The following is a 72089-nucleotide window of genomic DNA, read 5'->3' as shown; positions in this document are numbered from 1 at the left end:
GTTTTGAAAAGATTCAGCTGGGAGAACATCTAGTGATTAATTAAGTTAATTGATATCAGGTCTGTAACATGATTAGCTATAAAAGCTTTGTCTTAGAGAAGCAGAGTCTCTCAGAAGTAAAGATGGGCAGAGGCTCTCCAATCTGTGAAAGACTGCTTAAAAAAATTGTGGAAAACTTTAAAAACAATGTTCTTCAACGTCAAATTGCAAAGGCTTTGCAAATCTCATCATCTACAGTGCATAACATCATCAAAAGATTCAGAGAAACTGGAGAAATCTCTGTGCGTAAGGGACAAGGCCGGAGACCTTTATTGGATGCCCGTGGTCTTCGGGCTCTCAGACGACACTGCATCACTCATCGGCATGATTGTGTCAATGACATTACTAAATGGGCCCAGGAATACTTTCAGAAACCACTGTCGGTAAACACAATCCGCCGTGCCATCAGCAGATGCCAACTAAAGCTCTATCATGCAAAAAGGAAGCCATATGTGAACATGGTCCAGAAGCGCCGTCGTGTCCTGTGGGCCAAGGCTCATTTAAAATGGACTATTTCAAAGTGGAATAGTGTTTTATGGTCAGACGAGTCCAAATTTGACATTCTTGTTGGAAATCACGGACGCCGTGTCCTCCGGGCTAAAGAGGAGGGAGACCTTCCAGCATGTTATCAGCGTTCAGTTCAAAAGCCAGCATCTCTGATGGTATGGGGGTGCATAAGTGCATACGGTATGGGCAGCTTGCATGTTTTGGAAGGCTCTGTGAATGCTGAAAGGTATATAAAGGTTTTAGAGCAACATATGCTTCCCTCGAAACAACGTCTATTTCAGGGAAGGACTTTTTTATTTCAGCAGGACAATGCAAAACCACATACTGCAGCTATAACAACAGCATGGCTTCGTCGTAGAAGAGTCCGGGTGCTAACCTGGCCTGCCTGCAGTCCAGATCTTTCACCTATAGAGAACATTTGGCACATCATTAAACGAAAAATACGTCAAAGACGACCACGAACTCTTCAGCAGCTGGAAATCTATATAAGGCAAGAATGGGACCAAATTCCAACAGCAAAACTCCAGCAACTCATAGCCTCAATGCCCAGACGTCTTCAAACTGTTTTGAAAAGAAAAGGAGATGCTACACCATGGTAAACATGCCCCGTCCCAACTATTTTGAGACCTGTAGCAGAAATCAAAATTGAAATGAGCTCATTTTGTGCATAAAATTGTAAACTTTCTCAGTTTAAACATTTGCTATGTTATCTATGTTCTATTGTGAATAAAATATTGGCTCATGTGATTTGAAAGTCTTTTAGTTTTCATTTTATTAAAATTAAAAAAACGTCTCAACTTTTCCGGAATTCGGGTTGTATGTTGAATGTGAATGTATCTGCATGATTACCATCTGTTTGAGTGCAAATCAGTGCAAATCAGCCCAAATCAGCTCGCTATTACTGAATGATCACGGCTATCAAAGTGAATGCATCTATATGAATAGACAGAGTGGATTATTTACTTTATGGCACATTTGTGTTATTACCATCTGTATAAGTGGCCATCAGCACTTATTTGCATCGTAATTCATTGAAAATGCTGCATTTCTAGCAATCTCAGGATTTTCTGTAATTGGCAAACAAAGTTAAATCTTTTTATTTTTCTTATTCTAATTTTTCTTACTAAAATTATTCTTATTGTATTTTTCTAGTGCTCAAATAAATCACTTATATGATGTCTAAGTTTCTGTCTATTGTTTTATAATTGAAAAGGCTATGCAGTGGTATGTTTACTGACTAAATAGTTTGTTGAAGTCTTCAATAGTTTTTTTATATTTGGGGGGGGGGGTGTAGAAATAGTCTCATAAAAATCTAAGAGTCTCATTTTTCATGATATCTTATTCAGATTTGAAATAGGACTCATTTCATGTATTTTTATATCAAATAAAAAATATTTAAGTGTGGTAAAAAGAAAATTCAAGGCACTTCAGTGTCTATAACTTGTAATATTTTTGAGCATTATCAAATCTTTCATTATCAAATACTTGAGTAAATGTTTTGGGTAACTAATACTTTTTGGAGTATATTTAAAGATGGGTACTTTTACTCTTACTTGAGTACTTGAGTTTTTTGGGGAAAAATCTGTACTTTTACTTGGTTACTGTGGGCCACGCTCCTCTCATTACTTTATCTTAATGCAATAAATGTTATAAATGCTTCTGTTTGATCCAAACGCACTTTTCTCTGGGCAATGAGCGATGCCCATTCGCGAATGATTCATTCTTTTGAGTCAGTTCTTTTCAAAGGCTTGTTCAAACCAGTTGGCTAACCATTGAATTGGTTCGTGAATCCTGCCGCGCGTGCTGAGCGTTTGAAACTGTTCACTCAGAGTTGTAATGTTTAAGAACATAAAGAGCGTTGAAGACGTGGCTGGATCTGCACTGAATTGAAAGCAAATCTGCAAAGGCTATTATTTGCTTGCGATGAAGATCTGAATTGGATGAACACCAAGCGCGTTGTCTACTGTTTAACAGGTAATAACTTGGTTACATTCGATTACAGTACACGATACCACTGTGACATTAATTTGTTGTACGTAATTTATAGAAGAGGGGGAACCAAGTAGAATGCAGCTTCCAAAAGACAAAAAATAGCTGATTAATATTTTCTATATTTGATACAATCACACCGGAGTGAGAACTCAGTGAGTCATATCATCAGCTGCTGAATTCAGATCTGCATTCGCTGGCTGACGGTGAGCAAGAGACAGACGCGTTTTTACAGCATTGCACATTATAACCAATCACACAAGATTCTGTTGAGCTTATTAAAGCATTGGCCAATCAGAGGTGTTCCGATGAGTCATCGCTGAAATGCCGGTGCTTCCTTCACTCGCTCACTGACTGAATACCTCTTTCTGGCGAATTATCTCAATTCGTATTAAAAATATGTTATGGCATGACACCTGTATTACTTAAGTAAACAGACAGGTTTTTATAATAAATTACATAATTAGGCTACTTTGACCATCACATTTTATAATTATTAACAATTTATGAAAAGTGAGAATCCAGATATTTCATTATATATTTCATGCTTCTGTGAATGGTTCTAATAAAAAAATAAATAAATAAAAATTAAAAAAATAATAACGCTTAATGATAATTTGCCAATATGCTGTGGCTGCTGTGTGTCACATGACGACCCCCCATGCCTAGACACAATTAATAAATTATATTTCCACAATATTTACGCTTGCAGAAATATACATGTTTACATTTTGCAATGTGCATTTGGTTCGTTATGTTCAGATGTTCAGTAATTTAGTGGTTGTTAGGAGTTTTCACTCTTCTTTGTGTGAGAGGTTATTTATACATGTATAATACATACTTATGTAATTAATTTCCCGATGCAAATCAGAATTTTCATCAGCTGTTACTCCAGTTTCCAGAGTTATGATCCTTCAAAATATAAATATAATATATAATATATAATTTATTCATTTGGCTTTTGCCAGGAGCGTGTTGGTGTACGCTGGCGCATTTGGCTGCCGCTGCTCACTGGGACTAGAGCCCTCATTTGGATTATTTTATACCAATCGAAGTTTGACCAACCCCTCTGAAAGGACCTGAAAAGCCCTCTTTCATCGCTTTCACGAACTTGATTTGGAGTTATTTGGATTTGTTATACCAATCAAAGTTTGACCAACCTGAAAATCCCTGTATCTCCGTTTCCACAAACTTCCATGAACTTGACTGGAGTCCACCGTGAGAGGTTTTCCTGACGGCTGCTCCATGATCTGGGCTGTCCTCCTGTGTCTGACTGTTTTCCGTCTGTGGGACTTGTGCACGGCGCTGGCTTGCATAAGCGGGCTATCGGCAGACAGACTGCCTTGTCGGCCAGCGGTTTGCGAGGCTGCGTTGCATTTGTCCTTGTTTGGCATGGCGTTCAGTTATTCCTCTTCACAATTCCGTGGACTCAACCCTGCATTCACTCCTGGACTTAACATCTCCATTGTAAATAAACTCAGAGTTTTGTGTCGCTCCCGTTATGTCCATCGGAGTACACGCAGATGCTTTGTTTACCATCAGCAGCCTGAGCAGTGCATTCCGTCGATCTGGACACGTCATCAGAGCGCTGCCACCAAGAGGCTATTTCATTCCAAGCAGGACAGAAAACGTGGAGTGGATCACAGCCTACTCCGGCCCCTACAGAGACATTCTGCTATCACAAATCCAGCGTCCCCTGTAAAAATTGAATTTTTAAATGCACAATCCCTTAACAACAAGGCATCTTTTATTCATGACCATATAATCAACGAGCAGATACACTTCATGTGCCTAGTTGAAACCTGGCAACAACCAGAAGTTTATTCTAGTCTCAATGAAGCCTGTCCCTCTGGCTACACCTACCTCAGCAAGGCCCGCACCACTGGCCGAGGTGGTGGCCTTGCCGTTGTGCACCGGGTAGATTTTGAGTTGTCCTCCCTTTCCCTGCCTTTCCATTCCTCTTTTGAATGCCTTGCATTCAAATGTAAACTGCCACTTTCCACTACAATGCTTCTGATTTACCGGCCTCCAAAACCGAATCCAGCTTTCATTTCCGAGATGTATGATCTTCTCACCACACTTTACACAACCCCAGGGAATATCATCATACTTGGTGATTTTAATATTAATGTAACCTACTCTTCTTCCTACTCTGTAGCTGAATTTAATAATCTTCTTGACAGTCTTAATTTCACCCAACATGTCAATGTCCCAACACACTCCAGAGGCCACACTCTTGATTTGTTGATCACCAACTCTACCTCCATCACCAATCTCTCGGTGCACGATCTGGGCGTGTCAGACCATAAGGCCATCACATTGGAGTTACCCACTCTGTTCCCCATCAGTAAGCCCAGCAGAAAAATCAGTTTTAGGAACCTTAAAAATATCAACCCAGTCACCCTGACTACTGACCTCTGCCATCTCTTTGCTGCAAACCCCCTTTCAGTCACTAATTCTGTGGATCTCTACAATTCATCACTCAGCTCACTTCTGGACCGCCATGCCCCAGTCAAGTCCAGAACCGTCACCTTCACATGCTCAGCCCCCTGGTACACCAAGGAGCTGCGGCTACAAAAGAGAACAGGGCGTGTCCTCGAACGGCGTTTCAAGGACTCAGGACTCGCTGTTCACAAGCTAGCCTACCGGGAACATCAGAAGGCCTACAGCAACTCCCTCAGGGACACAAGGTCCCGGTTCTACTCCCTCATAATCAACAATAGCCCTGGAAACCCCAAGCAACTTTTCTCAACTGTAAATCATCTCCTCTATACTTCGATAATATGCAGGAGCGATGCAACAGCTTCATCCGATTCTTTAAAACAAAAGTAGGAAAGATACGCTCCATTCTCTCAAGCCCCCCCACTGTATCTGCTTCCCCGCCCCCCCCCCCCCTCTTCACCCTAGTTTTTCTACCCCCCCCAGTAATATCCACTGACCCTCAATCTGGGACTACCCAGCTCCTCTGCTGTTTCAAGGATATCACTCAGCATGAAATTGAAGTCCTGTTAAGGAAGATGAAGCCATCCACCTGTGACCTGGATCCATTTCCCTCAGCCCTGATAAAAAGTCACTCTTCTGCAATAAGTCCCATGATCACCAATATCATCAATCAGTCTCTTCGGTCCGGCCATGTCCCCACGTCTCTGAAAAAAGCGGTCATCAAGCCACTACTCAAAAAGCCCAGCCTTGATCCAAAAGTTCCTGCTAACTACCGCCCCATCTCCAACCTCCCTTTCCTGTCAAAGGTGTTGGAAAAGGTAGTTTCCGACCAACTCCACGACCATCTCATAACTAACAGTCTTTATGAGAAGTTACAGTCTGGTTTTCGCTCTGGCCACAGTACAGAAACTGCCTTGGTCAGAGTCACTAATGACCTACTGATGACAGCTGATGCTGGATCTCCATCACTTCTCATCCTTCTCGACCTCACTGCAGCATTTGACACCGTGGATCACCATATTCTTCTACACCGCCTCCACTCCTCTATTGGACTCTCTGATACTAACTTGGCTTGGTTTACATCATATCTCACGGACAGAACAGAGTATGCTTCCCTGGGTGGTGCTAAATCAGACACACACTCTGTCACTTGTGGTGTCCCTCAAGGATCAGTCCTTGGCCCCACCCTCTTCACACTGTACATGCTCCCCCTTGGTTATGTCATCAGCCGGCATGGAATATCTTTCCATTGCTAAGCTGATGACACTCAACTCTACATTAAAACAAACCCAAGCCCCTCTGCAGCCCTCTCCACAATTTCCACCTGCCTGGAGGAGATAAAGGCGTGGATGACGGCTAACTTTTTGCAACTCAATAGCTCAAAAACGGAAGCCGTTCTTGTTGGCACTCCACATCAGACCCGGTCATCCACCATCACCAGCATCACCTTCTCCGGCCATGACATCCATCTTTCATCCTCAGTCACAAACCTTGGTGTTAGAATGGATCCTCACTTGACCTATGAGGCCTACATTAAACAGCTATGCAAAACCTCATTCTTTCACCTCAGGAATATTGCAAAACTTCGTCCCATACTCACTCTCCCTGATGCAGAAAAACTTGTCCACGCCTTTGTATCCTCCAGGCTGGACTACTGCAACGCACTCCTCATCGGGATCCCAAGTAAGAACATCCAGCAGTTGCAATACATTCAGAACTGTGCTGCGAGGATCCTGATGGGGGTGCGGAAGTACCACCACATCACACCCATCCTAAAATCCCTCCACTGGCTTCCTGTCCAGTACAGGATTGAATTCAAAGTTTCCCTTCTGACCCACCAGTGCCTCCATGGAACTGCCCCCTTATATCTCAAACAACTCATCACCCCCCTTTCCTCCTCACGCCATCTCCGCTCTGGACAGGCCTAACTCCTCCAGCCTCCGAGGACAAGGCTTCGAACTATGGGCGATCGCGCCTTCTGTTCAGCTTCACCCAGTCTGTGGAATGCTCCCCCTGTCCATCTAAGGGCCCCACAAACTGTTGACTCTTTTAAATAAGGACTTAAAACCCATCTTTTTAGAAAAGCCTATGGCTAAAAGTGCTATTTTTATGTCTTTTTCTTTTTACGCTAATTTTAAAGTTTATAGTATATAGTTTGTTGTTTTATGTGCATTGTAGCACTTTGAGGTCATTGAATTGATGTAAAGTGCGTTACAAATAAAATTTATTATTATTATTATTATATTGATTTATTACCAGTGCTGGAAACCGTTTTGCTGCTTAATATTTTTTAGGAACCTGTGAGATTTTGTTAAGGATTATTTGATGAATAGAAAGATAAAAAGAGCATCATTGATAGTAAATCAACATATTGGAATGATTTCTGAAGGCTGATGAAATTATACATACATACATATATATACATATATATATACACACACACATACATTACATACATTTTATCTATATATCTAAATAAAAATAGACTCAGTATATATGACCCAAAGTAACTACTTGAATAGATTTTTTATCCGATACTTTTTTACTCTAACAGGGTAACTATTCAGACTAGTACTTTTACTTTTACTTGAGTAAATATTTCTATAAGTACTTTTACTTGAGTACAGTTTTTGGGTACTCTACCCACCTCTGTGTAACACACTGAAGTAGGAAACTGTTACAATTATAAGTTAGATAGAGAACTTTCAGCTGTGAGTCCCATAATAGGGGGGTCAGGTTAAAAGGATTTTTAGGCTGCATTAATTAGGTAAACCGGAACCAGGAACACTTCCCATAACACCCTATGTACTTGCTACATCATTAGAAGAATGGCATCTACGCTAATATTTGTCTGTTTCTCTCTTATTCCGAGGTCACCGTAGCCACCAGATCCAGTCTGTATCCAGATCAGAGGGTCACTGCAGTCACCCGGATCCAGTACATATCCAGACCAGATGGTGGATCAGCACCTAGAAAGGACCTCTATATCCATGAAAGACAGCGGAGACCAGGACAACTAGAGCCCCAGATACAGATCCCCTGTAAAGACCTTGTCTCAGAGGAGCACCAGGACAAGACCACAGGAAACAGATGATTCTTCTGCACAATCTGACTTTGCTGCAGCCTGGAATTGAACTACTGGTTTTGTCTGGTCAGAGGAGAACTGGCCCCCCATCTGAGCCTGGTTTCTCCCAAGGTTTTTTTCTCCATTCTGTCACTGATGGAGTTTCGGTTCCTTGCCGCTGTCGCTGACTTGATGTTAGTTACTCTGATTCACTGGTAATTGCAGTAATATGCGCTTTTCTCAAATAATGCTTCTTCTTTTCTGTATTGTCTTTTCTCAAAATAGCTGTTAAATGAATTTTGATTCGATAAATAGGTGTCATCTGGCTGAAAATGACACAAAAAGTTGACAAAAGAGTTTTTTTTTTTTTCATCGACAACGTGTTCACAGCTATCCACACTCTCCAAAAAAACTAAACAAAACTCAAAGCAAAGATCTCTAGGTCTTTGATGTTGGATGGCTTCCTTTCTATCAATCTGGTCATCAGTTCTTTTTTCAATTGGATTCAGGACAGGACTCTGGCTTGGACCACTTTTGATGTGTGTTGTGGATCGTTAGATAACAACTCGTAAAACATACAGCAAAAGGGGTCAAGAAATGATTGGCAGAGATCAATATCAATATTTTGGAGTGGCCAAGTTTCAAAACTCTGCTCTTTTGTCTTAATTTTTCATGTTGCCTGTGCATAATTTTGCTGGCTTTCATGGCAGCTATCACTATAAATCAGAGGTTACCACATTTGATTCTGGAGGACCGGTGTTCTACAGAGTTTAGCTTCTACTTGCCTCAACTCACCTGCCTTAAAGTTTTTAGTATGCCTGGCAAGACTTTGATTAGCTCGTTCAGGTGTGTTTAATTAGGGTTGGAGCTAAACTCTGCAAGGCACCAGCCCCCAAGGACCAAGTTTGGTGACCTATACTATAAATAAGTGCATAATCGCTTACTTTAATGTTCTCTGTATTTACTTCCATATGACTTCCATCTTAAGGACCACAATGGAAATAAGCCTAGGGGCTTTTTGTGTTTTTTTCAATCAAAGACTCAATGCTGTGTGATGTTTTCAAGAATTGGGCTATTTTTAAAGTCTGCGGGTTGAAGTGATATAATTATTATTATTATTCTTGGGCAACCCAAACCGTTTTTTGATTTGAAACAATAAATTGTAATGTGGGATTTGTTTCTGTTTTGGGGTTTTGTTTCATGTTCATGTTTTCATGTCTTTTATTTTGTTAGTGTTTGTGTCATGCTTCCCTTGCCCTCTTGTCTTCATGCTATTGGTTCCTCTTGTTCATTGTGTCATGTTCTTATTGGTTTATTGTCTTGTCATGTGATTATCAGTTCTGTTTATTCATTGGTTGTTTTAGTCATGTGCCTTGTTCCCCATCGGTTTGTTCTTGTCATGTGACCTGTATTGTTTGTTATAAGTGGTCATGTTTTCATGCTTTTTGTGCCTTGTTGTGTATAAACTGGTCCTATCAAGTCAAGTCTGTTCATGCCACGTCAAGTCTTTGTTTACTGTTTGGAATTATTTTTGGATTGCACCGTTGTAAATAAACTCCACTTGGGTTCATCTACGCTTGCCTCAGTAGACTACTCGTTACACAAATTCACTTTTCTATTTCGATATTTATTTTAAGGAAAATTAACGGTCTGGTTTCTACAACTTTGCCTTTGGAGCAAAAGGCTTTAAACTTGAAAGAAATAGAGATTTGACATTTTAGAATGATAATCATCGATATCAACTTGATATAAAAAAATATAATTGTAATAACATTAAAACTTCCTAGTCATCGGGAAGAAGGAGGCGGGAACCGGCGGACAATCAAATAACATTTTAATTACAAAAATAAACACAAAACAGCGCACCAGCCCCTCACGGACGACTGGTGTGCTCAAATAAAAACCACAACACAACTAAAAGCCCAGGCCTGGTCCTCTCTCGTCCTTCACTGTCGTCGCTCCAGTTTTATATCCTTCCATCTCCTCTGTGGGACTCGAGACCGGTGGTGGGTTGCAGGTGTAGCGGATTTCCCAATCACTCCACCGGCCTCACTCGTGTTCCCACATCCCTCGGCCCCGCCCCACTCGTCACAATAATTTTTGGCCATATCGCCAAGCCGTAGTATCACAGATACAAATTTGGAGTGACAACTTTCGCTATTGCACAGCACATGCTTCTTTCTTCAACTATACAGCTGTATCTCCCTGAAGCAACAAATTGTGTGAACAAATATACTAAGATTTATAAGAATTTAGTGGACTTCTCTCTTAAGTTTAGCTGTTATGTAATGTTGTTATATGAACAAATACATAACTAAGCTTTTGGAGCTCTAACTTAAAGCTGGAGTCCATGACATTTTTTGTTTTTAAATGTACAAAATGTATATAAAAACTGAGGACATCTTACACAGGGTGGGACTCAGCAATCCTGGGTCGGTGTGACGTCACACAGACAAAATGAAAACGGCTTGATTTGAGAAAGGGGTAATGATTTTAGGAGATTAAAACAAAAACACTAGGTAGATTTTTGGACAAGGTTTTTGTTTATCATTATAGGAGGGTTGTGTATAAGGATTTTAAATGCATGACATAGAGGCAAAGAACCTCCCGACATGAAGCACATTTAAAATCCTTTAATGCACGGCTAGCCGTTGATTATCAATGCTTATTTGTTTTAAGTTGTAGACAAGTTAAAACAAGTTTTGCTCTTTACAGTGCAGTATTTGACCGGAAGGGTAAAAATGGCACTTATTTTCGTCAGTTGCAGCTTGTTAGCGCTAGTATTCTGCCAAATAGTACGGTAAGATCACGGTAAAATAGCGAGTTTGCCACATTGCTGTTGAGGAATGTCTTGCCTGTATATTTTAGTTTTCTTTGCCAGCAGTCTGAACAATGGACTCGTTTCCTTCCTGTTTGGTGTCTCCTGTACTTTTTCTTTCTGTTTGGAGGTCATTGCATGTGTCTGATTGAGCAACTGTTATTATGCATTTCTGTTTGAGGTGCTTTACTTACATTTTGAACCCTTAGCAATAATAAAAGTCTTTGGAGCTTTCCATTTGGGCTGTGGTTGTACGCGTTTTCCTAGATTTAATTTCCTTGTGGATATGTGCTATGCGACCCTTTATTTCACACTAAAAAATAATGGACCAGCTATAAACATTACACTCTTTTTGAGCTGCATGGGATATAGCAGTCTTAAATGCAATGACAAAAATTATAATATTCCTAAATAACTTTTGTTGTGGCTTACCAACAGTTTAATATGTAAATGGCCATCATTTATTTGTCTTACTAGTTTTTCCACTTTCTTTTCTTCATGTTTTTCTTTGGCTGCATTCATCACTCTATAGCATTATTTTAGAGCGCCTGGGATGCAACCTTACTTTCTACATGCATGAATGAATGAATGAATGAATGATGCATTTATATAGCGCTTTATTGTGAATTGTTGTACACCCAAATCGCTTTATATCAAGTAGTGTGCAGCATCCACTTGGATGATTTGATGACAGCCACAGGACAACGGCGCCAGTGCGCTCACCAAACAATATGAGGAATGCATTAACCTAACTGTAGCCTGTATGTTCAATTATATTATTGAAGGGTATCATGATTTTGATGTATAAATGCTGAAAACAGACTCATGATTTGATGACATTTTTAATTACAGAGGTTACTTGAAAATGAATTTAAATTTTACAATGCATTCACATCTATTGTACTATAGTAAAAAAATAATAGTAATAATATCAATCTACAAAACAAAATGTGTTGTGCCTTTTGCATTATATTACAGTAAAAAATACAATCTGTATATGTACTGTTTATATATAAGGATGTGCCATTTTCAACGATCGGAGCATGTTTCATGAAGTTACCAGCAAAAATGCCAAGTTTAAGCAACTTTTTTTTGCATCTGTGCTGTTTTGTTTGTGTGTTATAACACAACGAGGAATATCTTTAGATCTAAGAGACGGATTATGGTGACTGGTCTCTTTTTAATCGTGAGAATCTGCTTTAAATTCTCAACTTAACTCTTAAGAGAACTGCTTTAAGTTCTCTTACTTAACTCACTCAGGTTTAGTCAAAACCCAAACAAGTGAATGACATGAAACATGACTATCTGAGCTGTATGATGTTTTTGACACATTGCAGTACATAGTAATTTCCCCTCCCTCATAAATTGATATTTATTTTTTTCATTTTATCAGCAAATAACTCAGCACTACTTTGGAGATAATCATTAGCAGTGTTTCCACCGCAGGAACTTTACCCAGGAACTAGGAAACTAATTAAAGTTCCGGGTAAAAAAAATGCCCCCCAGAAAGTCCCTGCTGGCGACGTAGTACTTTTTCAAAGTTCCGGAACTTTCGGGGGCGGGACTTGGGCGCTAAACATCCTGATTGGTTGAGTTCAACCACCATTTATTCGGATCATTTTCAAAATACTACTGTTATTGTGTCATGAAATGTAATTTTAAAAGTATTTCAGGCGAGAATGTAGTTGTTTAAAACTCAAATCTGTGGTTTATTTATAAAGACAGTGCCTATTTAAAAATGTGTTTCGCCGATCTCGGAGACGGTGAGCTCCACGCGATCAGCGGGAGCTCAGTGATCATCTATCCGCCGAGAAGCAGCCTCTCCTCGGCTAGACCTTCTGATGTGTGCCGCTGGCTCTGATGTCTCTTTAGTGGTTAAACATAACATATAATTCGTTTTGGGTAAATCTAACAGGTTATCTTTGGTCTTTATTCAACTTATCTATATGTTAAAATGAAAATAAAAAAGGCAAATTTATATAGTATTTCGTTTCATTGTAATTGCTGTATATACAAATATCCCTGAACGAAGTACATTTCTGCAGCTGTTATTATGTTCAAATGAAAACGAAAAGAGTTGGTGGTATTTGATATCCCATTTCGTTTTATTGTACAGAGAGGAAAATTGCAATAGCCAAGAAAAGCTGACTGAAGTTATCAAGTACGCTGCTGTTTGCAGAATTACCGGATTTGCGTCATCGTGGACATCACACTCCTGAGTCGAATAAACAAAGTCTGAACTACCGAGGATGCACGTCCAAAATCAATGTACTTTGTAAACACTCTCAGACCTACGTCACCAGTCTATTTGCCCAATCTTCACAGTACTTTATATTTATCCATTAGAATTATATATTTTTTATTGTTAATCAAATTAAGACCATCCCTTTCAATCAGATCAAGATTTAATTCCAACTGAGCAGTCGATCCAATTATAAACAGATTATTTGGTCAGTTGTAAATGTATACATTTTGGTATTTTACAGCAAGAGTGTTTATTAAATTAGTTAAAAGTGCGGTTGTAAAAAAATAAATGTTTAATCTGTTAATTAAGAAAGTGCAATTCGTAAACATCATAATTTGTATCTTAAATGCATTTACAGAAGCTATGGTGACCGATACAGGAATAAGTCATCGTCTGAGAGTAGCTAGCAATGAGCTAGCTTCACAAAGAGAAATTAACTTAAATTATTCAATAAACTGATATGTTATTGTGAATATTATTGATACTTTTTCATTATCGCGTCCTGACGAAATAAACTCTATTCGACTGTTTAGGGCTACTGCACATTCAAAGGTAATAAAAAAAGGTCTTAATACACCTCTGAAAACATAGTTATGTATATAATATTGCATTTCTGTCAACAGATCCTCCTAAATATTACACAATGCACATTTAAACCCAATCAAATGTATGAGAAAAGCCTTGAAATGCCTTTCTCTTTATTCCTTCTCTTTCTATCTTGTACTAATTTGAATAATGCGTGAATCTTGATATTACGAGCACTTCCTGTGTCTGTTTGCCTCGTTAAGAAGGATCTGTTTATGTATTCCCCAATTGTTAGTCGCTTTGGATAAATGCATCTGCAAAATGACAATGTAAATGTCATCAAAATGAGAGGATGTTTATTGCAACCTGAAAGGATGCACATATGAACATGTGGCCACTTCTGAACATGACAATAGAAAAAAGCCTCTAAGGTCATGTGAACCGTCTCACACACACAAATAGCCTCTCGTCACTCTGAGGAACACTGGGTTTGTAAATGCTGTTTCAGGTCTCTTTTATACAGGAACCTCATCTCACACTGAGAGCACGAGTACGGCTTCTCTCTAGTGTGAATCCTCATGTGAATCTTAAGGTTTCCTTTAAAAGTGAAACCCTTTCCGCAGTGGGAACAGATGAACGGCTTCTCTCCAGTGTGAACTCTTATGTGATTCTTCAGATTTGCTCTCTGTGGGAAGCCCTTCCCGCACAGTTGGCAGGTGAAGGGCATCTCTCCAGCGTGACGCATCACGTGTATTTCAAAAGACCCTTTGTGTTTAAATCTCTCGTCACACTGTTGGCATGTGTAGGGCTTCTCTCCGGTGTGAATCCTCAAGTGATCATTGAGGCTGTTTTTGTGACCAAATTTTCTTTTGCAGTGAGGGCAGGTGTAGCGTTTCTCTCCGGTGTGAACTCTCGTGTGAGATTTAAGATTCCCGCTTTGTGAGAAGCTCTTTCCACACAGTCTGCAGGTGTAAGGCTTCTCTCCGGTGTGAAGGGTCATGTGATTCTTGAGGCAGACTTTATGACCGAAACACTTCCCACACTGAGTGCACGTGAACGGCTTCTGTCCGCTGTGAATCTTCATGTGATTCTTCTGGTATTTTTCGAGTTTAAAACACTTTTCACACTGCTGGCATTTAAAAGGCTTTTCTTTGGAATGAAGTATTGTGTGTCTGTTGAGATGTTTAATGTTCCAGAACTGTCTTCCACACTGACCGCATTTAAACAAGTTCTCACTCGAGTGAACCGTCGGGTGCTGATTAAAGCTTTCAGTGTTTTGAACTCTAGAGGATGTCTGTTCTCCAGTTACAAAAGCATGATGTTTCTTTTCCATTACACTCAGTTCTTGATTCTCCTCTTTAAGCGCCATCAGCTCTATGATGAAAAGAGACAAAAACAAGTTAACCCCTGTTCAACGAAGCAGCAAATACCAATCCACTGAGTTACTGAAAGATGAGAAATCTCAAAAGTATGTGAGATATCACAATTCTTATCTCCACAATCTGCTACAGCTTACATTCTATTATTTGCAGTTCTGGCACCTACCGTATTTCTCGGACTATAAGTCGCACCTGAGTATTAGTCGCATCAGACCAAAAATACGTCATGACGAGGAAAAAAAACATAAGTCGCACTGGACTATAAGTCGCATTTATTAAGACCCAAGAACCAAGAGAAAACATTACCGTCTCCAGCCGCGAGAGGGCGCTCTGTGTCTTCAGTGTAGACTACAGGAGCACTGAGCAGCATAGAGCGCCCCCTCGCGGCTGTAGACGGTAATGTTTTCTCTTGGTTCATTTCTCTCAGTTCATGTCAAATTAATTTTGATAAATAAGTCGCAGGACCAGCCAAACTATGCAAAAAAGTGTGACTTATAGTCTGGAAAAAATACGGTACATCTTAATATTCTATATAATACAGCATGCGTTCACAAATGTCACGTGTATATAGTGTATTATTTTTATATTTGTTTATTCAATTTCTTGAATGCTCAATTTCATGACATTACCTCATCTTCTTTGCCGGGTTTCATTTCTCCGTGTCGTAAACTCTAGGGACGATGCTTCTAAAGCAGGGCGTTTTTGGAGGCGTGATATAGGGCTGTTGCGGTTAAGAAATTTCCCCTGCGGTTATTATGGGTGGCTCAATAGCGCGATATGCTGTATTACCGCAGTTTTTTTTTTTTTAACATACCTAATTTATCCTGATTTTACTGCATACAAAGCTCTATCGTTGAGTTATGAAGTATATATTGTTGCTTTTTTAACTGACAGAGAGACACGTTTTAAAACATTTTTGTTTATTGTTAAATGCCAAACAGCAACAAGAACATGCGTTTTCCAAAAAATTTTTTTTTAAGAAATCAAAGAGTTCTAATATGAATTACACATGTATTTGCGCGCGACTCTGAACAGCCCACCAGGACAGTGGATTCGCGTTGGAGTCGATGCACTCCTCATCAGTGTTGGACAGTAACGCGTTACTGTAACGCAGTTACTTTTGACAGTAACTAATACTATAACGCATTACTTTTAAAATAAATTAACTCCGTTACCAGTACCACATGGTGCATTGTCCATTACTTTTTTTAATTAATTAATTTTGACTGAAGTGCAGCCTAACCTGTTTACAGCAGCGACGCATTGTAGGATTGGTGGATGCCAACCACTGTAAACACAAGACGCACTGTGGGCGTGTTTCCGTTTATTCAAGTATGTGCGGCAGTCATGGCGAGTCAAGGCGAGAGCAACACGAGTTTCTCAAAGTGTAAATAAGCTCATTATTTCACTTTAGTTGAGCATAAAGACAAAAACCTTTTAGTCAAATGTGAGCTGTGTCTTTCTGGTTCGAATGTACGGAGCCTCGAACGTCACCTGTAGGAGAAAAAAAATCATTCCGTGGCGACGGTTTTGCAATCCGTCCTCTCAGTTCATAAACCGTACTCACGAATTCATAAACTGTTCCCTCGGTTTAACCAATCGTTCCCACGGATTAACAAACCGTGCCCACGAATTTTAAATCCGTGTGCTCAGATTTTGTAAACCATACCCTCGGTTTTAGAATCTGTATCCACGAATTCATTATCTGTGCGCACGCTTCGCAATCCGTTCCTCGGATTTGTTAACCGTACTCACGGATTCATGCAGCAAGCTCCTACGTGTTAACATACAGTTTTAATGAATATTATGTGGAATATGATTAGAGGAAAGTGTCTTAAGTGATTCTCTTTCAAGTGTAGTAAGAGGTTGAATACAACGATTTAATAAGAAAGATGTGCATCAAAATCTTCAATTTGTGATAATCTTAGCACTTGATTATTATTATAAAATAAACCTGGCATTGTTTAGTGTTAATTTGCAAATTGTGCAAATTTAGTGCTAATTTGTTGATGTTTAGTGCTGTATTATCCTACTGGTGATTAATGTAAAATAACGCTAAAAAGCTGATCATGGTCTCATATGATACTATGAAAAATAATGTTTAATAAACAGAAATTAATCTGCCAGCGGGGGCGGAGCCACAAAGCCGTGTGTTTACAAATCTGAGGGATGGGATTGCGAAAGCATGCGCACGGATAATGAATTCATGGGTATGGATTCAATACTCTGAGCGCACGGATTGAAAATGTGTTTAACCGATGGAACGGTTTAAGAATTCGTGACCACGGTTTATAAACTGAGGGGACGGATTGCAATACCGTTGCCACGGATTGTATGTTTTTCTCCTACAGGTGAAACATTGTTGAAAACATGCAGCCTGTCTCTACTGTGGAGTCGCCGGCTTTTCAGGCAGCTCGGTAGCATGATAACATAGATTTCATTTTTAAACAACATTTATATTTTTTATCTTTTCTTTTTATTGCATATCATTTATGGTTGTCAATAATATAATTTTTTGGTGCTGAGTTTCTCGAAATTGATTCTGAATAATTCAGATTGCTTTCATTTATTTATTTCACAATGTTCTGTGTTATGTTGTCCATTGTTGATAGTTTTCATCCTTAAGCTGTGAAAGGAACATTTTTAAGGGCTCAACACAACAGCTTTTATGATGCAGAAGCCACTTTGGTTTTTGATTCTGAATATATTATTCGGGTGTTTTGTTCTTTATTTCAGAAATCCTTGTGATATACAGTATTCAGTTTGTGCTGGTCTGACAAATAAAATAGTGTTTAAAAATTACTTTCTGTTTTAGTCAGTTTTGTGTTTGTATAGACCAGAACGGATAAAAGCGCATTAATGGGATCATTAAAGAAAGTTCTTTAAAAAAGTAACTAAAAAGTTACTTTTAACAGTAATGCATTACTTTTTGGTGTAAGTGATCAACAAAGTAATTGAGTTTTGTAATTGAGCTTTGTCGAGTCCGAGTCAAGTCCAAGTCCAGGACTAGTCAAGACCGAGTCCAAAAGTTTTGAGTCCAAGTCATGACCGAGTCCAAATGAGAGAAAAAAGGATCCTCTTCAAGACCACATACTTAACTACTGATAATGTTTGTGATGCGAGAGACAGCATAGCTCCTATTCTACGAAAATGCCTGATATACTGATGCCTTGGCACAGTGCGCACACACATGCAAAGCTCGGGATATGACAAATACGCGCGGTTAAGGCTAGAAGGGATACGTTTGGCTCTACTGGGCATGCGCACATAAATACAGCGAAATGTTTGTCAGCTTGCATAGACTACTCAGCGCTGTCGGAAACAAACGACTACTCCAGCATGCATTAACAATAATGCATACAAAGTGTTTGCAAGTACGACGTGAATTTTAGGATTGCAATATTGCGTGGAGCTGTTACTTTCTATGACCTTATCTATGTTGCATGTAAAAATAAAATATGTAATGTAATAATTAAGGTTGTGCCTGAAGCCGAATACCTTATTCGGAACGGCTCGGATAATGGCTTCAAAAACGAATAACGGACAAGGAATAATCCTGCCTGAATACTCGGCTGAAGCTGACACAGTCTGGTGTTTGCTAGATAACAGGTGAGCCAGGGGATCAGTGCCAGAAGTGAATGAATGTAAACTTGATGAGTGAAAAGAGCGCAAATCAAACACCGCATTGTTGTCGCCTCTCTGTGCATCTCTCAGAAATCAAAGCTTTGCAAGAGTAATTTCACCTTTAATAATACATCATACACATTATAGTATTTGTATATATTTAAAAGGCAATTGTTTAAACCTTAGGCTATGATATGATGTGAATGAATGGAATAAGCACAGCGCGCTCACCAATCGAACAGGTGCGTTGTGCTTCTCAGTCTCTCAAAAACCAAACCAGTTCTCTCTCAAGAGTAGGCTAATAATCAGCTTAGATACAGATACATTGTCTACTTGTCCTACATGTTTGCATCTTTATCTTTTGCTGGTTTGCGCAGCACACACACATCTGTTTAGTGATGTTCACTAAACATTATAGACTCACTTAAAGTGTTCTGCGTAATGAAAATGTGCGCATTGAATGGATTCAGTCATGTTCAGATGATCACTAAACGTTTGTCATGACATCTCTCTGCTTGCATGATAAATATTATTTTAGAAATTAATAAGTATTTTAGTTTAACACAACATACTTTTTCAGTGATAACTACGAAAAAAAAAAAAAAAAGTCATAACGGTCTTATCAAGTAACTGTACGATGTTGAATCCGAATGCAGATACGACAAGTGTTGTGATTGTTACAGATACAAATACTGACTGTTACATGAAAATTTAAATATGTAATGTCATAATTAGAAAGTTTGTAAAATTTACATATGTAATTGTTGCATAAGGCTATACATTAATAAGCATTTATTGATTAAAAAAAAATCTATTTATTGTGTTTTCATTTACATAATGTACTAAGACAGTGATATTAACAGACCAAACTCACTAAAAATCATACTAATAAAGTATACTATCTACAAAAAATCAGATGAGCCCTGAATATGAATGCAACTCGTGTAATATAATATATTTTGGTTTTTATTTTATACATTTTATTACGGTTTTATTTTGTTAGATAGTGAAATGAGTGGATTTTATTGTTTTCTCTTCTGTAGTGTTGGAGATGTTTTTGAGAGTGAAGACCAACCTGTTTGTTGTTCCTCAGTGTCTTCACGTCTGACTCTGAATGTCTCGTCAATCGTCACATCTTCACTCTCCTCTTTGATGAACTCCATGTTTGGATTTGTGTGGTCAGTCTGTCGTGACCAGAGATGAAAGTAAACCCAAACTCAATCAGCTCTCTGCTTCAGTAAGTGCAGTGTTCTGGCGGGGTTGACGCGGTTTACACTGAATTACTATATTCAAGAACAATTCATTCATTTGACATCGCTTGTACAAACCGCCTAAACGGTTATTAAATACTTTAGATGCCTGGAACCACAAACCTGTCCTCAGCCGAATCAAAACAGACGCAGGAGCGAGGCGCTGCCTTGTGACGTCACATCACCAGAACAAAATAAAAGTCCTGTTAGCGCACAGACGAACATTTCTCAGAGACATTCAGGGTTTTATTGCTGGTTAAACATAGATCTATAACTTAAAATTAATATGATTCTGTAAAGAAAAAAGGGTTCAAGAGTAAGCCTTTAAAAAGTGTTTAATGCATTTTTTTTAAGGAACCAAAGTCAAAGATTTCATTGTGCTATATATTATCTAAAAACACAGTTTGTCAAAAATAAAGTTACACTTATATATTAGGGGCCTCATAATAAAAATAAATACATAAAATAAATCAATGTGGAACAATGTTGCAATATATTAATATACAGGGCTGGGAAGGTTACTTTTAAAATGAATTACACTACAGATTACAAAACACAAGTTTTAAAAAGTAATCAGTTATGTATTTCGTTAGATTACTCCGGTTTAGTAACTTAATCTAAATACTTAAGCTTTGTAACACAAAGAAACATATTAACTTGACGTCTTGTTTTTATGCTTTCAGACATCTACCAGCCATAAGATTTGTGTTTTCTTTGCATTTTATTATTAACAACATCAATTTCCCACATAATTTCTATGAACAACAAAATATTTTTTTATGTCATTTAAATATTTCAATCAATATAAATTAAATTTTAATACAAAGAATGGGATTCCGTGCTGTTGTTACTTAATAAAAGTAGCCAACACAACTGGCAAAGTTGTCCAAGTTATACAACAGATTTGTTTAATGAATGGAACAAACTTTAAGTGAAAAAGAATCGCAAAAGGATCGCTGAGTCAAAATTGACAGGGTTCATTTTCTATGGTCTCAAGCAATGTCGTTATTAACGATGCTTTTGGCAAACACTTCAGGGGTCGCAAAATTTCTAAATCCCTGGTAGCCCTTTGGGCAAGCATTCTTCAGGTCTTGGTAGCCTAAAATGAATTTAACTAGACCGAGAGCAAAAATCGCCTGAACTTGACTGTGGACAAATGTCAATGTCAATGTCACCTTTATTAATATAGCGCTTTAAACAAAATACATTGCGTCAAAGCAACTGAACAACATTTATTAGGAAAACAGTGTCAATAATGCAAAAATGATAGTTAAAGGCAGTTCATCATTGGATTCAGTTATGTCATCTCTGTTCAGTTAAATAGTGTCTGTGCATTTATTTGCAATAAAGTCAACGATATCGCTGTAGATGAAGTGTCCCCAACTAAGCAAGCCAGAGGCGACAGCGGCAAGGAACCGAAACTCCATCGGTGACAGAATGGAGAAAAAAACCTTGGGAGAAACCAGGCTCAGTTGGGGGGCCAGTTCTCCTCTGACCAGACGAAACCAGTAGTTCAATTCCAGGCTGCAGCAAAGTCAGATTGTGCAGAAGAATCATCTGTTTCCTGTGGTCTTGTCCTGGTGCTCCTCTGAGACAAGGTCTTTACAGGGGATCTGTATCTGGGGCTCTAGTTGTCCTGGTCTCCGCTGTCTTTCAGGGATGTAGAGGTCCTTTCTAGGTGCTGATCCAGCATCTGGTCTGGATACGTACTGGATCCGGGTGACTGCAGTGACTCTCTGATCTGGACACAGACTGGATCTGGTGGCCACGGTGACCTCGGAATAAGAGAGAAACAGACAAATATTAGCGTAGATGCCATTCTTCTAATGATGTAGCAAGTACATAGGGTGTTATGGGAAGTGTTTCCGGTTCCGGTTTACCTAATTAATGCAGCCTAAAAATCCTTTAACGGATTTGGATAATAAAAGCATATTAGTATGTTATGTGTATGCCAGGTTAAAGAGATGTGTCTTTAATCTAGATTTAATCTAGATTCTGCAAGACTGTGTCTGCCTCCCGAACAATGTTAGGTAGGTTATTCCAGAGTTTAGGCGCCAAATAGGAAAAGGATCTGCCGCCTGCAGTTGATTTTGATATTCTAGGTATTATCAAATTGCCTGAGTTTTGAGAACGTAGCGGACGTAGAGGATTATAATGTAAAAGGAGCTCATTCAAATACTGAGGTGCTAAACCATTCAGGGCTTTATAAGTAATAAGCAATATTTTAAAATCTATGCGATGCTTGATAGGGAGCCAGTGCAGTGTTGACAGGACCGGGCTAATATGGTCATACTTCCTGGTTCTAGTAAGAACTCTTGCTGCTGCATTTTGGACTAGCTGTAGTTTGTTTACTAAGCGTGCAGAACAACCACCCAATAAAGCATTACAATAATCTAACCTTGAGGTCATAAATGCATGGATTAACATTTCTGCATTTGACATTGAGAGCATAGGCCGTAATTTAGATATATTTTTGAGATGGAAAAATGCAGTTTTACAAATGCTAGAAATGTGGCTTTCTAAGGAAAGATTGCAATCAAATAGCACACCTAGGTTCCTAACTGATGACGAAGAATTGATAGAGCAACTATCAAGTCTTAGACAGTGTTCTAGGTTATTACAAGCAGAGTTTTTAGGTCCTATAATTAACACCTCTGTTTTTTCAGAATTTAGCAGTAAGAAATTACTCGTCATCCAGTTTTTTATATCGACTATGCAATCCATTAGTTTTTCAAATTGGTGTGTTTCACCGGGCTGCGAAGAAATATAGAGCTGAGTATCATCAGCATAACAGTGAAAGCTAACACCATGTTTCCTGATGATATCTCCCAAGGGTAACATATACAGCGTGAAGAGTAGCGGCCCTAGTACTGAGCCTTGAGGTACTCCATACTGCACTTGTGATCGATAGGATACATCTTCATTCACTGCTACGAACTGATGGCGGTCATATAAGTACGATTTAAACCATGCTAATGCACTTCCACTGATGCCAACAAAGTATTAAAGCCTATGCAAAAGAATGTTGTGGTCAATTGTGTCAAACGCAGCACTAAGATCCAATAAAACTAATAGAGAGATACACCCACGATCAGATGATAAGAGCAGATCATTTGTAACTCTAAGAAGAGCAGTCTCAGTACTATGATACGGTCTAAATCCTGACTGGAAATCCTCACATATACCATTTTTCTCTAAGAAGGAATATAATTGTGTGGATACCACCTTTTCTAGTTTCTTGGACAGAAAAGGGAGATTCGAGATTGGTCTATAATTAACTAGTTCTTTGGGGTCAAGTTGAGTTTTTTTGATGAGAGGCTTAATAACAGCCAGTTTGAAGGTTTTGGGGACATGTCCTAATGACAATGAGGAATTAATAATAGTCAGAAGAGGATCTATGACTTCTGGAAGCACCTCTTTTAGGAGCTTAGATGGTATAGGGTCTAACATACATGTTGTTGGTTTAGATGATTTAACAAGTTTATACAATTCTTCCTCTCCTATAGTAGAGAATGAGTGGAACTGTTCATCAGGGGGTCTATAGTGCACTGTCTGATGTGATACTGTAGCTGACGGCTGAATGGTTGCAATTTTATCTCTAATAGTATCGATTTTAGAAGTAAAGTAGTTCATAAAGTCATTAATGGTGTGGTGTTGGGAAATGTCAACACTTGTTGAGGCTTTATTTTTCGTTAATTTAGCCACTGTATTGAATAAATACCTGGGGTTATGTTTGTTTTCTTCTAAAAGAGAAGAAAAGTAATCGGATCTAGCAGTTTTTAATGCTTTTCTGTAGGATATGTTACTTTCCCGCCAAGCAATACGAAATACCTCTAGTTTTGTTTTCCTCCAGGTGCGCTCCATTTTTCGGGCTGCTCTCTTTAGGGTGCGAGTATGCTCATTATACCATGGTGTCAAACTGTTTTCCTTAACCTTCCTTAAGCGTAAAGGAGCAACTTTATTTAAAGTGCTAGAAAAGAGAGAGTCCATAGTTTCTGTTACATCATCAAGTTGTTCTGAGGTTTTGGATATGCTAAGGAATTTGGTTACATCAGGAAGATAACTTAAAAAGCAGTCTTTTGTGTTAGAAGTGATGGTTCTTCCATACTTGTAACAAGAAGTAGAATTTACAATTTTGGCTATATGAATTTTGCAAAGAACTAAATAATGATCTGAGATATCATCATTTGGCTGAATAATTTCAACACCATCAACATCAATTCCATGTGACAGTATTAAATCTAGAGTATGATTTCGACAATGAGTAGGTCCTGAAACGTGTTGTCTAACACCAATAGAGTTCAGAATGTCTATAAATGCTGATCCCAATGCATCGTTTTCATTATCAACATGGATATTAAAATCACCAACTATTAAAACTTTATCTGCAGCCAGAACTAACTCGGATGTAAAATCACCAAACTCTTTAATAAAGTCTGTATGGTGCCCTGGTGGCCTGTATACAGTAGCCAGTACAAACATAACAGGGGATTTATCATTAACATTTGTTTCTTTGGATAATGTTATATGAAGCACCATTACTTCAAACGAGTTATACTTGTAGCCTGCCCTCTGAGAAATCCTGAAAACGTTGTTATAAATTGAAGCAACACCTCCACCTTTGCCTTTTAGACGCAGCTCATGTTTATAACAGTAATCTTGGGGGGTGGACTCATTTAAAATAATGTAATCATCAGGTTTTAGCCAGGTTTCTGTCAAACAGAGTACATCTATATTATGATCAGTGATCATATTATTTACAAAAAGTGTTTTCGTAGAAAGGGATCTGATATTCAATAAGCCAAGCTTTATCATTTGTTTATCCATATTGCTTCTGTTTTTTATTTGTTGAACCTCAATTAAATTGTTAATCTTAACTTGGTTTGGACGTTTTTTGTATTTTCTAGTTCGGGGAACAGACACAGTCTCTATAGTGTGATATCTAGGTGAAAGAGTCTCTATGTGCTGAGAATTAACTGACCTCTGTGACGGGAGGCGGCTAGCAGACGGTCGGTTTAGCCAGTCTGTCTGCTTCCTGACCTGGGCCCCAGTTAGTCAAGTATAAACACTAAGACTATTTGCCATATTTCTAGAGAGAAGAGTGGCACCACCCCAGGAGGGATGAAAACCATCTCTTTTAAACAGGTCAGGTCTGCCCCAAAAGCTCGTCCAATTGTCTATGAAACCTATGTTATTCTGTGGGCACCACTTAGACATCCAGTCATTGAGTGATGACAATCTGCTATGCATCTCATCACCACGGTAAGCAGGGAGGGGACCAGAGCATATTACAGTGTCTGACATCGTGCTTGCAAGTTCACACACCTCTTTAATGTTAATTTTAGTGATCTCCGACTGGCGAAGTCGAACATCATTAGCGCCGGCATGAATAACAATCTTACTGTATTTACGTTTAGCATTAGCCAGCACTTTTAAATTTGCCAAGATGTCAGGCGCTCTGGCTCCCGGTAAACATTTGACTATGGTGGCTGGTGTCTCTATATTCACGTTCCGTACAAAAGAATCACCAATAACTAGAGCACTTTCATCAGGTTTCTCAGTGGTCAAATCAGCATGATCAGCAAAAACGAGGGGGGCAGGGTTTCATATTTTTTTGAAGCACCCCTTGGCACCGCCATTGGCTAGCGGACCCCCACCTGCTGTTAGCATTCCATTGACTACCATTCATTTTGACAGCGAATAACTTTACATCTGAGGCATTTAAAGACTAAATTTGTCCATTCTTTATTTCTAAAGAAACACAAAAATGTATAAAAGGCTCCATTACCTTGTTTCTTTATGTTATGGTCACATAGAAGCAGTTTTTGTAAAAAAAAAAAAAAAAAACCCGCTAACGATTGCGTCATAACCAGTGACTCTCTGTCACACAGTAGAGAAATTACCGTATGGACAGGAGGAGAAGCTTGCAGGCAGTCTTTTACTGTCTATGAGGCAATCGGGGGGGCATGAAGTCAAGGGAGATAATTAATCAGAACACTTACCAAAATTTGCTCCTGTTCACGCTCGGGTGATTCTGATTTCTCTTGGCACAGCGATTAGAAGACTTACAGGTTGCTCACGTGACATTTCCGTCATCAAGCTCAGTTTGAGTCTGCGCAGTACGCCTGACCCCCAGGAAGTGTTTGCTTCTAATTGACTTCACTTGTCTCCGTTGAATCGAATGGGGTCGCTGTGTCCATTTCTTTTACTGTCTATGGCAAATATTAGTAGCATATCTGGATGTAACGATTCAATAAACTTACGATGTGATAGAATTCACAATACAGATTAAACCATAACATTTTCTTACAATTTATTTGTATATTTATTTATTTTGTAAAGAATGAGATTTAAAACAAATTATACAAACCCGATTCCAAAAAAGTTGGGACACTGTACAAATTTTGAGTAAAAAAGGAATGGGATAATTTACAAATCTCATAAACTTATATTTTATTCACAATATAATAGGGATAACATATCAAATGTTGAAAGTGAGAGATTTTGAAATGTCATGCCAAATATTGGCTCATTTTGGATTTCATGAGAGCTACACATTCCCAAAAAATTGGGACAGGTAGCAATAAGAGGCCGGAAAAGTTAAATGATTGGGTATAAAAAGAGCCTCTCAGAGTGGCAGTGTCTCTCATCTGGAACATCTGGATCATCTGGCAGTGTCTCTCATCTGAATCTGGAACAGTCTCTGTGTGTAAGGGTCAAGGAATGCTACTGTAATGGAAATCACAACATGGCCTCAGGAATAGTTCCAGAAAACACTTTCGGTGAACACAATCCATCGTGCCATTCACCGTTGCCGGCTAAAACTCTGTAGGTAAAAAAAGAAGCCATAACTAAACATGATCCAGAAGCGCAGGCGTTTTCTCTGGGCCAAGGCTCATTTAAAATGGACTGTGGCAAAGTGGAAAACTGTTCTGTGGTCAGACGAATCCAAATTTGAAGCTCTTTTTGGAAAACTGGGACACCATGTCATCTGGACTAAAGAGGACAAGGACAACCCAAGTTGTTATCAGCGCTCAGTTCAGAAGCCTGCATCTCTGATGGTATGGGGTTGCATGAGTGCATGTGGCATGGGCAGCTTACACATCTAGAAAGGCACCATCTCGCTGAAAGGTATATCCAAGTTCTAGAACAACATATGCTCCCATCCAGACGTCATCTCTTTCAGGGAAGACCTTGCATTTTTCAACATGACAATACCAGACCACATACTGCATCAATTACAACATCATGGCTGCGTAGAAGAAGGATCCAGGTACTGAAATGGCCAGCCTGCAGTCCAGATCTTACACCCATAGAAAACATTTGGCGCATCATAAAGAGGAAGATGTGACAAAGAAGACCTAAGATGGTTGAGCAACTAGAAGCCTGTATTAGACAAGAATGGGACAACATTCCTATTCCTAAACTTGAGCAACTTGTCTCCTCAGTCCCCAGACGTTTGCAGACTGTTATAAAAAGAAGAGGGGATGCCACACAGTGCTAAACATGGCCTTTGATGCCATGAAATTTAAAATCAACGTATTTTCCCTTAAAATTATAAATTTTCTCAGTTTAAACATTTGATATGTAATCTATGTTGTATTTTGATTAACATATGGAAATTTAAAACTTCCACATCATTACATTCTGTTTTTATTCACAATTTGTACAGTGTCCCAACTTTTTGGGAATCGGGTTTGTACGTACATGTACATGGTGTCTGTGGAACGGCATGAGTAAAAGTAAACAACAATTCAGTGAACAATTTGTTTTAAGAGTTATTTCACTCCAAAAAAATAAAAACAATGTCATCATTTATTTACCTGACTGTTGGTCTCTGTGCATGAATGTGCATTCATGAGACTCTTATTAGCAAAGCAGTTCAGTCTAACTCAACCAGGAAAAGCACACAAGTTGTGAACAGTCAAGATTAATAAAAATGTTACCATCTTCATCAGTGGGCTCCTCCAAATGTCTCTGCATTAGGTGAGGGGTAAATGAGGAGGACACCAAAATTGTTGAGTCAAACAGAGCAGCTTTCTTCTATTAGGCTAACAAACACAGGGGCTTTGTCCAAAATGGCATACTTCTCTACTATATAGTATGGAAAAAGCAGTAGGCGACAGAATGAGTATGTTTGAATCCTCTGTGTTCATAAAAGAGTAGGTGAGAAGAGTAGGTCACAATTGCTAAATATGTGGAAGAGCGTTGCTATTAAGTGACTATATTGTATTGCAATAGGTAGCACTTCAAAGTTAATATTGAATCAAGACTAGTCAGCACTTAATTAATAATTGAAATGGTTTGATAACGATATTTTGTTATGGTTACACTTGAATTGGTTACAAAATAGATGAAGGGTGGTAAAACATATAGTTAATTGTACCCAACATGTATGTAAATATTTTACCTGAGAAGGAAAGAGAGAGGGGGAGATAGAGAGAGGGAGAAATAGCAAACAGTCTCACTCCCTACTCGTCAAATGTCTGACGCATGGTCAAGGGATCTGGCGTCGCTTTTGTGACGCACTGGGTATACCTTTGGCGTCTTTTTTCAACATGGGGGGTAGTCCGATAGACTTCTATAGAACTCAGCAGCGTTGAAATTTGACGTCTTGGATCAGCACACCACAACCCGTTGTCTGCCTCGTATGGGTCGAGACTACAATAAATAAAAATAAAAAGGAATAGGTTACAAAAAATTATCTATGCCAAGGTGAGTCAAATGGCCTCCAACTGTTTTTTTGATGTTTAAAAAGCCTCACAATCTGATATCAAAGCGCCCTCTGCGCAAAGGTTTAGCGCGTTCATCAGTGGTGAGTTTAAAAACACCCACCTGCAGGTAAAACCGAATTCAGAGGTGAGTTTAACAACGCTCACCTGCAGGTAAAACCGCATTCAGAGGTGAGTTGAACAAGGCTCACCTGCAGGTAAAACCGCATTCAGAGGTGAGTTTAACAACGCTCACCTGCAGGTAAAACCGCATTCAGAGGTGAGTTGAACAAAGCTCACCTGCAGGTAAAACCGCATTCAGCGTTGAGTTGAACAACGCTCACCTGCGGGGAAAACGGCATTCAGAGGTGAGATGAACAACGATCACCTGCGGCGAAAATGGCATTCAGAGGTGAGTTTAACAACGCTCACCTGCAGGTAAAACCGCATTCAGAGGTGAGTTGAACAACGCTCACCTGCAGGGAAAACGGCATTCAGAGGTGAGTTGAACAACGCTCACCTGCAGGTAAAACCGCATTCAGAGGTGAGTTGAACAACGATCACCTGCGGGGAAAACGGCATTCAGAGGTGAGTTTAACAACACTCACCTGCAGGTAAAACCGCATTCAGAGGTGAGTTTAACAACACTCACCTGCAGGTAAAACCGCATTCAGAGGTGAGTTGAACAACGCTCACCTGCAGGTAAAACCGCATTCAGAGGTGAGTTTAACAACGATCACCTGCAGGTAAAACCGCATTCAGAGGTGAGTTGAACAACGCTCACCTGCAGGGAAAACGGCATTCAGAGGTGAGTTGAACAACACTCACCTGCAGGTAAAACCGCATTCAGAGGTGAGTTGAACAACGCTCACCTGCAGGTAAAACCGCATTCAGAGGTGAGTTTAACAACGATCACCTGCAGGTAAAACCGCATTCAGAGGTGAGTTGAACAACGCTCACCTGCAGGTAAAACCGCATTCAGAGGTGAGTTGAACAACGCTCACCTGCAGGTAAAACCGCATTCAGAGGTGAGTTTAACAACGATCACCTGCAGGTAAAACCGCATTCAGAGGTGAGTTGAACAACGCTCACCTGCAGGTAAAACCGCATTCAGAGGTGAGTTTGACCAAAGCAACGCTCAACTGCAGGTAAAACGGCATTAAAAGGTGAGTTGAACAACGCTCCAAGGCGTGTGCAAGTAAGCAGTTTAAGCGTTTTCTTATCATAGGTATAACACCGTTTTAACTATAGCATGCTGGATAACGTATTTTTATCGGAGGTTTGTTGATTTTAATAAATGCATATAAATGCTACGATTGTGTTCAATTAATCTTTTATTATTATTATTAAATCCTTTTTATTAATAACGCTGACGTCACCGTATGGGCGATCCCAAAGGCCAATGCGATTTTCCACTCGGTAAGTAAAGTAATGTTAGAAGGCTTAATTAATAAAGATCGATACTATTCTTACATTTACACATCAAAACTATTGAATCAGGACAAGAAGTTGTGTTTAGAAACTTTAGATTTTTTAAGGTGGCCATGTCTTATGACGATAAATAATGGAAAACATTCTAAAAAAAAATAGCTTTCTTTACCAAATGTGCAGGCTAGCAAAGTTAGCTAATTGTATTTAAGTTAATTTTTTGTCGCATATAATCATGTAAGGTACAATCATAAGGGAATGTAAGATTTTCATAATGAGACATAACGTAAGTGTTACAGCAGCTATAATGTATTTCTGCGTTGGGATTCTTCTTGTGGTTGTATGGTCGTTGCTCTTTCTTTGCCCAGTGTTTTGTGCCCATTTATACACATGGTAGTCAGTGTAACTTATAACTGTGCTAATGAAAGCATAGACATTCAAATAAAAAAGCACATTAACTAATTAAATGTGTTAATTAAAAGCTAGTGTTCTAAACTACTATGACTGCTGAGAAAAGTTTTTGATTAAAATGATCACAGGGAAAAGGAAATAAACCAGTTAAAGAAATATTTTTCGTTGTTAATACAAAAGTATAATTAATAACTTAAACACATTTAAAAAAAAATGGCACTGATTATCAGCCAAACTGGCATTTTGAATGGTTGGTATCAATATCAGCCATGATTGTAAAGATCAGTCCATCCCTTTTGAGCTATTGTATTGTGAGTTTTCAGGCAACACCCAGTCCTACAGTATTCTGGCCTAATACTTACTATAAGTACCCACAGACCTCCCCACCACATCCCAAAGCATGGGCAAACTAGACCAACATTTTCTCAAGTTCTTAATCCTTTCAGTTATTCAGTATATATCTATTTGTATGTAGCATGATCTTCAAATCTGAATGTATTATCTTTCCCTTCTCTCAACAGGTCCCCTTGTTCCTTCATCATTTATTTTAAAACTTCAGTTTCGTTACAAAGCAAAAACAAAGACACTTTTAAGAGCCAAGTGTTTCTAGTTAATTGTTGTTAGTCCGTCTAGTTCTCTGTTGTTCTTGCTCATTTGCTCTTCCCCTATCCCTTTAGTGTTGTCTTGTTTGTCCTTGTTCGTCATGAGTGACCATTCCAATTTCGAACAGGTCCTTAATGAGCTTGTTGAACATTCTGAATTAAATTATGAACTCCAGACCTTGGATGATTTCATTAATAAGATGTCGGGAGAACAGGAGGCAGCACCATCCACCAGCCATCAACCTGTCAGGTGGTTGAAGAGAGACGGTGATGGAAATGTTGTCTATGACAGACCAAGGTCATCCCGAAACCAAACGGGTCAGTTTTATTTTTCAGTTATATTACTTAAAGGAGAACTCCCTGTGATTTTCCACACATATCTAAAACGGAGATGTAGATTGTTTTACCTCTTGGGATTGAATACATGAATCAGTCATGTGTCTGGTATGAGATATGCAGTTTTTATTACATACTCACCAAAGTAGTAACTAATAAAAGTTTGTATCATTGTGTGGAATAAAATGAGCTTGTCAAAATCTTTGGAATTGTAATGCTGTAAAGGTTGATTTGGGTTTTATTTTCTGCTACAGCTAGTCACAGCTACAGTCGTAAGGCTGGTGCTCATCCTAGAATGTTGGACAGCAGCGTTGAGATAACCAACTACTGTCCTCCTGACACTGTTGGTATGCCAGACTGGTCTACTCGAAAAAGTCTCCTCTCAGAGAGGTGGGAGAAAGAAAGAGCCTGTCTGGAGAATACCATGGTAGCACAACAAAATGTGACAACTCAGATCCAGCTGCTGTCCGTTGTCGTGACTGCAGACCACAACCATTTTTCTGTGCTGATTGTGATGTCAGTATACACCGAAACCACGTATTCCACAACATGGATGCAACAATAGCTGGATTCTTTCAGCCATTGCCTCCAACAACCTGTTTCGTGGAGAGGGCTCTTTCCCAGTGTGGTAAGCTGTATATTTTTCTTTTTTCTTTTTTTTGAGTGTCCCATTTAGGGCTGTCCAATTAATGTAATCACAATTGCAATATGATCCAACGCAACTGCCTAATGGTAAAATCTGCAAATAATCATGCATAGGTACATTTGTGACATTTGACTTTTATATTCACATCATCCTCCTTGACTGTGCAACTTGTGGTTGGTGGGTCTGCGTAGTGCGTGAAGGGTACAAAAATTCTGATTGGCGAACTTCAGTGAGTCAGTGGGTGTTAGTCTTGTACACTGGCTGTGCTTACCTATCAGAGGTGGCACAAATTAAAGAGACATTTGGAATATTGAACCAAATCAAATCATTCACATTCAAAAATCGTATTGGAAATGGTAATCACTTTATCTGTCAGAAAAAGCGCAATTATATATTGTGCAGCCCTAGTCCCATTCTCAGTTTATTTAAATAACTTTACAGTATAATAGGCTTCACAGGAATCTTTTGAGTACTTTCTCTGAAACACACTTAATGACCTTTATCTTTAAAGCTTTTCAAATCATTAATTAAAAAAAAAAAAGATTACAGAATACTTCTGCATTAGAACATAGGACGATGCATGTCTTTAATCCCTGTGTATTGTGCCATTGGAGATGCCCAAAAAATATGTAGTTGTTCTCCAGGATTGTTCAGTGTCAACACAGGAAAAGTTGTTGCTGTGGTTACAATGAATGGTAAGAATAAGATGAACTTAAGGGAACATTCCTGATCAAGCGGCTGTAGCGTCCATATCACATTCTGGGCAAAGTGCCCATAGGGACCTGGGTTGGACTTTAACCTGATTCCACCCCATAGGGCTCTCCTACTCGCTTCCTGACATTTTCCATTGTCCTATTTGAATAAAAAAAAAACTGTTTATCTATTTCTATTCAAACGTTCCCTATAGCGGTCTGTGCTGGGCAGGATTTTCAGTCCTTTACCCCCCCCCCCCCCCCCCCCTCGTTCCTGCAATATTCTGTCCCGTTCTGCAATGTGTTGTTTTAGTCCCGCTCCCACCCGAACTTCAGTCAGTCGATAACCTTATGTGCAAGACCGCAGGATAGCTTTCAAAACCTGTCCCGCACTGCAGTCTTTTGTGTCGGGACATGCGGGAGGGACCTCTAGTTCCCAATGAATTTGTCAGAGTTGTGCATAATACAATGTGTTCTTGATTTTTCCAGGACGATATGATCTCAGTATGCCTGAGATGAAATGCGAGGCATGCAAAGCCATATGGAGCCCTGGAGTGGATGACTTAGTCCGTAATGACTACTGGCCTGCTACCATTTATTTGATGGCATCGTCATTGCAAAAGATGATGAAGTAGAGATTTGTGGATTACATTCATTCTACCACCAACCATGTAAACTTGTTTTATAATATTTCTAAAAAAAACACCAATAACATCTTGACATTGTTTGGGTGATTCCTTACTTTTTATAACAACCTTTTTCCATTTTGTAGGTCTCTGGAAGAGGTGTCTGTGGAGGGGAGCGGTCAGCTGCAAGGGAAACGTCTCAGAAATCCTCAAGTAAAATTGATGAGGAGGGACTTGAACTTGCAGTCTGTCGACATGGAGTTTTTCTCGCCGCTCTCAACATGTTCAGGGGAGAAATATATGCTTATCCCCTCTACCTGCAGAACAAGCTGGCAAATACGCCAATAAGCTTTTTTGCCATGGATGTAGCCTGCAAGTACTGGCCTTACCTCAACAAAGTGACAAAAAGCTGCCCGGAGCTCCAGCACCTTCTGAACATGAAACCATTCCTCTCAGTGTTTCATGCCAAAGCCCATGATTTTAAATGTGAGGTAAGAAAACATTACAATGTCATTGACTGTCCCTAAACACCTGCAAAGGAATGTTGGCAGCTTTTAAGCATTTTCTTCAATAGGTTAAATGGAGTGGAGCTTACCAGCAAGGGGCCTGATTGACACTTGGGGAGGAGGTTGAGCAGTGTAACGCCTTCCTCTCTAGGATTGCTGTGACCACGAAGCACATGTCCAAAGCAGGTAAGGTAACCACATACTGCACTAGAAAATTGTAGCCAGCAAGGGACATGTGGTACAACACAGAATAGTGTTTTTTTTTTATTTTGTATTTTTATTTTTTGTAGGACGTACAGACATGCTTACACTGATGGCCATGCGCTGGAATCAGCAAAAGTTTAATAACTTGGCTACTTCACTTGCCTGCCGATATCAGAAGGTAGAGATGAGTATTGTTATTTTCTTATATTGTAAATACCTTCTTTTGTATTTTTTTGTAGGTATAACATTTTTCTACTTTCGTTTCCTTTTTTTGTTATTTGAAGGCCACAAAACGTCTGGAAAGCCAACTTCAGGACCTGGAAAGCATGAGAATCCAGCTGGCAGTGACACAGGTTGAAGTTGAGGGCTGGGTCACTGATATTAAGGAGTGGGCAGAAGGTGAGAGTTATACTATTACTTCAATGTCTCAGTTCTGCAGAATAATGGGAGACATGCTTCTGCAAGTAATTATTGTTTTAAAATGAAATCATACATACACAGTTTTTTTGGTCATGTATTTATGCAATAAAAATGCCAAATTTTAGTATGTAGTGCATACACACTGGAAATAATGTCAAAACAAAGTACCATGAAAGTACCTGAATGGTGCATAGTCCAAAAGTTGGAACATTGGACATTTCTTGCAGTTAGTGGATCCCATCTTGGCTACGTTGTCATTTTCTTTGGTACCCTGTTACATACTTCCTATACACGCTAATAAATATGAAATGATTGAGACTCGAATGTCCTTCCTCTAGGAGCTGTTTTTTTATAATAAAGAAAAAAAAGAGCAAAGAGGGATAATCCTTATGACTTCACTGTAGCGTTTCAGTTACTGCCATGAAAATGTAAGTGAAATGTTTGCACTTTTTTTCTTCTCAGCAACAACATCCCAAAAGAATGCCGATCTTGACACGGTGACCAATAGAATGGAGGTGCTGGTGGCCAGCATTAAAAGAAGGTCCCAGCACCTTTACGAAGACACCGATGGCAGCAAAGGTCGGGCCCGGATCCGGCGCAAAATCAGAGAGGAGAAGGCCATTCTTAGCTCTGTTGTTGAAAAATACAACAGTATGGTTCCAGATATAGAAAGAATCGCCTTTGACATCATTCTCTCTGACGAGACAGTTTGGCCATGGCAGCTTTCACATGGAGTTATTAACGCCCAGCAGGTTTAGTTTAGTTTGATGAGTTGTGGGTAGGGCTGTGAATCTTTGGCAAGGCAGCGATTCGATTCGATTACGATTCATAGGTTTTCGATTCGATTCAAGAACGATTTTTGCAAATTTAGAACGATTCAATTCGATTCACAATTAAATTCGATTCGATTCGATTCGACTATAACGATTCGATTCTGCATTCTTTAAGTGCATTCACGGGATTATTTAAATGCTTCTACTAAATTCTTTAAATGCTTAGTCAGGGGGCAAATTACAGTAGCATTTATGGTTAGAGAACCATAGGTTAAAAAAAAAAAAAAAAAACTTTTGTCCATTGTTAAATGATAGTTTAATGATGCAACATGAATGTACATAAATGTATGTAAGCCAAGTTTTTAAAAAAGAGCTTAAAGAGTATTATGTATAAGCTAACATTTTGTCACACCAGGGGCTTAGCCATAATTTCAGAAGTGACAGAAATGTCAAATACAATCATTTTATGTATGTAGCCTATATAATAATAATAATTATTATTATTATTTTTTTTTTTTCAAGGAATTATCTTCTTTTTTTAATTACTTTTAATTAGCTGTGATAAATCAAATACACTGCTGGACAATAATCAATCATTTGTAATCGATATTTTTTTCCTAATGGCAATTTTATGATTGTTTTATATACTAGGCTACATTTAATTAGCAATTATTTAAATTTTCTGCACAGAATAAGGTAGAAAATATACTTTATAGTTTCTGTACTGTAATAAATGTCAATTAGAACTGCATCATTCATAAATTGTTTGTGGGTATTTTTTAGTTTCATCAGTTCATTCTGCTTTTATTCAGTTTAGCTGCAGATATAGCCTGGCATGTCTATGAGAGCGAGATCGCTTCTCTTTCAGTGTGAAAACATCTTCATCTCTATTTAACTTTTCCTCTCCATCAGCGAATGATTCTGAGAGAAAACATGCCAGATGTCTGTTTGCTAATGAAACAAACGCTACTTTCATGCATATTATCAGATAAATCTCGCGCTCTTATTTCAAGGTCGTTGTTAATGCTGTGGTTAATTTTAAAAGTTTCCTTCATATATTCGGTTCATCTGCATTGTTTAAACACATTTATAATTCAATGGAACTGTGCGTATGATTTAGACACTTACATTTCTGCTCCGTCCATGCAATAAATACAGCTGTCGACGGCTCCGGTAACTCCGTCGGTAAGATGCAGAGAGCCATTGACAAACTACAGAAAAGTAAAACTACTTCACGTTAGCATTACTGGACACGAGTCCTATAGATCACACGTCAGCTGCGCCAGAGACGAACGGAGCGCGAGCGCAATCCTGTGACAGTCTGTTCAGGCGGTAAACAGTGGAGCGCGTGAAGGACAGATCTTCAAGGTCTCCATTAATTTGTGCGTGTAGTAATTTAATGTGTATACATTTTGAAAGCATTGAATCGCTATAGAAATCGCGATTCATTCGATTCTTAGCATTTTGATTCGATTACTGTCCAAGATCTGCGATTCACGATTCAAAAATCATGTTTCAAGATCGATGCATATGAATCGACAGGGTTTGTAATCGATGCATCGAGAAAACGAGTGAATCGTTACACCCCTAGTTGTGGGATTATTGTGGGTTTATGCTGGCTTCTGGTTCTGATGGTCTTGGTGACTGTCACGTCATCAATACACTTTTTATTTATTTCCTATTAATAACTATCATAATACTAATATAGATAATATAAATATACAGGGTTTCAGGGCTTCTTCAAACCTAATCACAACAGAAATCTTCTGTGAGCCATGTGCTTGAAGATGTTTATGACTTCACTGTGATCCACTGGGACATCCCTCTACACATCAAGCTCAATAAAAATATGTTTGTAGTTTAAGCACTACCATTCCTGTGAGTGTTACGGATCACTTGGGAAGCTGAGGAGTAACAGATGAAGATGTTTATTTTTAAAGACACAAGCAGAGGAGCAGGTAGTGAGGAGTGATAAGGAGTTTGGATCCATACAGGTAAGGCTGTGACTTCTTGGAGGGACGGTGAACCACACACACTTCGGGGAACTGGGTCCTTCGGAGAGAATCTCTGGAGAGAGTAGAAGAGGAGTTAGTCCTTATAGTAAGCATACAGGAATGATCTTGTCGCGAACGTGACCGGACAAAGACTGGGTGCGTGTGTGGCTTTTGTAGTGCAGCGTTGATGAGTAGGTGATGAGGAACAGGTGGAGGTGATGTAATAACTACTCAGGTGAGGGTGTGCGCTGAGATTGTGTGGAGGTGGAACCTGGCGTGTTTGTAACAGTGAGAGCCCTCAAAAGCATATTTATTAATTTATTTAAGCTATCCTATCCAATTCTGCTAATTTGTATTATTTGGTTAACATGTTTATGTGTCATTGAGAAGAGAGAAGGTAAAGCATGAGTCAAGTATTTTTACATATTTTCAAATATATTTTAAATAATGTTGTCAAATAGGAGATTATAAGAAACTTTAGCCATGCTGTTACAATAGTATATCCAACATGTATCTACATACCTGACAAAACTTGATAAAAGAACAGCTAACTAGCTAATATGTGCATATTAACAGCGTAAACATGAATTAACTATGCGGCCATATAATATTATTAAATGTTAACAAATTAAGTGTATTAGCAATCATAAATCAAAGAAGAAATTTCTTAGAAATAAATTTTACCTAGGTGATTAGGATCATCAAATGCAGTTTCGGGGTTTTTGACCAGTGAATGTGTGCAAATGTGCATTTTTATTGTCATTAAAACACTTTTTCATCAACAGGTTAAAAAGTGTGCTGTAGCTATATGGGTGCTCCATTTTACCTGTTAAAATACATTTAATACTTAAGTCAATGTGTTTTAATTTTAATAAATGTGCTAAAATGTGTGTTGTCATCATGGTTCAAGTATACCAATCAAACAATGACAACATTATTAAAAGTGAAGCATTCTGAATACATTCTGAATGCACAATAAAAAGGTTTTCTCATTGTTTCTCATTATTCTCGCATAAACTCTTAATGTAAACTTTGTGTTTAGCAGACAAAGTACCTGGATGTGCTTAGTGCAGCACAGAGCCTCATCTCTGTGCTAATACAGACTCTTGATCAGTCCTGTAACGCCACATCCACAAGTTCAAGTGCAGGGTCAGGGGCAGCAGGCAGTGGTACAAGAAAGACAGACAAATACCACCACTGATCAGGACATGGCAAGGTGTATGTTGCTGGCCATACAGTGCATGGATACCCAATCTAATAGTTAAAATAGTGCTGGCACTCTGTCATTTACATAGTTAATCCCCTACACTATTAGATTTGACATTTTTAAAGTTAAACAAACTTAGTTCAACATAAACTAATTTTTATCACTGTATACCTACAGATATTAATTTAATGTTAGAAGAAATATAATTTATTAATTCTATTAATTAATTAATATTATTTTCTTTTCTTGTAGGGCCTTTCCTTGCATGTTCCGAAGACATGCAATCTGCGGAAAAAAAAGAATAAATGTAGCATCCAGAACACATACCAAGTGTAACGAAGAGTCAGGGACATTCGGATCCATGTGCAATGTTTATTAAGAACTCGTAGTGATAACAGCCAGGGTTCAGACAACAGCGTCAGCGATATCAGAGACAATCAAAGACAGGGTCGATTACCAGGCTTGAATCGGGGCAGGTGGCAGACAGTAGACAAGTCGTGGGCAGAGCAAAGGGTCAGTAAGGCAGGCGGCAGATAATCATCAGGTTCAGAACAGTTCAAGGTAATAAACGAAAAGGCAGGCAGGGATAAACGGTCAGAAATGTCAGACAGGCAAAACAAGACTTTGCACTGTGTGTGTGTTTGGCTGCGGCTTAAATAGGGCGTGGAATGAGGAACACCTGGTGGTGATTAGTCCAAGGTACGGGGCCGCTGGGTAATGTAGTCAATAAGAATGCCAGTATTCCAGTGAAAGTGCCCTCCGGTGGCTGTCGGAGAGAGCCACAGAGGCCTGAGTCGTAACAGAGCCCCCCCCTGGGAGCGGCTCCCGAAGTGAGCACGATCTCTGGGCCGAGGTCTTCCATGGGGTCAGGGAGCGGGTCGGTCGGGGTGGTCTCGATGGTATTCTGTGGTGAGGTTGGGGTCTAAGATGTCCTGAGAGTTAACCCACGAACGTTCCGAGGGCTCAGAGGGCTCACCCGACCAGGGAAACAAGGGTGGTTGGAAACCCAGCACACATTGGAAGGGAGTGAGGCCGGTAGCTGGCTTTCGAAGGGAGTTTTGGGCATACTCCGCCCACAGAAGGTAATGACTCCAGTCTGCCTGATTATTGTAACAGTAGGTGCAGAGGAAGCATTCCTTTAGGCATTCCACCTGGCCGTTGGACTCCGGGTGATATCCAGAGGTCAGGCTGACATTGATGTTGAGTTGCTGGCAGATGATTTTCCATACCCGGGAAGTAAACTGTGGACCTCGGTCTGAAACTATGTCCTCTGGGAGACTGTAGAACCTGAAGTTCTGGGCAGGTGATCAAACTGTCGAGAGAGGGCGTCTGCCTTGCCATTCTTGGCTCCAGGTCTGTAGGTTACCTTGAAGTTGAAACGGGAGAAGAATAATGACCATCTGGCCTGTCTGGGGTTGAGGCGTTTGGCAGAATGGATGTACTCCAGGTTACGATGGTCGGTGAGTACCAGGAAAGGTAGTTTAGCCCCCTCCAGCCAATGACACCACTCCTCGAAGGCAGCCTTCATGGCTAATAGTTCCCTGTCTCCAATGTCGTAATTCCTCTCAGCTGGGTTTAACTTGCGGGAGAAGAAAGCACATGGACACAGTTTAGGTGGGTTACCATGGCGTTGTGAGAGGATAGCACCGATACCCGTGTTGAATGCGTCCACCTCTACCGTGAACTCCAGCTCCGGATTAGGATGATGCAAGATGGGAGCGGTCGTGAATCGTTGCTTGAGTTGCTGGAAGGCCTGCTCGCTTGAAGATGTTCAGGTGAGACGTTGGCTCTTTCCCTTTAACTGAGAGGTGCAGCTACCACACTGAAATTTCTGATAAAGCGTCGATAGAAGTATGCAAACCCTAGGAAGCGTTGGAGCTCCTTGATTGTGGATGGTCTAGGCCAATCTAACACCGCCTCTACCTTCTTCTCATCCATGGCTACTCCCTCTGCACAGATAATGTACCCCAGGAAGGAAATTTGTGTCTGGTGAAACTCACATTTCTGTAGCTTCCCTTACGAAAAATAACCATGGTTTTATTATAGTAAAACTGTAGTAAACCATGATTTTTTGGCGTGTTGACTACCATTTGTAGAACCACAGATTTACTACAAATACCATGGTTAAACCATGGTTAATATAGCAAAACCATGGTTAATTTGTGGTTACCATGGTTTAACTATAGTAACCATGGTTTTTTGGTTTTATTTGTAGTAAAACCATGGTTAATTTTCGTAAGGGTTGGCATAGAGTTGATGCTGAATGAGTCTCTGCAAGACCGCTCTGACCTGTTTGACATGGGCTTCCATAGATTCGGAGTATATCAAGATGTTGTCGATGTAGACGGTCACACAGCATATCCCGGAAGACATCGTTAATGAAGGTCTGGAATACAGAAGGACTGTTGGCAAGCCCGAACGGCATAACCCGGTACTCGTAGTGCCTGGATGTTGTAGAGAAGGCTGTCTTCCACTCATCCCCTGGCGAATGCAAATCAGGTTGTAGGGACTGCATAGATCTAGTTTAGTGAAGTAATGGGCATTGCGAAGCTGCTCCAGGCCCGACAGAACCAGAGTTAACGGATAACGGAACTTCACACTTATCTCGTTGAGTGCCCGATAATCGATACAAGGCCGAAGGCCTCCATCCTTCTTTTTGACGAAGGAGAACCCCGCTGAAGCTGGTGACTTGGATGGCGTAATGAAGCCCTTGGTCAACTCCTCCTCTATATACTCCTTCATGGCTGCTGACTCGGGTTGCGAGAGAGGAAAGATTCTGCCTTTGGGAGGAGTAGAACCTGGGATGTGGTCAATGTCACAGTCAACGGGTCGATGAGGTGGAAGCTTGGAAGCCTTGGACTTGCTGAAGTCTTCAACCTTCAACATTAAGTCCGGATATTCGATCGGCAGGCCTGATATGTCAGAAGGGTTGCGCTCCTCCTCCTGGGGATGAGTGGCTGGCAGACGTGTGAGGAGACAGTGGTCTTGACAGGATTGAGACCATTGAACGATTTCCTGGGTTGACCATGATATGCGTGGGTTATGTCTTTCCAGCCAGGGTAGTCCTAGAATGATGGGATTCTGAGGTGAGTCAATGGCAGACAGTCGGATGGTTTCAGTGGGGAGAGCTCCAATTTGAAGGTTGATATCTGGCGTGATGTATTCAATTTTTCCTTAGCCCAGCGGACGACCATCTAGCGCTGCCACTGCCACTGCCACCCGGGATTCACATGAAAGGAAAGGGATGATGTGAGTTTCAGCGAAAGAGATGTCAATGAAATTTCCCGCAGCCCCCAGAGTCTATCATGGCATCGGTATCAACTCTCCTCCCCTCAATGTTAATAACCACTGGTACCCCAAAAGAATGAAGGTGGGTACTCACCGCAGTGGAATTCTGGCAAGAGGGTCTGATGGGACAGGAGACTCTTAGATGACCGGCCTGCCCGCAGTACAGACATAGATGTTGGCGAATGCGTCTCTCTCGCTCCATAGAGGGTAGTTGGGTGGCACCGATCTGTAAGGGCTCTGGCTTGGGGAGTCCTTGAGCGACCGGCCGGTCTGGTGATGGCGACGAGTGCGTCGGGAACGTATCAAATTATCCAGATGAATAGAAAGATCCATGAATTGATCCAGAGTCCTTCCCTCCTCTCTGCAGGCTAGCTCTGACTGTAGATCATGGTAGATCCCACCCTTTGCGGTAGAAGAGCCGTAGCGGTTCGTCCTTCCAGCCCGTTTGAGCAGCGAGGGTGCGAAAGGCCAAGGTATATTCGGCGGCAGTGCTGCGACCCTGACGTAGTACATTTAACTCCTCTCCTGCGTCCTTTCCACTGGCTGAATGTTCAAACACATCCCGGAACTGGCGAATGAAACGGTCATAAGGGGGGAAAGACATGTGATTACCTTGCCACATTGCTGTTGCCCATTCCAGCGCTTTCCCGGTCAGCAGTGAGCAGACGAATGCCACCTGACTCTCATCCGTAGAGTAAGTGAGGGGTTGCTGGTTGATGCAGATGTAGCATTGCATTAGGAAGCCCTTGCACTTGCTTGGGGAGCCGTCATATTTTCCTGGAAGTGAGAGACGGATGCTCATGTGTTGAGCATGGCAGCTGGTGTTGAACTCACTGCTGGGGCGGACACATGAAGAGTTTCTAGCGTCTTTACTAGTACCTCTGTGAGAGAGGTGAGTCTCTGTAGCTGTTGTTGATGTTGATGTGTGACCAGCACGGAGGCCTGAGCAGACAGCTCGGAGGATAATTGGAAGAACATCGCTGGATCCTGAGGTGGCGAATTCTTCTGTAACAAAGAGTCAGGGACATTCGGATCCATGTGCAATGTTTATTAAGAACTCGTAGTGATACACTGGATCCCAGATCAGATCTGCCTCTGCATCTGGAAAGACAATGCTGTATGTAGTTCCTCTACAAGAGGAACTGGACCTTAATCCTCTCCCTAATGATGCCAGAGAATTAAAAAAAATGCCAAAGGCTACTTGCCAAATGTGCAACAAAAGCATGCCCCTGCATGCCCACATTCAGTAGAGTTTGCAAGTCAAGTGATTCCGCATCTTCAAATGAATAGGGTAATAGATTGATGCTCTATAATAATTTTGGTTATTTAATTGTATGTGGGGTAAATGTGTTTTGACTAAATGTTTTAATTTTTATTAATGTAGTATTCCATTAGATGTATTACGTTGTAGAGACCTTCAAAAGGATAAATGGTGTTCACATCTCATCAACTCCTGCCACAGTCTAGAAGATCTTCTTGAACTGCTTGCTGGCCGAGTTGATGTATAGTAAATAAGTTCCGCATTTGTGTTTCACGGGACAATCTAGACAATCCTAGAGAGGGGACTCAAGCAGTGGCAAAGTCATAAAAAAGGAAATCAAGCCAACCATCTAAAGATAAACTTTATTGGGGAAACTGGAGTTGCTTTACAAAAAGAGTTTCTTACATGCAAGTTAAGTATAATAAAAATGGAAAAGCTGTAACAAAAATAAATAAAATTTATCGCTGAATTCACACACTGCTTTTTATCAATGTTATTCAAAAAAATGATCAGTGGCATTGAAAAACGCCTCTTCTTGGGTCAGAGAGCAAAGAGTCCACAGTACTTCAACAGTGACCTGGACAATGGTCTCTTCAGGTTTGTGATGTAGAAGCTAAATTTTTTAATTTCATGTGTACTGACAATGGCTGAATGCCTTTTAAAACCTCACTTTGAAATAAAAGGACTGCTGGAGAGGAGGACTGCTAGCTCAAGATGGCCCACAGCGCACAGAAAAGAGTACAGGCAAAGATTCTGGAGTGGAGCAGGTCGTCTCCGTGGTGACAAACAATCATTCTCGTGTAGCATCTGCTTAGGATCATGTATGATCGTTTGGGCTTTATGTTGTAGGGATTCCTTTAGCCTTTTGACATTTGCATATAAATTACAGAAACTGGCCCCATAGTATACATTTATATGAGTTCTTAATGGCAAGGTTTACCCCCATTATCCGGGAGATACTGAGCCGACCTTCTTTAAGGTCTCCCCATCTGACTTCAAACACATCGAGATAACTAGATAGCCCTCGATGCCAGACTCCAAATGGGGCTGGCTGAGAAGCCAACTCACATTCTCACAATACACAACACACACACTTTTATTCCTTTAGACTATAATTAATCAGTTACAACTGTATCTGGTTTATGTATGTATTGTTTGTATGTTTTACTATGGTAGTATCCTAGTTAAAATTCTTTATTTGTATTAGTTAGACTCTCAGTGCTTATATTCAGTCATATGAGTGTATTTCCGCTTTAAGATCTTCTACATGTTTCTTTCTTAGTATCAAAATGATCTGCTTTTTATCCCTCAAACAATTATGTACACTATGTGATTCTAAAATGCATCATACTATTTGTACCATAGTTTGGGTAAACCTGCTCAAGACTAGCAATGAAAATTCCAATGGGCCATAAACTGGAGACAAAGGAACTTTCTCCCACTCAAAATTCATGCCTCTGATTGTGCATTCCACCCAAAAGTTGGGTGTGAATAGAAACTGTTAAAAAACATTTTCTTTGGATAATCTGTGCTCAGAAACCCTTGCTTTTCGAGACCAACACTCTCCAAGACTTCTCAAAACTCTCCTGAGTTTTACTTTCCAGCAGTTTTTCTCTTCAAAATAACTTTGTCAAACCGCTGAGGACTTTCCTATCTTCAGAAGAACCAGAGGAAAATCTCCAGCTTCCTTCTAATAAGAACTCATCAAGAACCTCCATTTTCTACCACATCAGGACTCTTGTTCAGCAACGAAGCCAATGCCAGTAACCGTTTACAACTATTAAGATGTGTGTTTAAGTCTGAGCCCCTTTTAAGGTGATTTTTGATTCTTTGGGGACCGATAGACCTGTGTGTTTACTGTGCAACGAATCAGTGGCTGTGGCCAAAGAATATAATGTGAAGAGACATTTTTCTATAAAACATTCGTCTTTTTCTGTGCAATACCAAGAGGGCTCAGTGGAGAGACAACGTAGAATAGAGAGAGAAACAAACTTCTTTTGAGCAAAGTCAGCGTGTAATTGACGGGTTTTGTACCTTACAAGAGAGAGCTTTCATTGCCTCTCTACGAGTGGCGTGGATACTCACGACAAAAAAGAGGCCCATCACCGAGTCAGAGAAAGATGTGAAAGACTGCATGCTGGCGGTTGTTGATGAAATGATTGTTGACCAAAAAATGAAAGACCACGTGTCCTCATCTGTTAAAAAAGTACCACTGTCAGACACCTCAGCTCTCCGTTAAGTAGATCTACTAGCAAAGGATGTATTTGATAAACTACTGGTAAACATCCAAAAAACAGGAGCTGATGTCCATTGCTATTGACGAATCGACAGATACAACCGATGTGGCCAAGATGTGCATTTCTGTGAGATTTTACGATGGAGTTTGCTTTCATGAGGAGCCTCTGGGCCTCATTCCACTGGAGGGACATACGACAGGGGAAGTTCTGTTTAAAAATGTTGCGTTTTTCAGTGAGCATAAACTGGATTTACAAAAGGTTTGCTTGCTAGTAATAGATGGAGCACCAGCTATGCTCGGAAGAGTGCAAGGACTAGCAGCCAGACTGTCAGCTGTGGCACCTCAAATGCAGTTTTCTGTCTTGTGCACAAAGCTCAACTGTGAATTAAAAAACACTATGGACAAGGCCACAAGCATTGTCAACTTCATCCGATCAACTTCAAGCCTTCAGTATCGTCTTTTTCGTCTGTTGCTCGATGAGACTTCTGCTGAGCACGCTGACTGGCTCCTTCGCATGTGCACATGGAGCACATGCTTGATAAACAGTTCATGACATAAGTTTATATCCTCTGTGACATTTTTGGACACTTAAACTCACTAAAATCAGAGTTATGGGGCGAGAGAAATGTATTGCAGATTTGGTTGAGAGATTGTGTGCTTTCAAAACAATGCTGAAAGTCAGGGTTGCCAACTCTCACGCATCTAGCGTGACACTCACGCTTGGACTTCAGCGTGAGATTGATGCTGAAAGAGTGTCACGCCAGATGCTTGAGAGTTGGCAACCCTGTGAAAGTATTTGTGTCTGACCTAACCACAAAAAAGTTGATGCAATTTACACACCTTCGTACATTTTTGAGCAGTACACCAGGGGCACAAGTTATGCCAACTATGATTGAATTCACATCAAAGCTGACTGAAAACTTCAGTGACTGATTTCAGGGCTTCAGTCTCCCAGTGGAGGTTATGCAGTTTACTCACGATCCATTCTCAATAAACCGTAACTAAAACTTCATTGCAAAAGTTAAAGGGATAGTTCACTCTCAAATTAAATTTTGATATGTTTTAGCTTACCTCAAGGACATCCAAGATGTAGGTTTCTTTGTTTCCTCAGTATTTCCCATTTTGATATATTTAGGTCCAACCGTTCTTGTCTGTGACTCACATAATGGATGTCTATGGTCACCACCTCAAAGAGCATGCACAGAGGAGTCCAAATTAAACAATTCCCCATCATAAGTACACATTAATGACCTAAGACACGAAACGAGCAGTTTGTGTAAGAAAACGCCACCAATCTGCACTGTCTGAAATATAATGCAGTAATTGTAATAAATTAATTTGTTTATAATGCACCCTATAATCGTTGCATTTATAATAAAAATACAACACATTACTCACTCTATTGACAGCGTGCCATTGGGTCCCTCTGGCATTGGACGTCACCTCCAGTTTATACGTGGCAAACTAAACACAACGTGCAAAATGCTGCGTCTCAACAGCGGAGAAAAATCAGGATCTTCAGTCAGGCAGGTGTGTGATGCGATACTGTCAATGTCCTCGTCGTCATCTTGTAGTTGTTCCATTCGTGACAAAATATGCTCTCCACTTCTGTTGGCATCTCACAACACTTGCTACTAAAACACCACCAGTTTTGAAGAGATCTCTGTCTCTGAGGCTTGAAGACGTGCTGCTGCAGCGGATTGCTCCTGAGTACTTGGTCTGTGTATTCTGTTTCTAATAAATATGGTTGTGAAAAAAATTAAACGTCTATGGATATATTGAAATCGTCTTCCATTACAATTTCCTGTACGTCTAAATATGTTTAGATCTTCACAGTGAAAGGTAATACTTCCGAAATCTGTGTAAACCATAGGCAGTAAGTGTAAACAATAAGTGATGTACACGCGCGAGAGATCGCTTCAGGCGCTTTCCGCGCTTGCGCAGACTAAAGCCAGAGCGCGCGCGCGAACGTCACATCAGGAAGCACGCGCGCCCTTAGATAAGTTGGACGTGGTTGTGTACAAGAGGTAAAAATGATATAAATACTGTTCGTTTTCTTACACAATCCGCTCGTCTTAGGTCATCAATGTGTACTTACGATGGGGAATTGTTTAATTTTGACTCCTCTGTGCATGCTCTTTGAGGTGGTGACCATAGACATCCATTATGTGAATCACAGACAAGAACGGTTGGACCTAAAAATATCAAAATGGGAAATACTGCAGAAACAGAGAAACCTACATCTTGGATGTCCTTGAGGTAAGCTAAAACTTACCAAAATTTAATTTGAGAGTGAACTATCCCTTTAAAGAGCTCATGCCTTACATTGATGGGGTGCTCTTCAGCTAGAAACGATTGATATCCAGTCTTCACTTGCTTTGAAACTGCACTTGCAGTCTGAAGGTCCAATCAGCTTTTGGTGTAACCATATTAGCCAGGCTTAATACCCCACAATTAAGAAAGTGTCTGTGCTGATACTGACAATGTTTGGTTCCATCTACACATGTGAGTCTAGCTTTTCTCATATGAGTGAAATCAAAACAAAGGCACGTTGCTGCCTGAGCAATGAGAAGTTATCCCAGTGCCTGAGAATTGCACTTACCACATATGAGCCAGATTATGTTAAATGGTAAAAGCTGTGTATACGTCTCAGTATATGCACTTTGTTGTAGGCCTAATCAATACAAGTTAAATGTGTTGAAATAATAAAGGAAACCAAAAGAATAATGTACCTTATTTTATTTCATATATTATGTACCTTAGTATATAGTATATTTTCATTTCCTTTAGCTGATATCTATGGGATTTAAATCCTGCCATGATTCAAAACTGAAAATACAGGTCTGAAAGGTTGAAACTAAGTGTTCGAAAACTCAAAATCTTACAAAAAAAAGTTTTGCAAGATCGAAAAATAAGATTTGCAAGCTTGCAAAATGTAAAAAAAATAAAAATATCTCTGCAAACATTATGTTGTTTTTTAGATTTCCTTCTTCAGAACTGCAACATTTTTTTACGATGTTGCGCAAATAAATTTTCAGAGTTTCAAATTTGTCAGTGTTCTCCCACTGTATTAGATTGTTTTCCAGGTTTGAAACCTTGTAAATGGTGATCTGAAAACTGTTGTGCGAATGTGTGAATTTTTTTTTTGAAACTCTGAAAACAGAGCTTTGCAGGCTTTCAAAGTGGTAAAAAAAAAATTACATCTCTTCAAACGTAATTTTGTTTTTGAGTTTTCCCTCTTCAGAAGTGCAACACTCTTTTTTATGGTGTTGTGCAATCATTTTTTCAGAGTTTCGAATTTGTCACTGTTCTCCCAGTGTATAGTTTGTTTTCAAGATTTGAAACCTTGTAAATAGTGATCTGAAAACTGGTGTGCGATTAGGTGAAAAAAAGTTTTGAAACTCTGAAAACTGAGGTTCGAAAGGGCGAAACTTATTACATTACATTACATTTGCACTCCTATTGCAGACTATTTTTTCAGAGCTGTGTTTACAACATCCACTTTGCGGAGATACGCACACACAGTTGCGAGCTTGCGTCTCACGTGATTTGTGGCAGTTACCTTTCCAGTAGCACACGACAACATATGAAGACTTTAAATGCATCATTCATTCAGGGGGAGCATTTAGCAGGGTTTGATATACTGGTAATATCACCCACAATATAGTGCTGGATTTGAGTTTATCTCTTAAACCATAGCTTTTAGTGATTAGCTGTTACTCCACCCGAGGGACCACTACTCCAGTGTTCTGCTCCTCCAGTGGGTAAATGCCATTTGGAACCAAAATGTTGAGCTCCTGGATTAAAAAAATTATAATAATAATTGAACAGTATAGACAAAACATTGTATTGCAATGTATCAAATGTACATACATACCGTGAAGGAACTCTTTTCTACTGCCTTGAGGAAGAAACCTAGTGCACTTTCTGCGTTGTTGTTGGTTGCAGCCCCCAGATACATGGCCTCATAAAATAATTTAGAAAAGTTACTGGCAACAGAATAATTTTACCCAATTATTCCATGATTGTATCACACATACAGGAGTCACACAAATAAAGATCCACCACTAACCTTTCGTGAGTAGCCATCTATGCCCCCTAATATTACAAAGCCATATCTGAATTCAAAAGGTAAAACATATTTTGCACACAGGCACCTTTAAAAATAGATAAGATATATTGCTGTACAAGAAGTGACTTAAATAATAAAAATAATTTAACCTACCTGTTCAGCTTGTGGTTGGTATCCAAATACCTAACGGGCAGAGGGGCCTGAACTGAATATGTTCTCCTTACAACATGTCCAAGTTGTGACATTCTACCAAGGCCTCCAGCTGAATCAACTCTATCCATAGAGTCGAAGACTCTGCTCCACTGGACTCGATGACCAAGAGCATCAAGTGTCTTCTCATCATACTGTAGTGGTGATGTAATTGAACTCTTTATCAGTCAATTGAATGTATGTTCCTATCCCTGATAAACCAAACTCTTGCATTCTACGTTCTATGGTTCTTGTTGACATGCCAAGCAGTTTTGTAATGCAAGGTACACTCAGACCAATTTCAATCAATCGTCTGATGTGCTGCTCAGATACAATGGTTTTGGGACGTCCCATTAGTCCAGCAATTTCATTAAACTTTCACCCACTAAACAATATTTATGGCTAATTACCTGAGATTGTCTGGCATTTGCCTGCTGACACTGGTTATCCATCTTCACCCAGCAGCCACGAGTTGCATTGGAGTGACGTCAACTCCCCATTGGACTGATCGGCTAGAGGAGCAGCTGTCAATCTAGAACTAGTGGGCCAATGGTGACGCTGAAGCCCACCCTGATTTACATGAAACTCTAACTGCAACATTTATAAACACAAGTGCAGAACGTCGAAACAAGAGCAAAGGGGGAAAGACCACAAGCACACAAAAAAATAACATTTGAGCGGGAAACCTGATTTTGTTTGCGATTTGGAAAGTTCTGAACCCATGTTTAAGTTTTGTGCAATATAATTTTGAATGTGTTTACATTTTTGAATCATGCTTATTATTTTTTTTATCCATGACCGCGTTTTTCACGTGTTTTTTAATTTTTGATTTATGCTTATTATCTATCTGTGACTGCAATACATTTGGCGGATTTCTGATCCCATAAAGTCTCACAGGGATCTTTTGCTGTAATGTGTCAGTAGGAAATATAAGATTGCATTTATAATATTATAAAACATAATATACATTAAAACGTTTTTTTTTTTTTTCAGGTGCTATGTAAATTTAAGGCGGGGCTGTAGCCCCAGCAGGCCCTGCCCTATAGCAGCACTACTGTATATAAGGCTGGTGTATTTGCTGGAAGACAGCTGGAAAAGAACATTGAAAACACCATAAGTGAGTAGAACACTATCAAGTACACAGTTGTCCAAACTGATCTACTTTATTTGTTATTATTAAAAGTGTAACCATCATTACATGTGCATTACATGTGGTTGGTTTTAACATGCCTAGTTTAAATATTTCCACATTTGTTAGCATAACCAAATTTACGCCATTTACTAGTTATCATATCAACATTATACAGAGAGAAAATGTTTTTGAAGATATTGCTAAATATCTATTTTGCCATAGTAAAAGTACATTTCTGTACTCAACTATAATTTTAGTGCTAATTTAAAAGGAGACGAATCTGTTATTGATATATTTTACACGACTTACTTTTGAGTTTTAATGAGAAGCCATGAGAAACAGGAGAATAAAGACTTTCAGTCAATGTTTAATGTTTAGAAATTATTATTATTATTATTTCAAGTAATGTAAAGCATTGTGGCTCCTCTGTGTGTCCGGTGTGAGAGCTGTGTGTGGAGAGAGGGGAGTGTATGTCTGTGTTTTTCTGAATGTCTGTTTCTTCATATACTTGTTTTGAACTGGGCTATACTGTATAGCTGTATTGCATGGTTGCAAAGCGTTTATTGTCAAAAAAGCCGTTAATTTTATTTGAAAGGTTAATAAGTTAACTTTAAGATATTTCAGCTGGTCTTGTACATATTTTTCATTAGATAAGACAAAAATTTTAAGCTATGGTATATGGTCATGTTACAATATTACTATGTGCCCCACCTACTGGGCATGTTGTCACATTTCACTTCCATTTTTTGAGTTAAATAAAGAAAACCATTCACAGTGAAACATAGCTACATATTTGTACTAGATAAGTGTGATTGAGCACTGATTGAGGGAATTTATACCCCAATAGGATTTCTTGGTTATTTTTGATGTAAAAATGGGGCAGAGAATTTCTTAGCATGCATTGCATATGACTGCATTTTGAGAGTAATCTTCTGAATCAAGTGTTGTTTAATGTATCTTTCAGTAAAGAGAAAGACTTGAAAGTGTTAGGGTTGCTGGGAGAAAAAAAAGGGACCCAAGAGCAGATTCGCAGTTTGCCAAATTTATTGAACAAAAGTAAAGACAATAGTCCAAAACAGACGCTGACAATCAGAAACGAGGTAAGGAATCCACAACTGAACTGCGTACGGGAACTGGGTACATCAAAAAGGAAAAAAAACAAGATTAAATAAACAAACAGGGCATGAAAACTAGGCACGACTAGAGCAAAAGAGATTTAAGGGCAGTAGTGAAATGGATGGTAGCCAAGATACAGTGACAAAGAAGCACGGAAAGAGAGAAGCATAAGTATTGAAGAAAATCAATGAGAAATTGAGAGACAGGTGTGTGTGAGGAGAGCTGGAGGTGCAGCTGTGAAGGCAGAGTGAGTGGAATTAACCACTTAAGACATAACACAACAGAAGGCCTGATGATCACAAGTGGTTTTTTTATTTATTTATTTTTTTTATTAAAATGCTAAGTACGTGAAGCCTTGAAGTTGCAAACCCCGGTACAGTAGGTGGCGGTATGCACCTGAACAAGTTGGTTGCGACCCGCCAATAAAATGAGAGAGAGAGAGAGAGAGAGAGAGAGAGAGAGAGAGAGAGAGAGAGAGAGAGAGAGAGAGAGAGAAGGGCTGATGATCAAACCAGTGTCCTGACAGGTAGTATTTAATGTACGCTTTGAGATTAAGAAGAGTTTGAGAATAGTTTTTTTTAGTTTTGTTTTTACCATTGTTCAGAAGCAGGGATGTCACTAGATTTTCTGGGCTCTCTGTCTAAACACCTTCAGTTACAAAACTTTTTTAGGCTTATATTCTGTTGATTCTTCTTATTTTAGAGTCCTTACAGTTGGATGCTTCACCAGTGAAAGATCATTAAAAAACATGGCTGAAACCACAGGTAAGACACCTTCTAATTTAAACTCATTCATTTAGCCTGAAATAACAGTTCTGTGCAGAGGTGGACAGTACTCAAGTGTTTTTACTCAATCAAAAATACATTTTCAAGTATCTGTAGTTTCTACTTTTTTTAATTTTACTACATAAAATTTGGATAAAACCTATATTTCCTTTTACTCCACACATCTCCTAAATACATGTGGTGTTTACATGAAAGACCCCAGGAAGTACACACCCTCAAAATCAACAGAATATCTTTAAACTCTCAAAACTATTATGTTCTGCTCTACTGTTGAGGAGATGTGGTCATTTTACCAATCACATCAAATGACATAAAAATATAGATTCTGTTTACGTAAAATGTGGTCTTTTGGTGTGAAACCTTGGCACAGACCTTACATGCTGATGGTGGTCTCTCTTTTTTTTTTTAGTAATTTTAGCACATGAATATGTGCTATTTGTAGCTATAGCTGTTAATTTCACTGTTGATGCCACTCTGTATTTTCTCTTTTTATTGCAGGAACCTCTGGAGAGCTGGTACCAGCTGAGTTAGGTATGTTTATTCTGAAACAAAGCAAATACAATCACAAAAATTATCAGTAACACTTTATAAATCAGAATGTTTAACTAATCATAATATTAATATCAAGGGCGTAAATTAACAGAAGGGGGGGACAATAAACGTAAAATTTATCAAGAGCAAATTTTTAAAGGTATATAACATGTGTACATGGCACGGAGACCATGTTTAACTCTTTCCCCACCATTGATGAGTTATCTCATCTTTCAGAAGAAAACGCTTCCCCGCCAAAAACAATCTTTTACGGCTTTTTGTGTTTTCACTGTTGTACACTCGAGGGGTGCTATTACACATCTTCTGAACGAGTACAAAACCTCCCAAAGAAAAACACGTGTGAACAGGACGGAGAAAAGAGCAATCTCTTTGGAGGTGTTAAGGGAAAATTATTTACTGGATTTATGCTTTGATAATCGTAGATTTTGGTAAAAGAAAAGTTTTCTCACCTTTTTGCTCAAAATTATGTATTTTTATGAAACCTACCTAAAATTCAAGTGTTGATTAAAAAAAAAAAAGAATGCATTAAGCTAGAATAAAACTGATTTTTTTTAGTTTAAAAGTAGAAGCTCTAATGTTGTTTAATATACTGGGGGCCATCAAATTTTAGTGAAAATCATCAAAATCGCTGGCAATGGTTGCCAACTTTTTTCATAAATGTTGGTGGGGAAAACAGTTAAATATCAGTTTGGTTCTTAGGTTCACCACACGGTCATATTGTAAATATTAAATTATTTTACATCCTCAGTCCCACACCAAACCTAAAATACTATGTGGATGATGTCTCTTATTTAGATATTCAACCACTGCAAGCACATTGATCTGACAACTTAACATCCTATTGAGCAAAAAATAATGAAAGCAAACAGGATGTGCTTTCTGCTGTCTCTGTCTGTGAACTTGAGCGCAAAACTCTGTGTATATCTTTGCCTTACAGACATATTAAATATTTCTATAGATAGTGAAATGTCTACTTTCAAATGAACCAATTTAAAAGGAAAGCAAATGATCTGATTATGTAATTCGTATGAAACATGCACACCTTGCGCATTCGCAGTGTTGCTGACTTCATCTCTTTAACTGAAAACAAAGAAAGCTCTTTTATATCAGTGAATTATTAAAATGGTAATACAGCCTCCGCATTGTTTTCACTCACACATTCAGAATCATTTCTTCTGTCGGTGCGCTGTGGCGAGCTTTATCCATGTGCTTGAGCGCTTAGAATTATTTAAATGGTTTATTAATAAATTTGCAATAAGTTGGGTAATGCTCAAAATGAACGACTACTAGTTGACCAGAAAATCCCACCTAACATAAATGGTTTTTAATTATACTTTTACATTGCAATAATTTCATATTCAATCTTCAAATTAATGTAGAAACAACAAAGTATATTTTTAATATGTGTGCCCTCTTTTTTTTATGACTGAAGGAAAGTATCACTGAAATAATATACAGTATAATTGAGCGCTATCAATTTAACATTTATAAGGCTTATAAGAAATATAACTTATAATTTAAGTGAACTTATATAACCTAATTTAATAAAGTTTAATATAGATAAAGCTTAAAACTACAGAAGTAATTGATGTCCTCTTTTTAATTTTGTTCTTTGATTAACAGACATCACAGCAGCTGGTTATTAGTTTATTTTGGCTGCTACTTTAAGAGCTGCTGCTGCTGCTGAACTTGATGCGGATCTGACACTGCTGTAAATGTTACAAATAAATAATAAATACTTGCCTGCACAGGTTTAAGGCACCTTTAACCGCCATCTTTTGTAATTTCATGACTTAACTGACGAGATAACTGCAACCTGCATACTCATTAGGGGTGTAACGGTACGCGTATTCGTACCGGACCGTTTCGGTACAGGGCTTTCGGTACGGTGCACGTGTGTACCGAATGACCGAATGCAATATTTTGTTTGCGGAACATATACATTTTCGGGTTTCCAAATGAACATATTAAGTGGCGGAAGTCTCCGCGTTCAGCGCAAATCCCGCCCTAGAGCTGATTCTAAGTCCGGTGACACACTGGCTGCGTGGCGTTTCTGCTGCGTGTCAGTTGCGTGACGGCTGCCTTGCGTTTTATGTGTCTTTACACACCAGAATCGTGCCTGGCGCGCTGCTGCTACTGTAGATGACATAGAGGGAGACCGCCGAGGCGCCGACAGACCAGGATCTTGTCTTCACTACAACAATATCTATTCTTCATGTTGAGCATAAATATAAAGCCTAATGACAAAGAACACCGTCAACAGTATTGACGGCAAAATAGACTGTTTGACAGGTGCAATATGCCAGTGTGTCACCGGCCTAAGGTTTTCAAAAGGCATCACGAGTGTGAACATCACTACAACTAGGAAAAAAACGATTGTGATTCAAACGCAGCTTCTGTCGGCATTTAAACAGACCTTTGCTCTTAATTCCGATCGGGCCAACGCAATAACGAAATCTGAGCAGGTCTATAAACTGAAACTGTTGACTTTAAAACCAAGGTACGTACCGAACCGTGATTTTTTTTTGCATACCGTTACACCCCTAATACTCATAGATTCATTTGGGTTTGAATATGTTACAGCACTTTAATTACAGCGCGCACCAGCACATTTATGTGTGCACTTCTTAGATAACAGCTGGCAGGACAGGAAGACTCCTGTTTACTGACATATGGCCTGACAGCATCGCATCTAATACGGTTCATTGATGTTCTGCTGAAGCTCCTCGTCACCCATTCGGTTTCCGAGCTCGTTTGACTTCTTATTATACCTACACCTATTCACCTATACACCACTCATTTATGATTCACATTCATAATTTTAGGTGTTTTTTTTTCTCATTTTTCAATCTTTGTTTGTAGTGATATTTTTAGGGGGGACAGCCCTCAGATAGGGGGTTCCTGGTCTTTGTTGGATGATGCTAATCATGGCGTGTGAAAAGTTTTGAGCTTGTCCACTTTCAACCACTTCCAGAGGTAGTTGAGTGTGTAAACATTATGGAAAATGAAAGCGCACAAGCCGGACGGGATTTCAAAATTTTCAGCTAAGAAAAAGTTTGTGCTTGGTATGTTTATCCTTTTCAAAACAATGTTCTCTCACCATTCTGGATTTCTAACACCCCATGCATGAATGAAAACCCGCTCCTGTCAGTCTCCAGTCACATTTTATATGTACATTTGTATGCGCCCATTCTTTTGCTCACCCTTAAATCCTCCCCTCCAAGTATTTAGGACAGAGGTGGTTGAAAGTGGACAAAAGAGACAGCAGGTGTAAACATGTACATGTCTCCTTTGTCCACTTGTGATCCGATTAACCAGTATGCATCTTAATAACAGGTGTAACCAGGGCCTTGGAAATAGGGTGAGTTCCCTTTTAAATGTTATGACTGTGATTCTTGTCCCAGTTCTGCAGGGAATACCTAGTAGTGCTGAAAACACTACACTAAACCGTACACACAAAAAAAGAACAAACCCAGAAAGTTTCAAAATTTGAAACAAACCCAGAATGGGTTTTTTTTTTTGGAGTGTATTGATTTAATTAAAACAAGTTCAAACCAAAATAGCCTTTTATTTGTACAGTAATAGATTTTTTTCATCCATTAGCTTCTGAGTGCCGACTGATGTTAACTATCCCAAATGTTTGAAATATTTCAGAGATTGTCGATGACAACGCTATACTGAAAGCAGATTTCATTCAGGAGCTTCTTCCATCTGCGGAGCGAACGGCTCTCCTTTATCACCTGACTTTCCTGAGTCTGGGAGGATTCCCAAAGCTGGAGCGTCTGATCAGAGATCAAGCTATTGAAACACAACTGCTGTTTGGATCTTCCGAAGCCCTTCTGCTGAGGGTATCAGGCATAATTAATCATAAACACCAATATCAGCTATCAGCCCTGATTTAAATGTTTATTCAAAAAGAGTCTTTCCCCCTTTAACTCTTGGATTATGTGGATGCTGTGCTGTTCTCTGTAACCGTCTTTAATCATTCTGTGCATGACTGTATGGTAGGCCTAGTTAATGCCACATGCACTTTAATATGTTTTATAATGAACATTACATTTTCAAATGAAAGTGGCAACATGATCATTTTATAAAGTATGTGTTCATATGTGTAATGGCTAAAGTTACATTTTCGCTGGAGGAAACCACTGTGGTTTGATGAGGGGTGAATGCAGTGAAAACTTTACAGTATGATTGCTCCCCGTCATGATGCATAATACATATTGATAAAAACTGGATTAATGACAAAGAACTGCATAGATGCAGATATTATAACAATCTATTGATAAACACACAACTTGTCCTCTATTTCTCGCTCTGCGCTGCTGCGGTCTCCGGATTGAAAAACGCACTGAAAGATGAGAAAAAAAGCTTATTGAAGTCTGCTGGCATTTTTAATATGAATTTTAAAAGGGACTGCGGCGATACGAATTTGTGTAGTTTATGGAGCTAATCACTAAATCTTTGGCGGGGTTGGGGGGATGGATGCAGAGTAGAAAGCCCCCCTAGTGACGCCCATGCTCTGGACTGAGAGGAGTCTTTCCAAAGATTCATCAAAACCAGCAAAGAAAGATTCACAGATAGAGCTTCAGTTCATCACAGGAAGGAAAGTGCAGAGAAGGCAAAGCTAGAACACCATGGAACTGGGTGGAAAAATTTGAGAAGCATGCTTAAAACAATGTGATCCATGCACGAAGATAATTATAATCTTAAACATGACACCTTTGTATCACAAGACAACACGGCCATGCACAGCTACCAGAAGAACTAAAGCGTACAGGAACACTGGATAATATTAGGACTCAAACTTGACACAAAGCGCTAGAACAGGAAGAGAAAACTAGAAAATAAGAAATGACCACCATTAGTCATGACAGCGTCACATAACTTCAGAAGTTATTATACTGTTATGATGAGCTGATGTTTTTAACTGTATATGGTTGTGTAGTCACTGTGAATTGTCATGACTTAATAGTCTTTCACATGATTAACTTGATTGATGTTGTCTCGTAGTGTGTTGGCACGAGCTCCAACCTGGTCACTTCCCTGTTTCCAATGTTGAAAGCAGCCGTGGAGAAGAACAAACCAGTTTTGGCGGTGAGGTACCTGTTGAAAGCCAAAGAGTGGATCGCTGACATCATAGTACAAGTGGATGACATAGTGAAGAGGTGAAAATATTAGTAATATCTTATAGTAATTATAATTTAGAGGTGATAAATCTGGGTGATTTTATAATTGGAGGTAAATTTGATGTCCAAAGTCATCTTTTGTTGTTATTGTTGTTGTCTTGTTTGTAAAGATGATGATTATTTTCAAATTTCAAATAAATTGCTATTCAGAAAAAATAATGGAAGGGAGGTCTTATCTACATTAGCAAGCACTCTTCTTTTTGATTAATTTAGAAACCGAACACTGCTGTATTGATCAGAGATTCACAACAGTTCCTGTAGAACTGTTTTAGACTCTACTCTGAAGTAGGAGGTAATTAAGTTCCCCCAAATGGAGTTCATAGAAATAAAACTATTACTAATTTCTGTGGTGAGAACACGCCAACAACTGGGAACTTCCACCAATAGTTCTAGGAACTATGAAAAGGTTCCTCCAGTGTGAAAGTGCCTATTGAACTGTTGTATAGAATTACATTTGTCCTCAGTAAGAAAATTGTTCAGTGTCTTGTGCAAATGAAATCCGGACCACATCGGTGTATTCAGTTATTTATTTGAGATGCACTGTATTATTCAGGTATGATACACACAACCAAAGTGTGAAAAAAAGCACCAGTGATGTGTATCAAGAACAAGCAGATACCAAAGAAAAAAAAGATAAAAAATCTGATGAGATGAAGGGTCTGGAGGTTGCTCTGGCCAAGCTCCTACTGGATCTGAAAGTAGTAGTCGACAAAGTGGAGATGAATGAGAAACAAATAAAAGCAAACACTGATGAACTGAACAGCTTCATCAGAAGATTTCAGGAAGAACATGGCCACTGGACTGTGAAGTTCCTCGACTTTTTTAGAGGCTATCCAGATGCTATGAAGCAGCCTAATGCCATCGCTCTGGGTATAAAACTGAAACAACTCGACTCTGAGAAGAGCCTTCTACGAAATGAAGAGTGGAACGTCAAAACCAAGCAGCTTGATCTTCAGCTGCAGCTGGCCAACTGTAAAATACGGATGGGTGAGAGTCTCTCTATCATTTTATTGTTACAAACATACAGTAAACTCATCTGCATACATGTTATGCTCTTGACATGTTCTTCAATTATCTCTTATAAATGATTCCAGGTGAGATTCCCGACCCTGACAACCTCAAGGAAGTCCAGCTGTGTCTTTCTCAAATCCAACAAATTCTGATTGATCTGAAAAAGTTTTGGGAGAAGGTGGATGCTATTCTGAAAACGCTGAGAGATAAAACCTTCGTTGGGGAGGAAATGGTTGACATGGAGGACATGAAGGATGAGTTTATAAACTCCATTGGAGATGCAGCAAAGGTAAGTTAGACGTTGAGCAAATGTTCCTGATGTGATTTATTTATGCCTTTCATGAGTTCTCACTTTTTTTGTCTATCCATAATATACTGTACAGTGTATAGTATAGTGTACAGCTGATGCTGTATTTTCCACAATCCAGAAGAGTTTTGTAATCTTAAGCAAGATGCTAGTGTCTAATCATTGAACATTATTGCCATCTTAACTGGAATCAGAAGCCATGTGACTTTAAACTCCGTGTGATGAGAAAAAAAGATCTAAATAAATAAATGCGCAGTTGTGCATCGCATGGAGGCCTTAAAAGAACCGGCTGGTTCAGGTCAAAAATGACAGAAGAGACAAACAGTATTGTAACCTTATCCACATTTGTGATTTTATTTACATGTTTATTTATCTTCTCTGGCATTCATTAGCATATGCAAATGAGCATATTTAGATAACCTGAAGTCTGAAAATCTTCACTTCTGTAAATTAAATAGAAGACAAACTGTAGGAAATGGTATTGGTGTCAGATTAAAACCATCTGATGACAAAACCCAATCAAGTCATATCAAATCATATTGTGGCAGTAATGCCCAGTATATAGCTATAATATACTTTTTAGTCACCTGTTTAGTGTTACTTCTACATTTTAACACAAGTTACGCACTTTAATATTCATTTAGACTTAAGTACTAAATTTGACAACTAATCTAGTAAAAATATGGTTTTATTCTAGAAGTCATATTGTGCAGTAATGCCACATTATGCCTAAGGAACATGATCCCACAAAGATTCTGTTACATAAAAACTACAGTATGCATCTACACACTTATCAGTTTAAAACAATTCAGATATATGATGAGAGAAAAATAGCATGACTTCAAAAATGTGACAATAATGCCCAGTAGATGAGTTATGTGCAGCTACTGCAGCCACCTGTTTTTGTTGAATCAAGATGTTATCACATTTAATACATTTAGAATTGATTCAGTTATTAAACTATTATTGTAACATACTCCATTTAAAAACTGTACATATTAAGATGTTTCATTGTTCGTGTGTGATTTTCAAAAGCATTAAATGTAAAATGTTTCCATTGTTGCACTTCAATAATTTATACGGATACAATATTACTGTCTCATATTCATTTGGAAATAATTTTTATTTCATAATGTAAAGTACAGTTATATTTTATTGTGATTGCCATCTCTTTCTTTACATGTGGTAATGTGTATTACTCTTAAGATAAATGTTCTGGGATTTTATAGGTTTTCTAGGCTAACTGTACATTTTTACTGCTTTTGAGTTTAGTAAGAGAAACCACAGGTGAATTCCAGCCTAATTCTCAATTTATCAGCTGTGGGACATCAGGCTCCTACCCCAACTGAATAAACGGATACTAACTGGAGGGGTTATTTTCCATTGAAATAAAATTGAGGTTAAATCTTTTGGAGCCTTTGGATGACTTTAATTATATCTTTACAACCATTCTTGGCTTTAAAAGTTTAAATTGAACTAACCCTTTAAAATCACAATGAAAAAAATTTTGATTTTTATTTATTTTCCATGTATCATTGCTGTGTTTTTATTATTATTATTATTATTATTATCAGTGCAGCTCATTATTGAATTTGAAACTAATTCCGTTATGTCCATGTATTTAATAAAATATATTTTAGTAAATGTGATTAATGGTGGCATGTCTTTATCTTTCAGTACTGGAAGAGATTTGGTGTGTGCTGTCAGAAAGCTCAAGGCGTCTTCAGTGTTCAGTCTAGAGATGCATATAAATTCCTGGAGGTCAATCCATCTTCACTCTCTGAGGAGGAGAGGAAAAAGCAGTACTTGTCTATCACAGAGAAGCTGAAGAAAATCAATCCAAAGCCTCCGGCACTGTGACACCCAGATCTGATGCTTCCTGAAGGCTTCTTGAACAAATTAATGCATACAGCTTCTCTTGCCATTTTCGTAATTCTTTGTAATCTTTACAGCTGCCCTTGAACATGTTTAATTACAGTTCCACATATACATCTTCTTTAATAAGTTGATGTTATGAATATTATTTTAGATCAACGTATGACTCCCTTTCAAAATTGCTTTGCATTTTTATCATGTTGTGTACAGATCTTGTGGTCTGGTCACGTGAGTAACGTCTGTGTCACACAATAAAGACAAAAGACATAAAACATTTAATTGTATCCAAATTCTTCCAAAAGCCATTTCTAATACGGTTCACGATACATCAGGGATCATTACAGTTCTGCTTCCATGTTAATAGCAGAGACCATATATGTTCATATCTTCTCTAGAACACAAAAGAAAGCAAAAATGCAGTATGAATTATGGAATTATTTTTGACTGTAATGCAATAAACATAACCCTTGTCTAAATTAATTTACTACATTCAGTATTAATTAGAAAGTTAAATCCATTCTGCTTCTCTACATGGGTGTGATGGATCTGCCAAAAGTGAGGGACAATTTTCCAGCACTTCCTGGACATTGCAGTGACCAACAGCTTAATTTTACACAAAGACATGCATGTACACATGCATGCACACACACTTATATACACACACACACACACACACATACATGTACGTACAGATATACACATAAATGCATGCACATACAGATTCGCATACACACCATTCTTTTATTTTACTGTTTGCTTTGCGTTGAGAGGAATAAGACATAATTCACCCGAGCGACAATAAGGAAGTGACTAAAACTGCAATTCATTGACTGGCCGCTTGAGGCTGGCTGCAGAAGTGAGTCAGTCCCATAGACTCCCCATGTTAAAATGCCCAACTTTACAGCAGGAAAAAACATGTTTACAGCCTGGTTCAAAAAATGATTTTGGTCTAAATAGCTAATTTTGCCCTTCATGACAACTGTGAGGGGGGTGAACTTTTTTATAACTCATCCATTTAAATTATATTAAGACTTAAAGTTCTGCATAATAAAGGGCGTGGCCACTTGAGTGACAGGGAGATTGCCGCTGCTGACACTGCCGTCACGATAGGTGGGCGTTGCTACAGCAACTAGTTCCCGCCTTTTTGCCCATTTTTGATTGTCCGGGAGAGTCGCGCGGTGACGCGCTGCCAAGATGGCGACGGCCCGCTCTACACACTTTCGGCTTCAAAAACTCTCTTCAGTAGTCTACGGGTGACGTCACGGACACTACGTCCATATTTTTATACAGTCTATGAATTCACCCCAAAAAGATGTTATGTGGTTGAGGATTTGAGATTTGGATTTCCTCAGAATAAAAGAATGAAGCACTTTATTCAGCAGAGATCATAAACATGAGTAAGGTTCTTTTGTGTTTATTAATATTATTGTACTAGTTTTCACATAGCGTGTAAACATTTTACTAGTTAGACTTTTTCCAAAGACTTTTTCCAAACTATAATTCCTGACTAAATATATAATCAAGTGAAACATTATGAAGTTTCAATAATATACAATACTATACCATTCAAAAGCTTTATGTAAATAATATAAATGTAACAAATAAATGTAACTGTAACAAAGTAACAAACAATGCTTTTTTTCAATTTACCCCCTCTAAAAAACCTGAAAAAAATATTCTCAGCTCTTTTCAACATTAATAATAATAAGAATAAGAATACATGTTTTTATGTAGAAAATAAGATTGTTAAAAGGATTTCTGAAGGATTGTGACTGGAGTAATGATGCAAAACATAAAATTATATACATTTATTTTGTTCTCACATTCTTTCTTGTAACTCCTCCCTCTCAGTGACAAACCTGACTGAAAGGCTCGTTATGCAGCTCATTATGCAGGCCTTTGTTTTCTCAGGGGTAAATCACAATGATATTCATGATAGTTGACACCTACTCACATATGTCTTTTACCAACAAAAAGTGGCTTATAACATTTTAATCAATATATTGTTTTCTGTAAGTGAGTAAACAAGATGATTTTCACATAATTTCACATAAGGCTACAAGCTCCAGTTCTCAAAAGTCCTGGGAACCAATGTTCTGTATGTGTTTTATGCCCCTATTCAAGTGATTTAACATTTTTAGTTTTTCACTAACCACGCCTAATTTTTTTTCCTCAAAAACACAATCATGTACATACATGCTGATCACATATTATTATAGCCCAGTTTGTGCTGATTACAGTGAGATTAGACTTTATTAATTTAGATATTTATAAGAAACTGAAAAAGCACAAATGTCAGGGCTTGACAAAACTTCTCCAGGCCCCAAAAATACCCTTAGACTCCGGAGGGATAAGCAGGGGTCATGGTATGCAGTTGTTGACTCTCTTGCTATCACAACAGACAGAAGTTGTGTTGTCTAGCATAGCACCATAAAGTCTTTGTACAACTACATTATAGACATAGCACAGTTATTTGGGGAACCTGAGCCACCATTTGAGATAACTGGAGTTTTGGTTCATGCAGATGCAAAAGTCTCTGATCCATTGTGTATGTGTACTCGATAATGAGAAGCACTAACCTTCCGATGCAGACAGCATCTAATGTGTTGCCAAGTAGAGGTAAGAGATTGAGGAAAGAAAAGCACAATGAGCTGTCAGGTAAACGGGTTACAAAATTACTGTCAGGGATCTGGCAAGCCCGGCTTCCAACAAACAACAACGATCACAGTCCCCTGAGTATTAACCAGCCACACCTGCCACGCATCACAGAGCCAATCGCCACCAGTATAAAAATACTCACCCGCACCGCAGTTCCCCGTTAAGCCTCCAACAGGAACAGTCTCATCCCACTTGTCTCCTGAGTTCCTGCAAGCCTAGCGTAACGTATACTCACCTTTGGTGTTACACTAACCTGTGTTTTTGTTCTGCTACCCTCAGGACCAGCACCAGTCTCCCATGATTACCCTGAGTTGATACTGTCTTCGGCACCTAAAGAAGAAAAGAATATAAGTGAGTGATCAGTGACTGTGGCTTTGACATTACAGAACCTAGCGAACTCATCTGTTTGCATTCCCATCCCATTTGACTCCCATACTGCCCCCATCTGAACTACAGAGTTTCATCGTGCACTTGAGGATAAGGATTCACCGAGCACTTGTATATATCATTCAATAAATCACTGTTCTGAATTCACCTACCTCTGTCTCCAGAGTCTATCCTGACAGAAGGCTTGACCGAAACAACAACGATGAATTCAGCGCAGCCAGAGGACAGTGCTTCCGCTAGTTTGACTCCCACGTTGGTGTACATGGCAAGCTCGATATGACAACCAGCGCCCTTCTCCGGCAGGGAGGAGGACTGCAATGGGTTTCTACTACAATGTTCACTTACACTGGAGCAGCACATGCATCAGTGTCCTACGGAGAGATCAAAAATCTTGTTTATCATACAGCAATTCTCCGGGCCAGCACTAAGATGGGCTGAAGCGCTATGGTTCCAGGAATCCATAATCACCTCCTCCTTACAGAACTTCATCGTTCATTTCAAGGAAGTGTTTGGATGCCCGGTGGGGGATTCCTTGGTCAGTGATCAGCTGCTTAACCTATGACAAGGAAATAGAACCTTCTCAGAGTACTCTCTTGAATTTCGCACTTTGGCCGCAGCAAGTTGATGGAATGAAAAGGCCCTTTTAACTGTGTATCGACGAAGATTAAATCCTGCACTCCGACTCCAACTCGCCATTGTTGATGACAGTCTGGGATTGGAAAAATTCATGCAACAAGCTCTCCGTGTTCACTTAAGGTCCCAGTCTTGCTATCGGGAAGTACACTCAGTAGATAACATTCCCTGCCGAAGCACACCAGAGAAAGCTCCAGAACCACCACCAGAAAGAATGCAAGTGGATTTCCAAAGGTTATCTCCGGAGGAACGAAATCAGCGAAGATAACAGAAATTGTGCCTGTACTGCGGGAGTGGTGATCATTTCATACATACCTGCCCATCTCGTCCCCCACGGTTAGTGGTGAGTTCGGTCCTTCCTCAACTCTCTGTTTCTAACCCACTAACCATCTCTGTGACTTTGAAGTTTAGAGGCCTCGATGTAGAGGCTACCGCCATTGTTGACTCCGGATCAGCTGGAAATTTCATTTCACGAAAACTCGTTAAGACCCATCGTTTCCAAAGGATTCGAACTACACAGCCCTACTCCATCTACGGGGTCACAGGAGAAATGATCAATAAGGGGTACGTGACATATCAAATTGCACCAATCACCCTTTGTGTTGAACCTAAACAGGGGTAGGGTACATCTGACCATCTACTTCTCCAGCAGCGGTTAGTTTCTTCTTTGTTCCAAAAAAGGATGGAGGGTTGAGGCCTTGCATCGACTACAGAGCCCTGAACAAAATAACGGTAAAATTCAGCTATCCTTTTCCACTAATTCCATCCTCTCTCGAACAGCTCCAAGATGCCCGTATCTTCACCAAGTTAGACCTACGGAGCGCATACACCTGGTCAGAATTAGAGAGGGAGATGAGTGGAAGACGGCTTTCATCACCCCTGCTGGACACTACGAATACTTGGTGATGCCGTATGGTCTACATAGTAAACGCCCCCTCCGTCTTTCAAAGCTTCATAGATAAATTCCTCCGTGAGAATCTGAACCATTTTGCTCTCGTCTACATAGATGACATCCTAATTTACTCACCCAAAGAAAAAGATCACCAATGTCATGTTGCCCAAGTGCTCCAACTCAGAGTTACACAAGCTCCAACTTGTGTATCCTAAGAACTCATTGAGTTCTTAGGATACACAATCACCAAGGGGTGAGGATGGACAAACGAAAGACACAAGCTATCACCTCATGGCCAGCAGCTAAGACCATCAAGGAGCTCCAAATATTCCTTGGCTTTGCCAACTTTTACCGCAGGTTTATTCATAACTACAGTATGATAACTGTACCCCTTACCTCCCTCTTGAAAGGGAAACCCAAGACCCTTCAGTGGAATCATGAAGCTGAACAAGCATTCCAAGCTCTGAAAACTGCCTTTACCACAGCCCCACTACTTCAACACCCAGATCCCGAAAAGAAATTCATTATTGAGGTGGACGCCTCCACAACTGACATCAGCGCCATCCTGTCCCAGTATTCTAAGAACACAACCAGACCCAAGCCCTGTGCCTATTTTTCAAAGAAATCGTCTTCAGCAGAAAGGACTTATGATATAGGCAACAGAGAACTCCTAGCGGTAAAACTGGCGTTGGAAGAGTGGAGACACTGGCTAGAGGGGGCTAGACAACCTTTTCTCGTACTTACTGATCATAAGAATCTCCAATACCTGAAAGAAGCCAAGATACTCAACCCGCGACAAGCCAGGTGGGCTTTATTTTTTACCAGGTTACATTTCCAGATAGCCTATCGACCAGGATCTAAAAACACCTGAGCGGATACACTGTCCCGTCTTCACAACCTTGAAAAGACCCCTGAAGAACCAGAGTCCATCTTACCCACTAAAATATTTGTTAACCCCATTCAATGGGACCTAGACGAAATAACCGGCTCAACAACGACCCATTCCACCCGCATGCCCACAGGGAAAGATAATTGTCTCAGAAGATAAGAGAGGGCTCTTATCTCCAAAGCACACTCCTCAGTAGGAACCGGACACCCCGGGGTAAATAAAACTCTTGCTTCGTTACAACACAAGTACTGGTGGCCAGGAAGGCACGAGGACGTCCAAGAATATATCGGGGGATGCGTCCTCTGTGCAATGACCAAGGTTCCACGACAGTTACCCACAGGAAAGCTAGTTCCTCTGCCGATCGCCCTTGGTCCCACATTGGGGTAAATTTTGTTACTGACCTTCCTGTTTCCGATGATAAAACCTGTATATTTGTAGCCATTGACAGATTTTCTAAAGCCTGTAAACTAATCCCGTTACAAGCTCTTCCCACAGCCTTTTGAGACTGCAGAACTGCTTTTTGAGCACGTGTTCTGGAACTTTGGGATCCCGGAAGATATTGTATGGGATCGAGGACCCCAATTCATTTCACAAGTATGGCGGGCATTCTTCTCTCTACTCAATGTCACGGTAAGTCTCCCTTCCGGATATCATCCCCAGGCCAATCGACAAACTGAATGTAAGATTCAGGACATTAGTCAATTCTTTAGAACCTTTTGTCATCAGAACCAGCATCTCTGGAACCGTTACCTAATCTGGGCGGAATATGCACAGAATTCGCTCCGTCAATCATCTACTAACCTCACCCCATTTCAATGTGTCCTGGGCTATCAACCTCCGTTGTTTCCCTGGTCTGGTGAACATTCAGAAGTCCTTGCGGTGAACACCTGGTTTCAAACCAGTGAAAGGGTATGGGACCAGGCTCACCATCATCTCCAACAGGCCGTGAATCACCACCAACACTTTGCCGATGTTCACAGAAGACCAAACCCCACATACCAGCCTGGACAACTGGTTTGGCTTTCAACCCAAGATATCCGATTAAGACAGCCTTGCAGAAAACTCAGCCCTAAATATATCGGACCCTTCCCAGTGGAGAGACAAATAAATCCTATCACTTATCGCCTACGCCTACCTGCTCAGTATCGGATACACCCTACCTTTCATGTTTCCCTGTTAAAACCCCATCACCATCCTGTTTCTGTTCCCTCCGCAGACTCGGTCTCTGACGACAACCCCCCATTGCCACCCATTAATGTGGAACCCATCTACACTGTACGAGAGATTCTAGATTCCCGACGTTGTGGTGGACGACTGGAGTATCTGGTAGACTGGGAGGATTATGGACCAGAGAAAAGATGTTGGGTACCTCGTCAGGATATCCTAGACCCCAATCTGCTCACAGACTTTCACACCCAGCATCCAGAATAATCCGCTCCACGACCCAGAGGCATACCCCCACGACGTCGGAGAGTTAGGTCCGCTAGCACGGACCCTGGAGGCGGGGGTAGTGTCAGGGATCTGGCAAGCCCAGCTTCCACCAATCAACTACGATCACAGTACCCTGAGTATTGACCAGCCACACCTCCCACGCATCACAGAGCCAATCACCACCAGTATAAAAACACTCACCCGCACCGCAGTTCCCCGTCAAGCCTCCAACAGGAACAGTCTCATCCCACTTTTCTCCTGAGCTCCTGCAAGCCTAGCATAACATATACTCACCTTTGGTGTTACACTAACCTGTGTCTTTGTTCTGCTACCCTCAGGACCGCGGATCACCAGTTCGCTAACAGTGATTCGATGGTCACTGAAGTCTCCCATGATTACCCTGAGTTGATACTATCTTCGGCACCTAAAGAAGAAGGGAATATAAGTGAGCGATCAGTGACTGTGGCTTTGACATTACAGAACCTAGCGAACTCACCTGTTTGCATTCCCATCCCATGTGACTCCCATACTGCCCGCATCTGAACTACGGAGTTTCACCGTGCACTTGAGGATAAGGATTCACCGAGCACTTGAATATATCATTCAATAAATCACTGTTCTGAATTCACCTACCTCTGTCTCCCGAGTCTATCCTGTCAATTACATGTTTTAATAACAATATACACTATTCCATACAAAAGCTTGATGTAAATAAAAAAAATTAACAAATAAATGTAACTGTAACAAACAATGCTGTTCTTAAAATTTATCCAAAAAAAATAATAATAATGATACTAATAACAAATGTTTTTTTGGTATAAAATCAGTGTGTGGCTGGAGCAATGATGCTAAAAATTCAGCTTTGAAAGTCAGCTTTGATTGTTCCTAATGAACTGTTTATCTGCACTCGCAAGTGAATATTAAATGATTTTGTGGGATAATTAAATATATTCTAAATAAACTACAAACATTAAATTATATAGATTTATTTTGTCCTCACATTCTTTCTTGTAACTCCTCCCTCTCAGTGACACAGCTGACTGAAGGGCTCATAATGCGGGCCTTTGTCTTCTCAGGTGTAAATCACAATGATATTCATGATAGTTGACACCTACTCACACATGACTTTTACAAACAAAAAGTGTCTTAGAAAATTAAAATCAATATATTGTTTTCTCTGATTGAGTAAACAAAATGATTTTCACATAATTTAGAATGAAAAATTATAGGCTACAAGCTCCAGTTTTCAAAAGTCCCGGGAACCAATGTTCTTTACGTGTTTTATGGCCTTATTCAAGTGATTTACAATTTTATTAGTTTTTCACTTACCACCCATAAACATTTTTTTTCTCAAAAACACAATCATGTACATACATGCTGCTCACCTATTATTATAACCCAGTTTGTGCTGATTACAGTGATATTAGACTTTAGCCATTTAGATGTTTATAAGCAACTGAAAAAAGCACAAATGTCAGGGCATGACAAAACCTCTCCATGCCCCAAAAATCTCAGAGGGTTAACACCTCCCTCTGCAACTGGATTATGGACTTTCTGACCAGCAGACCTCAGCATGTTCGGTCCGGCCACACCTGCTTCACTACCATCACATTCAACACTGGCGTACCACAGGGCTGTGTGCTGAGCCCATTCCTTTACTCCCTTTACACACACGACTGCAAGCATGTGCATGAATCCAACTCCATCATTAAGTTTGCAGACTTCACTAGGATTGGAAGACGGGGGGTGGGGGGGCTTAGCCCCCAGGGTATTTGTAACTTAAGTTTGCTAAATCTTTGCACTCACATACAAGCATGCGTGTGTGTGTGTGTGTGTGGGTGTGTGTGTGTGTATATATATATATATATATATACACAACCCGAATTCTGGAAAAGTTGGGACGTTTTTTACATTTTAATAAAATGAAAACTAAAAGACTTTCAAATCACATGAGCCAATATTTTATTCACAATAGAACATAGATAACATAGCAAATGTTTAAACTGAGAAAGTTTACAATTTTATGCACAAAATGAGCTCATTTCAATTTTGATTTCTGCTACAGGTCTCAAAATAGTTTGAACGGGGCATGTTTACCATGGTGTAGCATCTCCTTTTCTTTTCAAAACAGTTTGAAGACGTCTGGGCATTGAGGCTATGAGTTGTTGGAGTTTTGCTGTTAGAATTTGGTCCCATTCTTGCCTTATATAGATTTCCAGCTGCTGAAGAGTTTGACGTATTTTTCGTTTAATGATGCGCCAAATGTTCTCTATAGGTGAAAGATCTGGACTGCAGGCAGGCCAGGTTAGCACCCGGACTCTTCTACGACGAAGCCATGCTGTTGTTATAGCTGCAGTATGTGGTTTTGCATTGTCCTGCTGAAATAAACAAGGCCTTCCCTGAAATAGACGTTGTTTGGAGGGAAGCATATGTTGCTCTAAAACCTTTATATACCTTTCAGCATTCACAGAGCCTTCCAAAACATGCAAGCTGCCCATACCGTATGCACTTATGCACCCCCATACCATCAGAGATGCTGGCTTTTGAACTGAACGCTGATAACATGCTGGAAGGTCTCCCTCCTCTTTAGCCCGGAGGACACGGCGTCCGTGATTTCCTACAAGAATGTCAAATTTGGACTCGTCTGACCATAAAACACTATTCCACTTTGAAATAGTCCATTTTAAATGAGCCTTGGCCCACAGGACACGACGGCGCTTCTGGACCATGTTCACATATGGCTTCCTTTTTGCATGATAGAGCTTTAGTTGGCATCTGCTGATGGCACGGCGGATTGTGTTTACCGACAGTGGTTTCTGGAAGTATTCCTGGGCCCATTTAGTAATGTCATTGACACAAAATCATGACACAAAATCATGCCTATGAGTGATGCAGTGTCGTCTGAGAGCCCGAAGACCACGGGCATCCAATAAAGGTCTCCGGCCTTGTCCCTTACGCACAGAGATTTCTCCAGTTTCTCTGAATCTTTTGATTATGTTATGCACTGTAGATGATGAGATTTGCAAAGCCTTTGCAATTTGACGTTGAGGAACATTGTTTTTAAAGTTTTCCACAATTTTTTTACGCAGTCTTTCACAGATTGGAGAGCCTCTGCCCATCTTTACTTCTGAGAGACTCTGCTTCTCTAAGACAAAGATTTTATAGCTAATCATGTTACAGACCTGATATCAATTAAAAATTAGCATATTGTGATAAAGTTCATTATTTTCCATAATGTAATGATAAAAATTAAACTTTTATATATTTTAGATTCATTGCACACCAACTGAAAAATTTCAGGTCTTTTATTGTTTTAATACTGATGATTTTGGCATACAGCTCATGAAAACCCAAAATGCCTGTCTCAAACAATTAGCATATTTCATCCGACCAATAAAAGAAAAGTGTTTTTAATACAAAAAAGTCAACTTTCAAATAATTATGTTCAGTTATGCACTCAATACTTGGTCTTCAATGCGGCGTGGCATGGAGGCAATCAGCCTGTGGCACTGCTGAGGTGTTATGGAGGCCCAGGATGCTTCGATAGCGGCCTTAAGCTCATCCAGAGTGTTGGGTCTTGCGTCTCTCAACTTTCTCTTCACAATATCCCACAGATTCTCTATGGGGTTCAGGTCAGTTGGCAGGCCAATTGAGCACAGTAATACCATGGTCAGTAAACCATTTACCAGTGGTTTTGGCACTGTGAGCAGGTGCCAGGTCGTGCTGAAAAACGAAATCTTCATCTCCA

General features: G+C 39.6%; 2 protein-coding genes and 1 long non-coding RNA gene across 4 annotated transcripts; 1 reads left to right on the top strand and 2 right to left on the bottom strand.

The window, feature by feature from the left end:
* Nucleotides 1-13968: 13968 nt before the first annotated feature.
* LOC132139456 (gastrula zinc finger protein xLCGF3.1-like) lies at nucleotides 13969-19899 on the bottom strand. Its single transcript, XM_059547817.1, has 2 exons — nucleotides 19708-19899; nucleotides 13969-15003 (listed from the first exon to the last, which is right to left on the bottom strand). The coding sequence occupies exons 1-2, from the start codon at nucleotides 19793-19795 to the stop codon at nucleotides 14099-14101; spliced, it is 993 nt and encodes a 330-aa protein (XP_059403800.1). The 5' UTR covers nucleotides 19796-19899; the 3' UTR covers nucleotides 13969-14098.
* Nucleotides 19900-49112: 29213 nt separating this feature from the next.
* On the bottom strand, nucleotides 49113-49612 carry LOC132139548 (uncharacterized). Its single transcript, XR_009433640.1, has 3 exons — nucleotides 49449-49612; nucleotides 49296-49341; nucleotides 49113-49187 (listed from the first exon to the last, which is right to left on the bottom strand). It is a non-coding gene; the product is annotated as an uncharacterized LOC132139548 (long non-coding RNA).
* A 981-nt stretch (nucleotides 49613-50593) lies between these two features.
* LOC132137746 (uncharacterized) lies at nucleotides 50594-61699 on the top strand. Of its 2 annotated transcripts, XM_059547622.1 has the most exons (8): nucleotides 50594-50601; nucleotides 52435-52496; nucleotides 53016-53048; nucleotides 56724-56917; nucleotides 58083-58237; nucleotides 58812-59245; nucleotides 59353-59558; nucleotides 61254-61699. In XM_059547622.1, the coding sequence occupies exons 2-8, from the start codon at nucleotides 52481-52483 to the stop codon at nucleotides 61434-61436; spliced, it is 1221 nt and encodes a 406-aa protein (XP_059403605.1). In that variant the 5' UTR covers nucleotides 50594-50601; nucleotides 52435-52480; the 3' UTR covers nucleotides 61437-61699. The 2 variants fall into 2 exon arrangements, with proteins under 2 accessions (XP_059403605.1, XP_059403614.1); XM_059547631.1 differs by lacking the exons at nucleotides 50594-50601; nucleotides 53016-53048 and having other exon boundaries at nucleotides 52439-52496; nucleotides 61254-61698.
* Nucleotides 61700-72089: the final 10390 nt, after the last annotated feature.

The sequence above is a fragment of the Carassius carassius genome, chromosome 1, assembly GCF_963082965.1.
Source record: "Carassius carassius chromosome 1, fCarCar2.1, whole genome shotgun sequence".
Taxonomy (NCBI): Eukaryota; Metazoa; Chordata; class Actinopteri; order Cypriniformes; family Cyprinidae; genus Carassius; species Carassius carassius.
This window is presented reverse-complemented; position numbering and strand designations above follow the sequence as displayed.

Excerpts from the sequence above, each read along its gene's own strand:
- LOC132139456 (XM_059547817.1), bottom strand. The coding sequence starts at position 19,795 with ATGGAGTTCATCAAAGAGGAGAGTGAAGATGTGACGATTGACGAGACA. Across the intron at positions 15,004-19,707 it reads CACTGAGGAACAACAAACAG|AGCTGATGGCGCTTAAAGAG; the intron begins GTTGGTCTTCAC and ends TTTTCATCATAG.
- LOC132137746 (XM_059547622.1), top strand. Across the intron at positions 56,918-58,082 it reads CCGAAGCCCTTCTGCTGAGG|TGTGTTGGCACGAGCTCCAA; the intron begins GTATCAGGCATA and ends GTTGTCTCGTAG. Across the intron at positions 58,238-58,811 it reads GTGGATGACATAGTGAAGAG|GTATGATACACACAACCAAA; the intron begins GTGAAAATATTA and ends TGTATTATTCAG.